Source organism: Cololabis saira, chromosome 16, assembly GCF_033807715.1.
Source record: "Cololabis saira isolate AMF1-May2022 chromosome 16, fColSai1.1, whole genome shotgun sequence".
Classification (NCBI taxonomy): domain Eukaryota; kingdom Metazoa; phylum Chordata; class Actinopteri; order Beloniformes; family Belonidae; genus Cololabis; species Cololabis saira.
The window spans coordinates 6,311,368-6,383,456 of NC_084602.1; the positions used below are offsets into that span (position 1 = coordinate 6,311,368).

At 43.2% G+C, this 72,089-nt stretch overlaps 2 protein-coding genes across 3 annotated transcripts; one reads left to right on the plus strand and one right to left on the minus strand.

Moving 5' to 3' along the window:
• The first annotated feature begins 2,202 nt into the window (after positions 1–2,202).
• dnaaf9 (dynein axonemal assembly factor 9) lies at positions 2,203–42,243 on the plus strand. 2 transcript variants are annotated; one of them, XM_061744328.1, is made up of 37 exons: positions 2,203–2,332; positions 5,776–5,855; positions 6,019–6,144; positions 6,250–6,374; positions 7,046–7,142; positions 7,357–7,463; positions 7,564–7,641; positions 8,067–8,168; positions 8,373–8,428; positions 8,520–8,655; positions 10,645–10,726; positions 11,636–11,672; positions 11,780–11,864; positions 11,940–12,016; positions 12,132–12,176; positions 12,335–12,380; positions 13,152–13,263; positions 13,455–13,525; positions 13,621–13,668; positions 14,370–14,460; positions 14,574–14,677; positions 14,905–15,048; positions 22,028–22,113; positions 22,239–22,334; positions 23,697–23,814; positions 23,944–24,032; positions 24,114–24,233; positions 24,412–24,537; positions 28,055–28,092; positions 29,481–29,616; positions 31,192–31,278; positions 31,953–32,059; positions 32,354–32,428; positions 34,013–34,200; positions 34,340–34,405; positions 35,213–35,306; positions 35,632–42,243. In XM_061744328.1, the coding sequence occupies exons 1-37, from the start codon at positions 2,277–2,279 to the stop codon at positions 35,736–35,738; spliced, it is 3,438 nt and encodes a 1,145-aa protein (XP_061600312.1). In that variant the 5' UTR covers positions 2,203–2,276; the 3' UTR covers positions 35,739–42,243. The 2 variants fall into 2 exon arrangements, with proteins under 2 accessions (XP_061600312.1, XP_061600313.1); XM_061744329.1 differs by lacking the exons at positions 34,013–34,200; positions 34,340–34,405; positions 35,213–35,306; positions 35,632–42,243 and adding an exon at positions 32,589–33,674.
• A 3,892-nt stretch (positions 42,244–46,135) lies between these two features.
• ky (kyphoscoliosis peptidase) lies at positions 46,136–58,499 on the minus strand. The gene is made up of 8 exons (XM_061744284.1): positions 58,468–58,499; positions 56,676–56,934; positions 54,663–55,107; positions 52,995–53,109; positions 52,760–52,877; positions 50,707–50,898; positions 48,806–49,029; positions 46,136–47,448 (listed from the first exon to the last, which is right to left on the minus strand). The coding sequence occupies exons 2-8, from the start codon at positions 56,915–56,917 to the stop codon at positions 46,136–46,138; spliced, it is 2,649 nt and encodes an 882-aa protein (XP_061600268.1). The 5' UTR covers positions 56,918–56,934; positions 58,468–58,499.
• Positions 58,500–72,089: the final 13,590 nt, after the last annotated feature.

A 72,089-nucleotide genomic window follows, 5' to 3' on the forward strand; every position in this document is an offset into this window, starting at 1 on the left:
ATGGCTTACAGTTTAAGAAAACTCAAATATCCTATCTCAAAAAATTGGAATATTCTGGGAATCTTAATCTTAAACTGTAAACCATAATCAGCAATATTAAAATAATAAAAGGCTTGCAATATTTCAGTTGATTTGTAATGAATCCAGAATGTATGACATTTTTGTCTTTTTAATTGTATTACAGAAAATAAAGAACTTTATCACAATATTCTAATTTTCTGAGACAGTCCTGTATATTACTATTCTCCATGATGAAATGCTCATCACTCATTCGTCTCTAAAGTAAGTAATGTAATGGCCCATACCTTACAGCAAAAACACCCTCCTGAGAAGCATTGAAAAAACTATTTTGATCATAAGACATGTTTGACATAACCCATCATAGGGACTGGGGCCAACTGTCCAATCCTGGTGGGCTCAGGGAAGTATGACGGCAAGAGAAAATGAGCTAAACAGTCTCAGCAATGAGTATATTTCAATAGTGTTCACAAATCTTATGTCATGTTCAATAAAACCATTTTAAATGGAAACATTACGGAACTGTACAAATATTCAGTCTGTTAGCTTGACTGAATTAAATGTTCCTACATTAATCTAATAAATTACTATGCTGTAGAATTAAGCAGGCTGGAAGATATCCTGTTGTCTTTTCTTGTTTTAATGGCCTATTGCTAAACCAGTCCAACCACTGACATTCATCTAAAACAGGAGCGTTTTGATGCAACAGAAAGATAAATATGATATGTGATGAACTATGATAAACAGAGGACCAGTCAAAGAATGATTTTACCAAAGAAAGAAATATAACCTATAACATGCAATAACAACATGTGGAATATCGGACTACCTCATACACATCCTACCTGCTTTTTTTGCACTGTTTTTTATTTCTTTCCCGTACTCCACTACTTTTATTTTTCATTCCAATGTATATACTGTTTATATTTTGTAATTATATATTTTTTACTTTTTTTACCTCTTCCCTGCATGTGTGTGATGAGTGTACTGCTGCTGCACAAAGTGAGTTTCCCCATTGAGGGAGAAATAAAGGACAATCTTGTCTTATCTTATCTTAACCTTTTGCTTGTCACAAGGTTATAGAAAAAAAATAGTCAACAATCATGGGGCTACGTACACAGCCAAACACATGAAGTTTTATTTCATAAAGACTTTATGGTTATTGCCAGTACTGGAGTTGAGGGGGGATGAGGGGGGATGGCATCCCCCCTGAAATAAAAACGGTCCAAATCATCCCCCCTTCCCATCCCTTATGTCATTTCATCAATGAATGTGGTTTTACTGCTATTTCAACATTTAGAGTCATCACCAGAAAAATAACACCAGAAAAATAACTTATTTGACAATTTTCACCTGTTTCAAGTAAATTTTCACTTGAAATAAGTACAAAAATCTGCCAGTGGGACAAGATTTATCTTCTCATTACAAGCAAAAAAATCTTGTTCCACTGGCAGATTTTTGTACTTATTTCAAGTGAAATTCTACTTGAAACATGTGAAAAAAAATTTCAGTGATGAGTCTTGTTTTAAGTGTAATGAGATTTTATTTACTATAAAACATTTTAACTAGAAATAGGACAAATACTATTATTTTGAGTTTTTGCAGTGATCCATTTACTTATCCTGTGAAGGACAGAGTCATATTGATAAGTTCAGAAAACTGTTTTTTATTGTTGTGTTTTGATGTATTTGATGTAAGCCCAGTGGATATTTAGCTTACAGAAGGCTGCATTTAACTGCTGCTATGTCATCCCTGCAGTATTTCTGCAGGTGTTTTGGTCACTGCTATTATTTGTATAAATCCACCATCCCCCCTTATTTATTTTTTTTACAACTCGAGTACCGGTACTGGTTATTGCCATAACTGTTATTACTGAGGGATTGCACCAGCATCTGCAGCTGCGCGCTGCTGCCGCAGCTGTCAAAACGGGCCTCAACAAGACGAGGTTGAAAAGGGGGGGGGGTGTGTTGTGTAAACTGTTTAAATGAGAGTAATAAATGTCTCAAGGTTTTTCGACTAAAAAACATTGTTTTTCGAAACATAAAGTAGAGTTTCAGGTCCTAAGATAGCCGTAGTTTTAACCAGAGGGAGGGCGTGTCGGTGTATATTGATACCCCCCCTAACCCCCCCCCGGGCCGGAGTGGTTCGGTCCGCCGCTGCTGTCTCCGCTAGACCGTCTCCAGGGTGATGAGAGAACACGCACTGACTCGGCCTGGGAAAACACATACGAGCCGTGGATAACCAGGATAACCGCCGACATGGCTGGTATAAGGCGAGTTAACGGGAAAATATCCGGAGTCAACCCAGCTGTCAGGTAAATGTTGATATGGACTGAAGCTTCTAGAAACCGCCTCGTTACAGCTGGGCAGCTAGCTAGCGTTAGCGGCAGCGGCTGCCACTTAAGGCTGATTTATGGTTCTGCGTTACACCGACGCAGAGCCTACGGGGTAGGGTACGCGGCGACGCGCAACCCTACGCCGTAAGCTACGTACGTCGATTTAACGCAGAACCATAAATCAGGCTTTACAGTTAACTTAAATTAGTATTCAGGCCGCATTAACACAAATATCGCGCTGTGCGTGCTCCATACGAGCCAACCATAGATTTATTTATTTATTTATTCAAAGGTTTAGTTATCAGGGACAATGCACATTAATAATACATTTAAACAAATGTAAAATATGCCAGAATTAGCCAAAAAGGCTATTTTTCATCTGCTGTCCCTGGGCTGGTGTAAAATAGTCAACCTAAAAGAAAAAATATTAAGATATAATCAATAAAACATTTCCAATTAAGAAGGCTACATCATAATAAAGATTAAAAGGTAAGAGACTAAGCTAAAATACATACACACAGGTTAACATAAGCTCAACAACAGACAATTGCTACAAACGAAAACAGAAACAACATGAAGCAGCAACAGTAACATCCACATTAATAACACAAGACACAGTAACACACTAACAGGCCAAAAACAAACAAGACAAAAGCACTACACACAGAATAAAAAGCCATGCACAAAAAGCAACAGTGTAACTAGACAAACTAATAGGCAACATGACAGGTGGATCAGACAAACACACAGATGAACTACATACTGTACAAATACAAATACATCGGATTCCCAAAACATTTGACGTTGTTAGAGTGAAATGAGACTAATGGGATGCCCTACCCTAAAGCAAGAAACTAGGCTTAATGTGAGTTAAGACATATGATAATATGCTTTAATATACTTCACACATAGTTTTTTTTTGTGATCAAAGGTTTTTATTTATCTTTCATGATTTTCTTATTATAAACGGTCCACAATGATGTCAAACCAACATTAACACATATTTTCACCCCCTTCCAAACGCACCCCTTGGACCTAAGCATTTGATGAAAACAATTAATAATAAGAAAAACAGATAATACAACAATAAAAAACAAACAAACAAAAAAAGAAGGACAAAATAAAACAAAGACAAAACATAATAATTGTCAGGGTTTGACACTTCCTCCCAGTTTCAGTTCTGTCCCTCCTGTTTCCCATTTGCCCTGATTGTGTCTGCATCTGTGTCTCGTTGTGTCTCGTTATCCCCTGTGTATATCTGGTCTTGTCATTCCTTTGTTCCCTGTCGGTCCGTACTGGTTCTTCCTCCATGTCTCCTTGTAGTTTTTCCCGATCCTGGGTTTTTGTTGATCCTGCTCTGCAGCGCTTTTAGTTCTTGTTTTTTGTGAATAAACCCCTTTTTGTTGAGAACTCCTGCCTCCGGCCTCCTACTCTGCTCTCCTGCGCTTGGGTCCTCAGCTAACCTATCATAACAATATCAAAAACTGGACAAGAATAGCTGCAACAAGGTACACTACACAAACTCAAAATCTTAACAAGAATATTTGTCTTATTTCTAGTTAAAAAGGCTAATGTTTAGTCAAATAAATCTCATTACACTTAAGACAAGACTCAAAAAACAACCATTTTCACCTGTTTAAAGTAGATTTTCACTTAAAATAAGTAGAGAAATCTGCCAGTGGAACAAGACTTTTTTGCTTGTAATGAAAAGATAAATCTTGTTCCACTGGCAGATTTTTAAAATTTATTTCAAGTGAAAATTTACTTGAAACTGGTGAGAATTGTCAAATAAGTTATTCTTCTGGTGATGGCTCTTATTTAATGAGATTTTTTGACTAAAAATGAGACATTTTAACTAGAAATAAGACAATTATTCCTGGTAAGATTTTGAGTTCTTGCAGTGTAGTCTATATCAATTATAAATACATCTTTCAATACATCTTGCTTGCTGGCCTAACAGCAGCAAAAAAGATAATTGCAGTAAGATGGAAACCACCACACATCCTTAACATCTCCCATTGGTTTTTGACTTGATATTATCTATCTGGAAATATCTACAGCCCGAATCCATAATGCAAAACAAAATATTTTATTTTGGTATATGGCAGCAGATCAAATTAACACATAGTTATACAGCTGTATTTATGAAGGGGAAAGCCGAGTCATTATATTAACCCCACACCTGCTGAATAGTACTAGTCGTAGTACTGATGATAATAATACTGTTAGTATTTCGTCCCTACCTACAATCCCATGTCTAAAAACCATCTTTAAACCAGCCCATCTTTGTGTTGAGATTCGTAAAAAATAAAATTTAAAAATATGTCTGAAAAGTTATGAATTAACTATTAATGACAACATTTGTCTCAAGGTTAATATCCAACAATTCATTGCAATTCAAAAATACTTTACTTATCCCTGAAGAGTATACAACCCTGATTCCAGAAAAATTGGTAAAGTGTGTGTGTGTGTGTGTGTCCACTTTATTAGGTATACCTTGCTAGTACCGGGTTGGACCCCCTTTTGCCTTCAGAACTGCCTTAATCCTTCGTGGCTTAGATTCAACAAGGTCCTCTGAGAGTTTGGTCCAAATATACATGATAGCATCACGCAGTTACTGCAGATTTGTCAGCTGGACATCCATGTTGAGAATCTCCCGTTCCACCACATCCGAAAGGTGCTCTGTTGGACTGGACTGAGGATTGGACTGAGATCTGGATATTTTCTCTTTTACCTACCGTTCTCTGTAAACCCTAGAGATGGTTGTGCTCGAAAATCCCAGTAGGGATACTCAGACCAGCCCGTCTGGAACCAACAACCATGCCACGTTCAAAGTCACTTAAATCACCTTATTCCCCGTTCTGATGCTCAGTTTGAACTGCAGCAGATCGTCTTCACCATGTCTACACGCATAAATGCATTGAGTTGCTGCCATGTGATTGGCTGATTAGAAATTTGTGTTAACGTGCAGTTGGACAGGTGTACCTAATAAAGTATATGTGTGTCTATAAACATATATGAGCATATATATATGTGTGTGTGTATATGTATATACAATAATAATAGTACTCAATAATATATCTGTTTGTATCAGGGTCAAGGCCAACACTACAGTTAAATACCTTGGCTACAGAATCGTGAACATGATACATAATAATAACACCATTCCATAATGCCATGCCCGGATTAACCAGATCTGTGACAGTTGTTGGGGGACTAGGGGAGGATAGAGGATAATATAGGATTGTGGGAATGTTAGTATGCAAACAATCCAGATGGAAGAGGATACATGTGAGAGCTATGGATCCTTCAAAACCCAACAAACAGCTTAACCAAGAAACACCTGGTGGTTCACTGTTTTTGTTTTTTTTTTTTTTAACAATGCCATGACTATAGACTTATTTTCTCTTTTTTATTTCCAGTTGTTGTCGGCTGCGTCAAGTTCAGGCTCTGCTGTGGGAAGGGGGCACTATGACTCCTGATGGCATCCTGTGCTCTCTTGGTACGTCAGGATGTCAGATTGTTTTCATGTCTGCCCCTTGTTTACTTTGTATGATCTGGTTCACTGCACTGAATATAGAAAAATATTTTTAAAAACATGTTTTATAATCTATTTGTTCCCACTCCAAAGTCAACAAATGTTAATGTCTTTCTGGGTGTTTTAGGAATTGACAGCCGATATAATGAAGGGTGCTCTGAGCTGGCTAAATACTTGTTCTATGGACTATATGGGCGAGATCAAGGGAACCTGGAACATGCACTCGAGGAATTTCCTGAAGAAATGATGGATGGTGATGGTTGATTTATTTCATTTTTTATTATTATTTATGTTTTGCTTTTTACTTGCCCTATTTCTTTTTCTCCTTTTTTGATGTATTAAATTGTGTACTTCCCAGACGTGGTCCTCCTGATAAAGGCAGAGTGTGTTCATCTGTACTGTAACCCCCTGAACTACAGTTACGTCTTGCCCTATGTGTCACATTGGAGGAACTTGCATCTGTATTGCATGACAGAGGCAGAGGTAACATCCTTCTCCCTAACTACTGACATATTATTTGCATGTATTTCAGTTCCTTCATGCTTAAGCCACAAATGTGAACCTTATCAAGCTCACTCGGACATGTTGGGAAATCTAAGTGGAATATCATCCTGTGTGGATACAATGAAAATGGCAAATTACTTTTTCAGTTACGTGTGACCCAGTCTCAGTAGTGATTGCTACGGACGAGTATTAGGGCCAGGCAGGAGAAAAATACAAATATTTTAGAGGAGGAAGACTTTTTTTTTCATTATGCACTTCAAGAACAAAGTTGAAATGTTGAGAAAAAAGTCGAAATGTTGAGATAAATGTTGAAGTACAATTTCGAGAAAAAAGTCGAATTGTCGAGTAAAGAGTCAAAATTTTGTGAATAAAGTTGAAATGTCGAGAAAAAAAGTGAAATTTCGACTTTATTCTTGAAATTGTATTTCAACATTATTCTTGACATTTTGACTTTTTTCTGGAAGTGCACAATAAAAAAAAAATCTTCCCCTCTCAAATATTTTTTCTCCTGCATGGCCCTAGTACTCTTCTGTGGATTGCAGATGTTTTTCATTGCTGAATATTTAGACATGAATCCTTTCCAGAAAACTTAAAATGTATTGAAATGAATCTTCTCTAAATTGTTGTAATTCATTCACCTCCTCATACAGTATGAAGATGAAGAAGCAGCAGAGGAATTCAAAATCTCCAGCTTCGTTTCAATGGTGCAGGATTGCCATCGTATTGGAGTACCTTACAGCTCCCAGGGTACATTTTAATCTCCACATTTATCTGCTCCACATGCGTTTGAGAAGTAATAACATGATCATAAACTATTTAACAACATGCCATAACTCAGTAGATAGCAGTATAATTAGTTTTACTTTGTTGACAGCATGTTACTGTAATACTTTGATAACATTAGTTAGGACAGATAAGTATAATTTAAGTACATATTGATTGTAGATATTATTCATTTTAGGGCACATCCAGAAGTTCGATGTGTTTATGGTGGAGAAGTGGCCCTTGATTCAAGCGTTCGCCCTGGAAGGTATTGGTGGAGGAAGCTTTTTCACAATGAAATACAAGGTACACTCAGGCGAATAATGTTAATAATCAGAACAATAATGAGTTATAAACAGTGTGTATAATGGTTCTACTATTTTGTTATTTATGGTTTTTATTGCAGTTAATGGATATGAGTGAAAAGCTGTGGCAAGTTTACAACCGACTTGACCCACTGTCCGTGGATAACCTACTCACAGAGGTGAAATTGGGGGTTTAATCTTACATTTTTTGGATTAATTGAATGAATTGTGGTATTATGCATAAATTACATTGAATTGGGCTGAATTTGAATGTAATTATTGAACTGTGTTTATCACTGGTAACTTTGTGTGTTTTCTGATGGCTCTTGTGGTGAATTGATGCTATACAAGCAAAGTGAAATGAAAAAAAAAAAGGAAATCAGCTGTTCTAACTGTTACTGTGTCCTGTTGATTGTATCAACACTGACCTCTTGGAACAACTCAATCTTAAAAGATGTTTAGATCCATAGCTTTGATTGATAATGTTTCGAATAGCATGTATTGATCTCCTCCCAATAAAAGGCTTTGATATTTTACTGAATATGTTGCGGTGTAGACATGAGAAGTGTAATTGCGTAATAATACTTGTATTTTTGTATTGTAGGATTTGGTGAACTTTGAAAAGCAGTGGAGTTGCTTCTTTTCTCGCATGGACCTGGAGAATCATCTCTCTATTTTGGAGCTGTCTGAAGCACAGGCAGGAGAGGTGTGTTTACAGTTGTACCTCTTACCACCAAAATAAATAAGCTGAGCAAGGCTCTACTGCCTTTTCAGTATTTATATATAATTATATATATAGTTAGGTGTTATTGTTGATGTTCTATATTCAGTGTTTTAGCTTAAAAATGTGAATAACTTTTATTTGATTTCAAAGCAACAGTGACAGCTGTATCTTCTCACCATTCCACAGGCATTTCGTTCTTATTACTCTCACGGACTGATTTCAAGCAACATTACAGACCAAAGGTATTTTTATGATTTGCTTTGTCTAGATAGTGAGGTTGATTTTTCCTCAGCAGTCCAACACATTGCCTCATCAATGCTTGTTTAATTCCAGTAAAAAGCGGGAGCCGTTGGTGTTATTCGGGACACATTCCTCTGCAGCAGATTTGGAGAGCTACTCTTTCAACTTCCCGTCAGAGAGTCACCAGGTCCACAACACGGGGCGTCCAGAGTCTCCAGCCACGCATATGGTGAGGAGACAATCACCGCATGACCGCTGTACAAACACTAACATTTATCTTTAATTATTTGAGTGATTGAAGCTGCATGTTCACCACATTGAGGTGAAAGAGAGAGATACAGGGAGGGAAGGAGGATGCAGCACCATCTGGTGAATTACTCTGAAACAACCAGAGGTCTTTGACATGCTGGACAAATTCCTGTTAAATCTTTTTTTTAATAGTTTGTTATTACTGATTCAGTAACTCCTGAGAGTAAAGTAAATAAGTAAGATTCAATAACAAAATACTCATTCATTCCTAAGGTTTTGAGCATGGGAACATGATTTAGAAAAAATAAAATAAATCATAATTTCTTCTGGTTATTATGTGCTCTTAAAATTAGGGGAGTATATTTCTCAATTGGAAAAAAAAATATGTGGTATATTACACTGTTTTATAATAAAACAAACAGCAGAAGCAGTGTGGAAAAAAGAAAATGCACTTTCACTGATTTCACTGTAATTACGAGGGTATGTAGTAGGGATGCCCCGATACCATTTTTTTCACACAGAGTACGAGTATTTTAATATATGTACTCGCCGATACCGAGTACCGATACGATACTTCTACCACAAAAATAACTAGGCTAAAAATGCAATGAATTGGAAGACAGGTTTTATTTGCAACAGAAATTCAATTTTAAACAAAACTCAGCCGGCCGGGCTTTCCTCCGCGGCCCAGTCGCGCTGGGAGCGCTAGCCCCCCCCCCGGCCATGTGCAGCGCCGACAGCCCCCAGTCTGCGTTGCTTCTGTCGTCGTCCCTTATTTTGAAATATGTCCACTCTGCTGACGTCCCGCTGCATTAATTGTCGCTATCTTGCCTGAAACGGTGCTGCCAGTCTCACTCATGTATCACTCTCTTCTCATCACCACACTAAGCTTAACATCTCAACATCTCCCCCTAGAGGTGCTAACTAGTAACTACAACAACAATGAAGTATCGTGCGTGGTATCGGAGAATTTTTGCGAGTACGAGTATATGAGAGCAGTATCGGCCCCGATACCAGTATCGGTATCGGGGCATCCCTAGTATGTAGCAACCATGTGCTCTTCATCAAATATCTTTGATTGATTCATCATCATCAAGTACGACCACCTCTATTAGTTAACACCATGCCAAGAGGGAAAGACATGTTCTTCCACAAGTTCATACTTTTTCAGTATAAAAGATTATTTACAAGTGGAAATCATTCAAGACAGGCGCCAGTCGAGTGTATGTTCCTGCAAGTTCACTCCAAGGTCAGGTTCTGCACCGCTCCAAGAATTTACAGAAAACCCCAGATCCATTCCTCCGACTGTACAGGACTCAGTTAGCATTTTAGATGTTAACTTTTATGGCAGTACAATAGAAATTACAGGTTGTTTGGAGGGATTCCACCACATTTGGGGGCACAAACACCTCACATCAGTGGTTTGATAACTTGGGCTTTTTTTGTAGGCATGACACCTGGGTATTGTGCGCTCATGGAAGAAGGTGTACATTTATCTGTATGCCAAACTATTCTAGAGTCAAACATGAGCACATCTGTCTAATAGCTATAGTGTGACTGCATTTGGGCAATGGAATAGGACAATGATGCCAAACAAACAAGTAAACATACAACAGAACTGATCCACCGCTGTAGTGAAACACTGGGTTAAAATTCCTCCACAATGAAGTGAAATGGACAGACATAATGATTTCCTCAGGTTCTTCCTGCTGAGGCTGATACTATAAGCTCTGTAAACATTTCTACACGCTGCTTCTCCATCTTGGGTTTGTGTAATATGTGATTTTATGTTGTTCATTCGAGGTAATATGTATATTTTTTATTAAAATCTTAGACTTGAGTGAGTATTTTTGACATGACTGTATATACTGCAGTTGGACATTTTACACAACCTCTCGCTGATGTCAAGTGGTATTTGTTGTGTATATGCAGATGTGTTTTAAATTAAATGTTATCTGTCCCTCTTTAGATCTTACAGTGCGTGGCTCCCAAAGGACCTTTGGCCTGCTCTCGAACATATTTCTTTGGGACTACCCACACCCCATATCTAGGTACGCTTTACTGAACAGTTAACTTACTTTATATATTAATGGCCTTTGCATATTTGTCAAATATTATGAAATTGGCTACTTTTACTACAGTTGTCTGCAGCATCGTCATTGACACACATGCTGCAGAACTTTATTAATTTACAGGTGAAAGTGTCACTAACTGATTTCAGAGTGAAATATTTCTTGACATGGAGTTACTAAATTGCGAGTATTAGGGCCAAACTAAGACAAAAAGAAATTGAAATTACGAGAATAAAGTCATAATAATATGAGAATAAAGTGGTAATATTACGAGAATAATGTTGTAATATTAAATATATTATAAATATATAAATATAACTTCACAAGATGCTCAATATTCCTCATTTTAACACAGGGAGAAGATGCTCTTCCTGTTAGAGTTCTCATAAATTATATTCTCATATAATTACGACTTTATTCTCATAATATTACGACTTTATTCTCATAAATTACGACTTTATTCTCGTAATGTTACGACTTTATTCTCGTAATGTTACGACTTTATTCTCGTAATATTACGACTTTATTCTCCTAATGTTACGACTTAATTCTCGTAATATTACGACTTTATTCTCGTAATATTACGACTTTATTCTCGTAATATTACGACTTTATTCTCGTAATATTACAAATTTATTCTATTACGACATTATTCTCATAATATTACGACTTTATTCTATTACGACTTTATTCTCGCAACATTATGACTTTATTCTCGTAATTTCCATTTTTTTTGTCTTAGTTTGGCCCTAATACTCCGTCGTACTAAATTACCAGTCTGTTAAATGCTTAAAAATCTAGGAGTTAAGTGTTGTTAGACAAGTTCTTAGTGTTCATAGTGTCGGCATGTCATTTATTTTATCAATACGAACTGTTTTTCTCCAACAGGAAATCAAACGACAGAACAAAAGAAAACAGAAGTCTTGTGAGTGATTAAATGTTCTACGCATTATATTTTTCTCTGCAGTTCTTCCTGACGCTGTCTGTGGAATTGGTAACAATGTTTTTGAAATAATTATTGCTGTCTTTAAGAGTTTTGTCACAGATTTATTCAGCTGCTGTTCAAGGAGTTCTTTCGGGAATCAAAAGCTACTCCTTTACCTGCAGTTCCACCAAGGTATGCAAAACAAATCACTGATCTGACGATGTGAACTGTGACATTCGCAGTTTTTCATCAATCCTATTATTCCAGGCTAAGGACGCAGCTGAAAAGACGTTTTTGAGGACACTGGACTCAGTGGGTCTACATCACTACTGCAGACCTCTAAGGTACAAATCACGTTGGGTTATTTCCACTTTTGTGCTCGATGTGAGATTTAAATTAAAGCTTATCCTGGCTCAGTTGTTTGGATTCATTTTTGATTTTGTGTTTTTCTTTCTCCAGGTCCAAATGTAAATTCAGCATTCAAGCAGTGAATAAGCAAGGAATGTAGGTGTTAGAGTTCTCTTAATGGCCATTTGTAAATACATTTAAATGTACCTCGTCATTGTCATTATCTTATTTGGAAAATATAAATTAAATTGATGCATTATTAAAACCTGCTTGAAAACAGTAACTTCAGACTGAAATATTTTCATGAATTACAGGATAATTCCTCTGAGTGATGAAGACAATCGCTACTTTGTAAAAATAGTAAGTTGGACACAAGTTTTCTATTTGCTTTATCACAGCCTCACAATGAAAAGGCGTATTTCATTTTATTTCATTTATTTATTGAGCACAATTTTTTTTTTAAACAGTGCATGGAGGGAACGGAGCCCAAAGGGCGTGTACAGAGTTCCACTCCCATTAACAACTGTGATTAAATAACAGAGATAATATACAACAAATTTAAAAAATTATAAATATAAACGTAAAAGAGTACATGAATACAAGGTCTGGATTACATTAAAGATAAAGACATTGAAGGTTAAGACAGAATAAGATGTTTTATTAATAACGTTCTGAGGGAGATAAAAGATAATGTTGACTTCAGCGACACATTCAAGTCATTCCAGAGTTTTGGATCTAAATGTAATATAAAATTGATGACCAGATGTTGGACAGAAGGGTAAATGAAGATTGCCACTGTGTCTAGTTGGATATGAAATCAGATGAAAAAGTAAAAAACTGCTGAAAAGTGACAGGAAGATCTTGTTTTCTATTGATAAACTTATGCACAAACAAGCATGAGAGAAAAACATTAAATTTATGAATGATAATAGTGAATATTTCATAAAAAGAGGTGCAGATGGTTCGTGTCTACCAGACCTAGATATTGTTCTTAAGAATCTTTTTTGGATTAGCAGTAATTTGTTGAGAAAAATTGGATAAGTTACAGACCAGGCAATATTGCAATAATTCATTTATGGAAATATTATGTACTTAGCGCTCTATTTTTATACTAACTTTGCCCTCCTCAAGGCTTCCCTGATCGTCCACGACATCCCTGATCTTGAGGGGAAAACGGGGAGCTTTGGCTCTGTAGTCTTCTCTGAATCCTTTCTGGAGTCCAGCATCAACATCCAACAGAGAGGTAATATAATAAGTGTTATTACAATAGATCACTGATTGGATCAGCAAACAAGCTTTTAATAATCTAATAAGCAATATGAATCTGCAAGTCACGGAAAAGGGGACTTGTCAAGGAATATCTTCTTCCTGTATCATGTATTGCATTTTTTACTAGTCTCTTATGTTTCTCCTTTGCTGACTGTGTGTTTGTAGATGGCACGGTGTCCTCGGACAGCTGCTACACCATCCTGACTGCAGCTGTGCCTCGCTACGCCTGCTGGCTGGTAGGTGTGGCGCTGAAAACATATCTGCATTATTCAGATAGCTGGCAAACAACTATATATAACTATTATATACGTTTTGTCCTGCTTGATTTTAGATGGAGTCTGATGTCAAGCAGTCTGAGCAAGCCAAACATCTCGCTATGGTTAGTGCAGAAGCCTCACATATTTAAGGGTGCTTTCACACCTGTCCCGTTTGGAGCAGATCGGCTAGGAGAGGTGGTCTCGGCTCGCTTCCATTACAGACCTGGAGCGGTTAGTTTTTTTATTTGGAGTGAGAACATAATCGACACAGCAACCGACACAACTCCATTCATGTGTATGTGCTACCGCGGTGCAAGGAGAAGAGTCGCGCAGCCTCCACCACCTTCTCTCCGTGCCGAGATGTTGTCACAGCGCGGCACGGTGAAATTAAAAAATTCTGGCAGGGTTTGCGCAGTGCAAACGCCGTGGCAGGCGGCCTCTCGCCCGCAGGGCGGCCGCTCTTGCGCCAGTAGCACATAAATGAATGGGAAAGCCGGTGGCGGTCTGCGCCCTCTCTGTGAAAGGGGCGTGTTGTTTTTCCCAGGGTACGGAAGAGGAAACTCCTTCCGCGTTCATTTCTGACCAATCAGAGAACAGTTGGCTCGCGCATGGCATTTGTTAACAGCTTTGAACCGCTACAGACAGTTGCCTTGTGAACACAAACCCCACAAACGAAAAACTAAACAACTGTATCGATTCAGCCCCTGAATCGAGACAAAACAAACGGGACATGTGTGAAAGCAGCCTTAGACTCACCACATTTCCTGGACGGTGTTTGGAATATGTTTTTAACTTAAAGACCCACAATATGTTTCTTGAACAGAAAGAGGAAGGCAGTTTTCTGGGAAACGTTCTGAGCGTAGCGGATGCTGCATATGTATTCTCCAGCGGCCAGTTCTCCTCACCCGAGGAAGGTAACACCTCCACACGTGTTGCAGAAGTTGGGGACCATGTTGGAGTCTTCTACAAGGCTTTGTGCAGTTTTGTAAAGAATAACTCTTTTTATTTACTAAAATTTTAATTTCAGGAAAAATCCTTTTCTTCTCCGAGGGACTGCTGTTCATCCATTCTCATTACGGCTGCATTACTCTGTCCAAGGATCACATCAAAAGCATCAATTTCTATGATCCGGTATGTACTTTCTGAAAGACTTTTGTGAGAGATTCTCAAGTAAACCGAATGATGAGACGTACTGTAGTTCCCTTGGATCACACACATCTCCGTGTTCATTATTGATTTAAAAGGCATGGTCTCCTTGTATCCCCTGTAGAAGTAAGTTAAAAATATTGTGAGCATGTATATTCTCTTGAGTTCCTGGCACTCACTTGCATGCTGTTTGTGTGTTCTTGTTTGAGCAGGACTCCAGCAGTGTGGCCTCTCTGTTTGTGGAGTATGAGATGAGCCTTCTTCCACACCTCCCATTCCCGCTCCACAGCTCTGACCGGTGTCTGGCCTTTGCGCTTCAACCCAGATCTAAGAGTCACAAGGCCTTCTATTCCAAGGTGGGACCTGAAGTCACTCACCTTTGATACTGTTTTAGGGTAAACGTAGCTTCAGCTCAATTCAAGATCAGTTCAGTTCAACTCAATACATTAATAATCATCATAATGTTGCAGTAAACGTTTGTAAGCATTGTAAAGTCAATATAAATATTCACTGTAGAAGATTATAGATGTCAGTTCTGTATAATAGAAAACCTGACGGAGCCTCTCACTGTAGATGCTGGGTTATTTCATTTCTGGTGTGTATAGAGGGTATGCATTGACGTCACTTTTCCACTGGACCAGCCCCACTGTGCGATATTTTAAATCGTTTGATTCAGCCCCATCTCACACTGCACGAGTAGATTGCGGAGTTCAAAAGTTCACAGCCCACGATTTATGGTCTCACACTGTACGACCCGATGCTCTGATGCGACCCGTCTGCTCACTCTATACGATCATAATCCTCACGTCGGACTTCTGTTACTGGAACTCGAGGCCGGTTTTGGGGCAGGGGTGGGCTGTGCCCACCCAAACGTGCGTCCTGCCCACCCAATAAAAGTTTATGGGGATCCTTTATTTTTTTATAATTTAATTTTTTTATATATATTAAAAAAAATCCAAAATATCTGTACCGTTTCTGATTGGGTGGGCACTGCGCATCATTTTTAGACACAACAACGCATACCGCAAAAGAAGAGAAGTGTTCAGAACAGCGCAGAGCGCGCACTGAAGGCTGATTTATGGTTCCGCATTACACCAACGCAGAGCCTACGGCGCAGGGTACGCGGCGACGCGCCCCGTACGTGGAAATGCAGTCTTTTTTTCTGCTATTAAAACATGATTTGTAATGTGAATTTGCAACACTTAAACTACAAATAATAGTTTTTGACTTAACATCAGAGATTGCGCATGCTCTCTGTGAAAGGATGAGGCAAATCGGGTCGTAGCTGCTTCAACTGTGCGATTCCTTCACGAGGAGCGACCAGGATTTCAAACACGCATGATTTTCTTGCGAGCTTAAGATTTGTGATCGGGAGCTCGTCGTGAAGTGTTAATCTCTCGTCGTGAGGTGTTAATCTCTCGTCGTGAGGTGTTAATCTCTTGTCGTTACCCCACGTATACTGCACGAGGCACGACCAACGATTGGGTCGAAATCCGTCCCGATCCAAAAAACAGTCGCACAACTGGAAAATCGGCTCAAAACGAGCCGATAATCGCACAGTGTCTGCCCGGCTTTATTCGCACTGAGTGGCAAACATGGCTGCAACTAGTGGAGAAGATGGGATAACAGACGATTATTGGCTTAAATTAAAGTCAGTTGGACTTGACAGTGACCCGTACAGTTACCCCAAGAACCAGTGGTCCATGGACATTAATATTTGGTACAGTTACCAAGAACCAGTGGTCCATGGACATTAATATTTGGTACAGTTACCAAGAACCAGTGGTCCATGGACATTAATATTTGGTACAGTTACCAAGAACCAGTGGTCCATGGACATTAATATTTGGTACAGTTACCAAGAACCAGTGGTCCATGGACATTAATATTTGGTACAGTTACCAAGAACCAGTGGTTCATGGACATTAATATTTGGTACAGTTACCAAGAACCAGTGGTCCATGGACATTAATATTTGGTACAGTTACCAAGAACCAGTGGTTCATGGACATTAATATTTGGTACAGTTACCAAGAACCAGTGGTCCATGGACATTAATATTTGGCCACGAATCCAGTTTCCTGATATTTATATACTTAATTTCTACGCCGGGGACGAAGCAAAGCTTGAAGGCTTACAAAAGTCTTGACGCTTGGTCCGACTTCAAGGCAGGATTTGTTGTATAAATTAAAGTGATGAGGACACCGAACTTTATGATTTGACCGTTTAGCGTTAGCTACCCAAAAATCCAACATTACCTGATACAAAATGGGAACCGCAAATCCACGTTTCGGTGCCTGGAATCCAGTTGTTTCTGCAAATTGCAGCGATCCATTTGTCTCTCTTAAGATTATTTTTCGGCAGTCTGTAAAACGATAACTCAGAGTACAGTTGATCCCACAACAGCTCTTTCCCATTTTAGATGTTTTCCAGTTGCTCAAACTGAAAGTGTATGCTGTCACTAAGTCTTTCTGACACTCAGTCTTTCTGATACTCAGTGGGCGAAACCCGCTGTGAAGTCGCATCTGTGACGTCATGCACATTCCCTCTATTGATGTGCAGTGTTCTCCATTATGTTTCACTACATATGCAGCACTTTTCTTTGCATCAGCTCCAGTGGTTTCAAAGCAGTCCATAACACACAGCCAGGCCTCTTTATTAGTTTAAGTTTTGAGCAGCAGCTCAAACACATGACTGAAAATAAAGCACCCTCCACCACAGATTTGTAGAAGATGTGCAACATCTTGCTGCAGATGTTGATTGGCCTACATTGTTCCAAAAAGTCTGCTCTGCCCCTTCTTTTGGATATCTTCAGTGCTGCGTCTCCGATCCAACCTGTGGTCCAAGTGAAAGCCCAGGTGAAAGCCCAGGTATACATTGTGCTCAGCCCCCGCCACTTCCTCCCTTAGATTGAAATAGCGGTCATTTCCACAATCCCAAAAAATCCACAATAATCTCTTTTGTCACATACACATTCAAGATGAAGTAATTGCTCCCAGAAAGCCTTTCTCCAGCTCTGTGAACTCTACCTCCTGTCCACCACTGACACAACAAAAGAGCCATCTGAGTATTTGTGCAGGATGCTTAATGGAAATCTTCCCAGAGTGAGGACAAAAGAAGAGAATACAATCCTTTGTGGTGCTCTGCTGCTGAAAACTCGCCCAGATCAGCAGACGACCCTAGAGCTCACTAGTTTAGATCTGTTTGTCATGCAGTCAGTATTCCACCTGTGATTCTCACATGTCAATGCAGAGTGAATCATGTATAAAGCCCTGGACAGATCAAAGAACATGATCCTCAGTTATATCTGCTTATAGATGAGATCGGGGAGGATGATGACATACGTGTGAAAATGTATATTTATATTTGAAACTGAAACATGAAAATTGTTTCAAGAGCAGTAGAAGTAGTAGTAGTAGTTTATTTGGTCGATCAGTTTCAATTGATACAATACATTGCATTTAATAGTAAGTAAAGAAGTAAAGAATAAACCGACCAAAAGGTGTAGGCTGAAGCCTAAGCTTATTGTGCCTACCCTTTTTAACTTTGTTTACTTCATAGTTGATACTGATAAAAAAAACAGCAAAGTAAACACACATGCAAAACAAGAAGGAAGACAAATGTAAATATGACAGAAAAATCAAGTAAAAAACAAACAGAAGACGGATCTCAGAAAAACTACTAACAGAGAAAGTAACTAATCAATGCTTAGAGGAAACAGAAACAATCTCTAGAAGAGTGAAAACAAAAGGAAACCAAAGACCAATCATTACATTTTTTGGTATATAAATATTATTATTACAACAATAATTATTCTTATTATTGTAATCGTTTCATATAGTATGGAGCATAATATATATATATATATAGTTTTGTATCACACTAATGTATATATAATCTTTCGATTATATTGGATTTATACATCCATATACAGAGCGCCTCAACAAGAAAAAAAAGCCTTCAGGGAATGAGAGGATTAGCGAGGTCAGTACAAAAACAAGGTCAAGATCAGAGACAACAAGGAGGTGTTCAGGGGGAGGCTGGAGAACAGAACGATGTAAGAGATGTTTGTCGGGGATGAATGAGATCACAGGCTTCAAGCAGAAGGAGGCCCAGATACATGGATGTCTGGACACATTCTTCCACAGGTTCAGTTCAGAAAAGAGCTCAGCATCCTTCTCTCCTGCCCCAAACAGACCTCCCACCTGACAAGGGGGTGTGGTGGACCAAAACGCAGCACAACCGCACAGTGTTCAGCAAAAGTCTTTAGTAAAGCCAACCTCACAGCACGCAATAGAGCAGAGTTCAGTCCTCAGGATCGTGGCAACGCTCAGAGTGGCAGGATAGTGAATACCAGAAACCAGCTGCTGTGAGAGCAGATCTGGAAGCTGGAACACAGGAACTGAATCACCAGGCATGGCTGCCGGAGGAAAACAGAAACCAGAGACGCTCAGGCAGAATTCCTGGTCAGGGACAGAAGACTGAGGTGATTACCAGGACGGAGACAGAAGACTGAGGTGATTACCAGGACGGAGACAGAAGACTAAGGTGATTACCAGGACGGAGACAGAAGACTGAGGTCATTACCAGGACGGAGACAGAAGACTGAGGTGATTACCAGGACGGAGACAGGCCAACAGGTCGGGGAAAACTGCTGGAAAGTCAGGCATGAGACAAGAACAATCTGGCAGTGACTGGCTGGAAGTGGAGTGCTGAAGTAGAAGACCAGGGCTGATTGCAGATGCGGTGCAGGTGAGGAAGGATGGAGAAACCATAGTGACATGAGGAGGTGGAGCTGGCAGGTGAATGAGGCCAAGGACATTCTGAACTTGGTCCTGTACCAAAAAGATCAAATAAATCTTCTCCTACTGACTATACACCTGCCCCCCCTAATAACTGACATCATGAAAGTCCTGGAGAAACCTTTACTGGTCCACCTGAATAAGCAAACAAGCACCCACAACAGTTTGCTTATGGTTGTGGGGTTGGAGTTGAAGATCATACACCTGCTTCAACGAACCCACAGTCATCTGGACAAAACAGCAGAACTGTGAGGATCATGTTCTTAGATTCCTCCAGTGGATTTAACACCATCCTGCATTACTGTGTAAGAAACTGCAGAAGAAACATGTGGAGCCTCCACCACCCTCATGACTACTGACTACCCAACAAACAGACCACAGAGACTGAATGGTTGTGACCAGATCCAGGTGGTCAGTAACACAGGAGCACCACAGGGAACTGTACTCTCACCACTCCCCTTTACCCTGTACACCTCAGGCTACAAGCTGGAGCCCTGTCATCTGCAGAAATACTCAATGAAAGCAGTTGTGGGGGTATCAGTGATGGAAAAGAACCTGAGGACAGAGAAGTGGTGGACCTTTTTGTGGCATGATGTGGGAACAATCACCTCATATTCAACGTGAACAAGACAAAGGAGATGATTGTAGGCTTTAGCTGAATAGTTTTTCCATCCTGGGAGAATAAGTCGAGGTGGTGGAGGAGTAAAATACACTGGAGTTCACCTGAACAGCAGACTGGACTGGAGACACGACACTGATGTTTATAAGAAAGGAAATAACAGACTTTACTTCTTAAGGAAACTTAGGTCCTTCAGCGTTTACAGCAAGACGTTGAATATCTTCTATGAGTCTGTCGTGGAAAGTTCAAGCACATCTGTTATCTGTTGGGGAGCAGCATCGGAGCCAGTGATTTAAAGAAACTGAACAGAGTGATAAAGAAGGCTGGTTCTGTTCTGGGAACAGTTCTGGAGATGCAAAAGAGAATACTTCATAAATTAAAGATCATGGACAACCCTGAACATGCTCTTCACAACACAAAGATTCAGCAACAGAGTCTTCAGTCACAGGAGATCCTTCAGACGCCAGCTATGACCCTCTAAAATGACTCTTTGAAGAGACTCAAATGAAATGATTGCTGCAACAATTAATTACCCTTCGGGGATAAATGAAGTATTTTTTGATATAAATTTGAAACCCCAAATTAAAGTATATGAGGAGAACCCCTGTAACAAACAATGATGAGAGATTAAAATGAAAGTAACAATTTATTTTTCATACATCATGAACAAACATTCAGTACTCCCCAACTCATAGTGTCAAAATGTTTATATGTATAGGACAAAGTTAACAGTTTACAAGACTTTTATATTTCATATCTACCCAAAAAGGAGGTAAGTAACTATTTATGTAGAAGGCACCTAAATAATGGTACTACTATAGTTTAAGTTTTCTCTAATGTTCGTGGCATCATCATCTAAACTCAGTGTTTCCCAACCCTTTATCTCAGGAACTACTGCCCTGCATGTTTTGGACATTTCCCTGCTCAAACACACCTGATTGAATCTCTGGCAGCTCATCATCAATGTCAACATAAGTCCATCAATGACCCAGTAATTTGAGCCAGATGTGTTAGAGCAGGTCAGTATTTAAATCAGGGCGGTGGGCCCCGAGGAACCGGGGTGGGAAACACTCAGAAGATGACATTTTAGTGAGCTCCAGTATCTATCTGTGTATTCATTTAAATCATTTTATCACACAAACAGTGTCTGTATTTATTTAATTACTCAAACCATAATGTCAAACCAACACAGTTGAACTAAAAGCAAATCTGGACAAGTCTGTCATGATATTTTCACATAATAGTGTGTCTTATATTCATTTAATGCCCCCTCTCCATGCTCCTTTCAAACAAAGTATTTTCCAATATCTGAAATGGGTTTCCCTTGCTTTTTGACCTCTCTTTTCTTAATTTTGGCTTGAGCTGAGGCAAACATGCCACGGCCTAGCGGGGCCCGAGTTTGTGGTCCTAAGGGGCCTGTTAGCAAACGGACAACCTGCTGCTAAAGTCCATAACACGGGACAAAACAAGAGCTTCACTGCAGAACATATTGTATCTTGGTTAATGGTGTTGTCTTGTGTTTTCATATTGGCTTTATCATGAAGCCAATTTAACTGAAAGTTACGGCTGTTAATTATACAGTCTGCGTATTATAAATAACTTTTAATGAATGCAACAGGCATTCAAGAGGGATGTTATTTAAGCTTTACTTCTAGCATCACTCCTGCCTGGAAAGTTAAAACTGGCTTGAAAAGGTCACATTTTTTAAAAAGAATAGAGTCACATTTTAAATGTGTCTACATTTGCTGTTAAAGTTACTTTTTTCCTCTTTAGAAAATTGACACATTTGTAACTTTATATATCTTTATACATCTACCGTAAATGTATAGCTCACAAATCTGGTTTAGTCCATTTCCTGCTTTTAAAGTTTTTGTAGATGCAGCCTACTTATTCTCACGCCTCTTCTTGTTGAAGGTTTTATCGATGTGCAAAACCTCCGAGTCAAAGCTGGGGCTGCAGCTGTTGGACCAGGAGCGCCTGTCCCCGAACCACAAAAAAATGTACTCATCTTCTTCTCTTTTTTTCATCTTCAATCTAAATTATGATTTTTCAAGTATATTTTAATAGATAATTGTTGTGATATTTATACATCCAATATTTAAACAGTAATCATTGTTTTCTTCAGGCACACGAGACTGCAGCAACTACATGAGAGTCAAGAACCACCACTGGCCAAGCGCAGTCTTAAAACACCATGCTCCCAGCTGGAAGAGCAGGAAATGTTAGTACACACGCAGTACACACGCAGTACACATGCAGTACACACGCAGTACACATGCAGTACACACGCAGTACACACGCAGTACACACGCAGTACAAACGCAGTACACGCAGTACACACGCAGTACACGCAGTACACACGCAGTACACGCAGTACACATGCAGTACACACGCAGTACACATGCAGTACAAACGCAGTACACGCAGTACACGCCCCCGCAGGGGCTCAGAGCTGGACCTCGGGAATAATAGGAAGAAATAATCCACCTTACATTTGCTACAATAAAAACAGTATACAAGAATAACAGAGCTGTTTTTTTTACAGACTTCTGATTTTCCCAGATGTGTCACAAATCTGTTGCATTGAATATTTACACTTTTCACATCATACCCAAAATAAACCCCTGTGCAATGCAGAGAAAGTTGTATCCAGCGCTTTATGTATGTCAAGTGCCACAATGCAAACTTGTGTGTAAGAGCTGATGGTAAATATCAGTATGTCCAGAGGGCAACTCAGGTCCTCATGGAGTAATAAACATGCTATTACAACATTTCTTAGACAATTTTGATTTTGATTTTATTAAGGGCAGCAGGTTTAGTGGTTAGCACTGTTGCCTCACAGCAAGAAGGTCCCCGGTTCGACTCCCAGGCCCAGCAGGGTCTTTCTGTGTGGAGTTTGCATGTTCTCCCCGTGCTTGCGTGGGTTTCCTCCGGGTACTCCGGCTTCCTCCCACAGTCCAAAAACATGCATATTAGGTTAATTGGTGATTCTAAGTTGCCCATAGGTGTGAGCGTGAGTGAGCATGGTTTGTGTGTTTATTTGTGGCTCTGCAATGGACTGGTGACCTGTCCAGGGTGTAACCCCTGCCTCTCACCTGAAATGAGCTGGGATAGGCTCCAGCAGACCCCCGTGACCCTGCAAAGGATAAAGCGGGTATAGATAATGGATGGATGGATGGATGGATTTGATTAAGGATCTCCATTAGCTGGTGCCATAGCAACCAGCTAGTCTTCCTGGGGTCCACAAAAAAAAGAAACATACAGAATTATACAATTGAAAATACAAAGTGATTACACGATTTAACTCAATGCACAATGACAAGTTCGATACTAGATAAAATTAGATTAAAGAAAAGAAAACTATTAAATAATACAGGATGCAAAAAGAACAAACAACAAAAACCTTACAATGTTAAGTAGACTTTAAGATTCTTTTTAAAAGTTAATATGTTGTATATGCAGCAGAGGTTTTGATACAGATAAAAAGCAGCGATTAGATGCTTAACAAATAACAAATAAATGAGTAGCCATTTAATGTATTTTTTCATAAGGGATATGATTTTTGTGTTGTGGTTATGAGCAGGTTCCTTCAGCACTTTGCTCTCAGCAGCATCAGTGTGGAACCGATCCTGTACGACCACCTGGAGGTGCTCTTCCCCTCCGCAGAGCTCCGGGCCCCAGCTCCCCGTCAGGGAGACAAAGTGAGTGAAGGAACTGCAATTCTGAATCATTCTGTTGGTTGCCATCCCCTCCTGCATCCTACTTAAACGATGGTGAAGCTAATAGAACAAATATGTGACCTGAACATGGAGTTTGAAATGTGTTCATAGATTGTCATCACCATCATCACGGGACTGCCAGGAAGTCATAAGAAGAGACTTTGCAACTTTCTTGTTCAACTGCATAAGGGCTTCGGAAGGTAAGAGAATTGATCTAGAAACAACAGAACAGTGAACAGTACAAGCAGAAAACACAAACGTGTCTATCTTTCCGCACACAGGTGGGTGGTGTATGAGCCGGACAGCTTCTCAGCCTCACATCTCCAGCAGTTTTTGTCCAGCTTCCTTGAGAGTCAGAGCGGCACAAAAAGCATTCCCCGCCTGTTGATTCTGTCACCCGGGTAAGAAAAGATGCCGACCACGAATAGAAAGAGCGATCCAGCAGAAATGAGCTGACATACACCGATGTGAAAGCTAAAGCCTGACACCTATCATTCAGTGGTGAAAGTGTAATCCTGATAATGATCAGAGTTAGCTCAGTAAATACTGAGATCCTTCATCTAAACGTGTGTTTTACAGATACACAGATGTGGTGGACGTGGTCCAGACTGTCCTCTTCCATCCCGACCCAGTTGTTCAGGCGTGTTTTGTCATCGGTGCTGTCTCTGCCTGTGTGAACCCGCTCACTGCCTTTATGGAGCACAGGTAAGATTTCAACTAAATAGTAATAAAGGAACACCTTTTTTATTTTCTACTTTTGTTTGTTTGTTGACACATTTTAACCTTGTTTTAGCTTAGTACAAAGGGCTGTCCATTGTGTTTCCCATACATTCACCCACATACTCGTATATCACTCACTTTATACACACACCGTATTCTTTAATCGCTCGGCCAAAAGACTTTCACCTTGGAAAAGTATTGCGATGATCAATGGGTTTTAGCTGGCAAATAATTATTTGACTGTTGCAGTGAGTAGCTGCTTGTTTCTTTAAAAAAAAAAAAGTGCACTGGAAAAGATGCTACTCTGTTTTAGAGAAGTCAAATTATTTATCTGCATCCAGCAAACAAAACAACGGAGCACCTACTCCAGTTGTGTTGAGAAGCCTTATTAAAACCTGGAAGGACTGCGGTGCATCGTCAGCTCACAGGAGGAAAAACAATGTTCCCCGATTGTGGTCAGGTATTATTAGAATTTTGTTGAAATCAAGTCGAAGAAAGACAACAGAAATCACAGCAATATTTTAATAGTGGTAGTAAGAGCATTTCCACACATATGGCGTAAAAAGGACAATCTGTGAGGCTTGTTTAAAAAAACTGGGGGGAAAAAAACTTTTATTTCCAAGGCAGGAAATAGATGGACAGTTGCAAAAGGTCATTTGGTCCGAGTCCAGATTTACCCTGCATTGCTCTGTTTGTGATGGATGCATTAGGACAAGAAGACGGGTAGGTGAAGGGATTCACTAATCGTGCCTGGTACCTACCGTGGAAGCCTGAGGAGTCAGAAGAGATCTGGCTTGGTGGGGTTTTTCAGTCGTCTGATTACCTGAATGACCCGGGTTTTTCCATCAATACATGTTTTTCTTCCTTGATGGTGTGTGCAAACTTCACCATGACAAGGCCAGAATTCAGATTGGCTCAGACCGTGATGAGGTGGCGTCCTCAGAACATGAGTCAGCATTTTCCCACATGGATTGGCCACCACAGGGTCCAGACCTATGGAGCCAAATCAAGGCCAAAAGTTTTGGTAATTTGAAAATAAAATTGTAATTGAAAAACTAAGATTTGAACCTGAATCTGAAATCTGAAACTGAAAAAAAAATGTGAAACTGAAAAAAAAATGATGTGAAACTGAAAAAAAAATCTGAGTCTGAAAAAAAATCTGATACTGAAAAAAAAAATTTGAAACTGTAAAAAAATAAGTTCATAATCAAAAATTGAATTTTCAGGTTCAAATCTTAGTTTTTCAATTACAATTTTATTTTCAAATTTCAAACAGACCTCAACGGCAGTAAGATCCTTTTCTCTGCTGCAGAAACGCTTATACAGTGGTGCCACTCTCCCTCTGTCAGACTAGGTGTCTGTGAAAAGTGCAGAAATAAATATTGTGACACTGCTGAAGCTTATAAAAACATATTGGCACAAAATCAGGGCTAAAGGTGGTGTGATAAAATATTAATGTGTGACTTTCTTTTACTAACCGGGTGGTGTGTATGTGCAGTTTTGTCAAAACAAAACAATGTTGGGTTATGTTTTCAAGTAAAACACGGACAGAAGGTTAGAGACGTGTGCTGGAAAAGTGCTGAAGCGCTGGAAGTTTCCAGGACATGCTTATGTGACATTTTTAGCTATTAAAACTCAAGGCCATGCTCTTTGTCTTTTTTTTGTTTTCCACAGAGGATCAGCTCTATATTTAATCTCTCTCTGCTTTTGTTGCAGGCTTTAGATGTAGCTTAGAGAGCTTCTCACAGTCGTACGCTGCCTGAGCTGCCTCACACAATGCCACATACCACTCTGGTTAATGTAATGTTTTCCACTGCAGAGACGAAGCGGGTCGACGGGGAATATTCATATACCGAAGAGTCTGGAAGGGTTTTCAGCAGGCTTTCTTTCTCTTCAGCAGGAAAACAGGAAACCCTGTTTGGTTCTGCAGAGAACTATGTGTAAATGTTCAAGTAAAGAAAAAACAGGAAATTAGGTTGTACGTAGTACCACTTAATAGTAGTAATTAAGTACGCTAGGCCCTATTTAGGTGTACAGTGTAATGAGAGGTTGGTTAAGAATGGAACATCTTCATCAAGCCTCATCCGGCTATGTTGCTGCAGATTGTGTGGAGGTGTGTGGACACCACTCTGGAGCTAATTGGGTGGGGTTAGCCCGGCTTAGGTCCCACCTGCCTGTCACCCCTTCAGCACAGCCCTTTAATCCCCCACATCCCCATGAAGCCGGTACGCCTCCCTCACGCTCTGTCCTCTGATGGATGGAGACAGTTCATTACATCAGGACAGGAAAGATAAATGCCCTTCAATTTACTGATCCCTCCACCTGCGAGCTCCTTCGGTGCTAAAGGGGCGGCTCTGCTGTAGCTTGGAGAAACCTGCTCTGATTGGTTGTCCAGAAAGGGCTGTGTAATGGGGCTGGGGATCAATTCAAATGTCAAGAATCTTAAGATTCTGAATTGATTATCAAGATTTGATTTGATTTGATTCCGATATTGATTTGAGGTAGTGTTATTAAAACTGTTTTTGAGCTGTTGCATGAATTATATGACTGTGCAGTTCTGCAACATATTAATACTGGTATTATATTGAGATTCAACAGCAAGTATTGGCAGCTAATGATGCTGTAAGGACCAATCAGCTCCCAGAATGCTGATAGAACTGCTTAAAGAAACATCATGGGGCAGAATTACCAAACAGATCCAGGGCAGCAAACAGACGTATGAAATCGGTTTTATTTTTTCCATTTTCGGTCTTTTTAGGTTTTTAATTTTGGAGAATTTGGTTTTTAGCAATTTATGCAAATGTAACCCCAAGACAGTATGTAAAGTAATGAAATATAGACAATTTATGCAATTATAACTGAAAACTTTAATGTTTTCATACCTTTAAACACATTTAAATGCAAAAACATGGCACAAGTTATTATAGTGTCCAACAAAACATTTCATTTTTAGACATAAACAAAAAAATACCAAAAGTTGTAATGTGATGATGAAAAACAATCGATCTTTAGACATACGAATCGATTTTTAGGAATTAATATGAGAATTGATTTAGAATCAGAAAATCGAGGCCTAATGTGTAACGCATTTGAAAAGTTGGAATAAATCATTGTAATAAATGAGGCGGATTCGATGGTAGTAAGCTTTAACTTTGGGGAGTTGCCAGTCACAGTAAAGATGTGCTTTAAAAAGGGACTCCTGCTGGATGATGGGCCTGCTAGCAGTGGGCAGGAACGTGGAATTAGCCTCCCTCACTGCTACGCAGCTTTGCCAATCACCTATCAACCAAAAATACAACAAGACACATCTGGAGCACTGTTAACAGAATCAATCCTGACGCACCTCTCGTAAGTCACTCCTGAAGTAAACAAAGGTCCCAGCTGAATCACAGTCCAGCGGTCGTCGTCTCCGGCAGCTCAGTTGTATCTGACGGATTTCTCATTCTAATTCTCAAGTATGTTGTGTATTTAAATTGGCTTCTTCTGTTGTTTCTTACCTCAGACTTGCTTTTCCAAAGTTCCTGGAGCAGTGCAGCCAAGGTAAGTCTTGTCTGTTTCTCCACCATCTTCTTATTGGGGTTTCCACTTTCAAACAACTAGACCATTACGTCACCCTTTGTTTTTGACTATATTTATATATACATATTATTGAGTTTATATAAATATATTGAATAGTTATTAAAGTAGGGGTGTTTGGTTATGTGTGTTTTATAAGTAAGCTTATTGAAACTGGTTATACGTAAGAATGTAAGTAAGATTCAGGGGTAGGACTGGATAAGTGTCTTCAATCTTCAATCCTACTCCGTTTGGAACATGTTGGTGGATCTGTGAGGTGGTGCCCAAGTGCTGTCTTGCCTTCTGTCTACAAACACATATATATATATAGATTTAGATAGATATATTTGTATTTTATTTTTTTACTTTTTTTTTAACATGCATGTTCGAAATAAAATCTTCAAATCAAAAAATCAAATCAAAAACCTATGGAGCTTTGGATATACCATAAGATTGACAGAAGGTTTTCGAGAGAGGCAGTTAGGTCCACAGAAGGGCTGGAAGTTGCAATTCCCGTGTTACGAATATGGTGATAAAAACTTCAGCGTCGCCAAACAGAAAATATGGCAGCACACAATGAAATGCACATCAGTGGTAAGCCTCAAAAGATCACTTTATAAACGCCGCCCGCTTAAATGAAAAAGGCTGTTTCCTTCCATGAGACTGCGCAACAGTTGCACATTCATGTAGCTGAAAAAAGAAATCAGAAACTGTGCATCACCTGAGTCATTTCTCTGCTGAAAGCCTTGGAAATCAGAACAGCCAGCGCTGAACGTAACGCCTGCGTCAGCTGCTGCAGGAGACGGTCGTAACAGACCTTGCAGTGCAGGACAGTCCCCCCAGTGGAACATCTAGGATTGTTCTAGGCAGGGAGCCTTAGACTTAATCCCTTTTTTTGCTAAGGCATCCTGTACATATGGAACTTTCAGTGGCAAGAATTCATGGTGCGGGACCCAGGAGATTAAAAATATGGACACATGCCATTGAAAAACTGAAAGAACTGAATATTGACTGAACATTTATCAAATTTCTTTTTTTTTGCTTACTTGTCTTGCTTGTTCTGTCCTGTTGTGTCATTGTTGTCTTGTTGGATCGCTACAGGGTGGCTGGGTGGGGGGACGGGTGATTTAAAGGTTTTTGCTATACAATTGCGTCCATAATTGTTCAATTTTATGCATCAACAAAATAATAAGAAACAGTTGATCACAAAAAAAAAAAAAAGGAAGGCCGTTGGATCTGATACACTCAGCTTCTTGGTAGAAGCAGCAGCTTGGTAGTGCCAGTAAATCCAGCTTACATACGTGGTTCTGCATCTTCAGTAAAGTTAACTCTCCTGAAGAATTCCCCATCTCTTTTGTTGTGATGTGTGTCAGGTATTGTGAGTACGGTGGTGTTCACCGGGCTGACAGCAAAGGAGAAACACCCTCTCATGCAGCATGTTCAGCAGCTGGTACGCTCTGCCAACCCCACGGCTGCCTTCATACTGGCGGAGAGAGGAGCTGTCACCAGGTAGGCTCCCGCAGAATCAAGATCAATGCTGCAAACAGTCATTTCACCGCTTTTCATCTTTTCCCGAAACATTCACTCCACGATGCATTTTATTCTGCTTTAAAAATCCACATTTAAGTTTGGTGGCTCAGAGTGCTGCTCCATAGTGCAGCGTTGTATAATGAATGTACTCAACATAGTATGGATGTGGTGTTGCATTTGAAAATCATTCAGTGTTTAAATTCTTACAAATAAACTTGATATTTACAGAAATACAACATACAATCATAAGACGGAGCAAAAAAATAAATAAAAGAAAAGAAAAAGAGTGTCACCAGACTACTGAGTATTAAAAGCCATTCTAAATAAAAAGTTCACAGAAAGGCCCAGGTCAGAGATGTGTAGATTGCAGGGGAGATTGTTCCAGAGCCCAGGGGGGGCAATGGAAAACACTACAAAAACCAAAATCTTAACAAGAATATTTGTCTTATTTCTAGTTAAAATGTCTTATTTTTAGTCAAATAAATCTCATTACACTTAAAACAAGTGTCATTACCAGAAAAATAACTTAAATTTTCACCTGTTCCAAGTAGATTTTCACTTAAAATAAGTAGAAAAATCTGCCAGTGGAACAAGATTTTTTTGCTTGTAATGAGAAGATAAATCTTGTCCCACTGGCAGATTTTTTTTCTACTTATTTCAAGTGAAAATGTACTTGAAACAGGTGAAAATTGTCAAATAACAAGTTATCTTTTTGGTAATGACTCTTGTTTTAAGTGTAATGAGATTTTTTGACTAAAAATGAGATATTTTAACTAGAAATAAGACAAATATTCTTGGTAAGATTTTGAGTTTTTGCAGTGAAGGCTCGGTCACCCCAGCACTTGAACTTTGAACTGGGCATTTCCAATAACAGTTGGTTTGAGGATCTCAGCCCTTGCCAGGCTCACGCACCGTTAAAAGCTCTGATAAATAGGGTGGGGCAATACAAGGCCGCTGAGGGCTTTAAAAACAAACATTTCAAGTTTAAAATCAATTCTGGTGGACAGGAAATGGAAAATGGACAGGAAGCCAATGGAGTGAATAGAGGACCGGAGTAATGTGCTCACGTCTTTTAGTGTTAGTTAAAAGACGGGCAGCTGCATTCTGCACTAGTTGAAGGCTAATAGAGGACTTGGAGACGCCAACATATAGTTCATTACAATAGTCTAATCTGGAGCTGATTAGAGCGTGAACGGCTTTCTCCAGGTCGTGACGATTTAAAAAATGCTTCACTTTAGCTAGTAGGCGTAACTGATAAAAACTTGTCCTGGACGGGTTGTAGATTTATAAGCTTTTTTTTGCTGTCAGTGCTTACTGTTGTCTATCTTGCCTCTCAACCTCATTTATTTGTTATTTATGTTTTCTCTCTCTCTTTTTTTTTTTTTTTTTGGGGGGGGGGGGGGGTTGCGGAGGGTTTTGAAGTTCTGTGTTTGTGTTTTCATATATATACCTTGAAAAATACTGAAAATAAAATCTTAAAAAAAAAAAAATTCAGTATGTCTTACAAAGCAAAGTGGTAAGAAGCCATTGTGTTTGTTTTTTCTCCTTTGTCAGACATCAAGACGTGAGTCTGATCTTGTCGGAGAGGAGTTTTGGCGAGCCGCTGATGCTGAGAGCACGTTACGTTCTCTACCCTGGATGGTAAGACACTCCCGCCGTTTTCACAGTGACGGTCTGATTCCCGCTCTGCCCTGCTCGCACCCGTCCCCCTCTAGTCAAACCACCATCCATCTGTGGTGGAGGTCTCTGCGATGGCTGGAAAGGCCCTCAGGCCACATCTCAAGTTCTATCACACTTGCCCTTTGGCTCCACAGTAACAAATTGTCGGTCATGTAGTTGCCAAGTACACAAAGAGTGTCTCTTTTCTTTTGGACCAGGTCCAGCAAGCCTTCATGCCTCTGTGGTCAGCCTAATATGAACCTGTGCTAAATCCTTCACCAAGATCGCTCACAGGTTCTGGCTGGAGCCCTGGATTCCTGTATTGTGCTCACCTCCAGGGATTGGTTTGTGTGCACTGCGTGTGCACCGCATGCGTGTATAGATGTGGATTCTGCGAGATGCAATTCCAAGAGCTCCTTTGCATTTAGACTAAGTCAGGAACCCTGTCTGTGTGCTAATGAGTGAGCCCGTACAGTCCCAGATTTGTCATCCGCTGCCACAGTTGCAGCAGTAAATCCCAAACAGCCATCTCTGTCCTGCGAGCAGCTGCTTGAGTGAACAGCTATCCGTCCACAGAGACCTCGTGCAAACACGTGACCCGCTCCAGACCTGACTTTTTTTTTTCCATGCATGTGTGCGTGTGTTTTGTGTTCCAGGTGCAAAGGGCGCTTCTTCTCCGGTTGTGGGACTGTGGTGGTCACCCAGCAGCGCGTGGCTTTCAGCCGGCCCCTGGAGAGGCCTCTGTTTGTCAGCAACTGTAAAGGTGAGAAGTAAAGAAGCCTCCCCCTCCTTCATTTTTACACATGACACAAGTTCCAGATATGTGCTGGCAGGATTGGCTTATTACATAAGCTGCCTCTTCCTCCATATATGGAGACGGTTGAGGTCTCCCAGCTCTCAGGCTTCGCTGTAAAAGGATTTGCATTCCCAAAGGATGTGCTTGTACAACCTTTTCCAACAAGTTTCAGGAAATAATGCATTTTTGCTATTAATTTGCCTTAAATCCTCTCATCTGTCTGACAGTACTAACCGTTTAACCTTCTTAATTGCTTTGCAGGAATCAAGCCGTCGCTAAAGCCAAGTCCCTTCAGAGGAAACATCTACAACATTTGGGGAAAAGTCTTATTTTCCGGTAGCGGTGGATTTTCTTTTTCTTTTCATGTCATTTCTGTCTTACAAAACACCTTTTGACAAATATTCTGATTAGATTTTCTGCATCAAGTAATCTGCATTTGAGACACATAACTTAACCAATGTGACTTCTTCCCTTGGTAAATATGTGCACTTCCCAGCTTTGGGAAATGTTGGGGGAAAAAAAGTTGCTCTCAAGGCAGGAGAGAAGCTCCCGACGGTAGGACTACTGCTCGCTTGTTGTCTGTTGTTTAGAATCCAACGCATAGCTCACCGGTTTGGTTTCCTCCCTCTGTTGTTTGAGTGTGAGGACTCAAACAACAGAGGGAGGAAGCGTTGCTGCATGAGGAGAACGTGCAGGTGTCTGTGAGATACCCAGAGAGTGTTTCTGTTGAGAGTTGGGATGAGCAGAATGAAAGGAATGTGGCGAGGTTTGATCCTGATGACGATACTGGACTGGCAGAGTGGAGTATCATTAACATCACCTTACTTGTTGATCTTTATTTATTTATTTTTCCATTTAGTGTGTATTTGAGACATATTTTCACTAAATACGAATGTTGATGGACTTGTTTTGTTCTTCACTTGAGTCTTGTGGGCCATTTTGACATGAGAAGGAGTCTGGATGATAAAGCATTAACACTCCACCAACTGAATGCTGGGCAGGTGTTGCACTCACTGTGGATTCACACCAAAACCGTCACGGGCGTCAGAGACGTCCGTCTGCCATTCATTTTCTATGAAAGCTCGCTGCAAGAGGAGTAGAGGCGTTGGAGGCATCGGGAGCCTCAATTTGAAGTTGATAAATCTCAACTTTATGCAAATGAGCAGCGGCGCTGCCGAGGCAGCGTCCAATCACAAACCAGGATTCCCAAAGCAAGAATCCTCAATGCAGATTGTACTTTCATGTACACACAAACGTTCACTCATTCACATGCACATGAGCATATCTGTACACTAACAAACTTATTTAATCAGGAATTAATATATTTCATCCAGCAAACTGACATTTTTGCTGATTTGACTGCCGTTTTTACCTGAACTCTGAATGTGAAACACGTAATTGATGATTGAAGGCTGGATGGTCTTTATTTTATTTTATTTACTTTACATCGATCCAATGTAAAATCATAAAAAAACGTGCTTATTAATCACAAAACACAGTTTAAACAATATGACCAAATCCGCTCCGACCCGGTGTGTCAGTGTTCACCGCAGACAGACTGCAGCTTCACCGGGACCAACGATGATGGTTGATGTTGATCCAGGACCAGGAGCATCAAACTCACTCTTATCTATGCGTAAATAACGCTGAAATATAAAGAAGGCTTCCCAAAGTGTGATCCATGGTGAAAGAGGAAACCAAATATGTGCAGCTATATATATATATAGATAGATATAGATATATGTAGGTTATATGCACTTTGTTCCTCAAGTTCTGCAGTGCAGCTTGAAAGCCCCACTATTGCCGGCGTCCTGAGCGACCACAGGCGATTTCCGATGCTTTCGGTGTGAATCCACAGTTAGTCTGAAGTCAATATTAAGCTTGAATCCTAAGTGGCCTCATTGTCTCTGAAACCACCAGACTCAGAGCAGCCGGTGGAGGTGTGCTACAGTGCACTGAGCGGGAGTCTGAGCATCGTCCCAGACCAGGACACGGACCCTCGGACCACCCCCTCCAAAGAGACGAGCCCTCACAGCTTCCTGGTGTTTGATGGCGTTGGCCTGGCCCAGGACGGACTCAAGGACTGGCTGAGACTGTGTGCCACACAGGTAGCCCTTCAGTAGCTGCACAACTAAGACCCACTTATCTGCTGTCGTGCTACATCAGCCCTGTATATATTTATATAAAGATATAAATACAGAGTTGTATAACCTCAAACTGTTTTTTTTCTCGCTTTGATGATTGCAGAGGCAGAAAAAAAAACCAATGAAGACCAAAAATAACTTGTCTCCAGAAGAAATCAAGAGCATACATGTAAGAATCCATCACCCCGAGCTGGAAGGAGCTGAGCTGTAGACATCATTATATTAACTAAATCGTTCTATAATTATCATTTTAATTTTCCATCCATATATATATATTTATATATACACGTGTGTGTGTCTGTGTTTCTTTCTTTATTCTTTATTTCATTCATTAAAAGAAAAACAACAGTTCAATATAATTACAACAAAACTCTTTCCTTGAAGGAAAGGGAACAAAAAGAAGACTAAGGTTATTTTATCTGTCCCTTTTTCCTAAGAAATCAACTTTCAATTAATGTAATAATAAAAAAACAAAAACAAATTACGTGATTAAAAAAAACACTTTCCAATAAACGGAATTAAAAAAAAACACAACAAAAAAAACAAAAACAACGTTATAAAATAACACAAACGTCAAACACAGATAGTCATATTCTTTTTTGATTCAAAGAAAAAAAATATGACAATGATGCTAAAAAGAAAACCCACCTAACTTAACAATTATCATGTTAAGTATCAAGTATATATACATATATATGTATGTATGTATGTATGTATGTATGTATGTATGTATGTATGTATGTATGTATGTATGTATGTATGTATGTATGTATGTATGTATGTATGTATGTATGTATGTATGTATGTATGTATGTATGTATGTATGTGTATATATATATATATATAATCATCATATCATTTGCAAATACCTGGCGTGGCGTGTAGCCAGCATTCCTCACTTCTCTTTCTTCGTCAGTGTTCTCATTTATTTTGTATTGTGATCTGTAAGTTTGGCTGACTTGATATTTGTCTTTAGACGACCAGACACTTGGACTCATTGCCACCAGGCTACTTCTACAACGGCTATCACTACATTGACATCTTTGGAGAGAAAAGAAACATCCATCCAAGTATCCTTTTCAGAGCGCTTTCTTGCTACTTTTGCTCCCCATTGAAACTCAATTTGTCAATCATGCTCGGTAAAAAGACTTGAAACAAAATGACTTTGGCATGCGAAGGACAGTTTCATCACTTATCAAGTGCTCTGCTTTTACAGCAGAAATAACAGCAGGTGTGAGAGTGGACGAGGAGCAGAAAGGTGCAGTGAATGTGAGAACGTGAAGACAGCCGGGATGTCTGACCTTTAAGGATGATGGATAATTGTAACACAGATCTGCCACATGTGTTTTTACTGTTGTGTTATGAGCACTTCTCCTTACATCAGTGCTCCCGCAGACATGGACCAGTTCATGAACCAGTACGTTGCTGAGGCCAACAAACAGATCGAGCATTTCAACCGTCAGCTGGAGCTGCAGGAAAAGCCCGACTTGTTTGATCCGTAATATCCGTGTGTGTGTTCCCTCCATCTGTCTCGTTTTACTGTAGGTTGTTTGGGAACTACTGTGGGTGGGACGGGGAGGCCGCGGGGGTCGCACACTGATCACTCCTCTGTAAATGTCAATGATTAATCACCCGGAGCTGCTAGCTGAGGACTGCTCCACTCATCTATTTGTTATTTCATCTGGTTTAGATTTGATGGCATTCCAAGGATAAGTAGACTTTTGACCAGTGTCATCATCTCCCAGAAGCCAGTTGTGTCCCGCCATGACCGGCCATCATGGTGGAGAGTTGTGGTTTCTAATGACGAGTCAAGTTAAGACTTGAGAGAGGACATTCACCTACATTGACTAAGTTTACATGCAGTCAAAAGTTCGGGTTAAGGTCAATTTTCCGGTTACTGAAACATTCAGAATAATCTGTTTCCATGCGTGAACAAACAGGGTTATCCCTGTATACATGGTAATTAATCATTTGGGATATCTGGATCAAACCAGCAACGCACGGAGAACATCATGGCGCAATTCCCGTCATTTCCGCTTCTTCTTCCTGTATCCAAATCCAAAACAACAACAATAACAGCAGCACGGTGGAGAATCAACAGCCCAGTAGAAGTCGCCTTTTTCCGCGTCTTCCAGCGGTGCTTGATCTGGTCTGGCGTTCGTACAAATCCTGCTTCTTTTTTGCAACTTTTCGCTCACCTTCTTGTAAATCCCGCTATCCCGGTACTTTCTACCGTCTACAAATGCAGAAATGTTCATATCCTTCATTACATTTATGAAGTGATTAGTCTCCTCCTGGTCTTGTGTTTCTCCGTGTTTATAAGAACTTCCTGGACTCAAAAGACCAAGATTTTCTTGCGAAAAGAGCATGCGCAGAAAACTAATTCCTGTTCCTTTTGATGGAGATATCCCGTTAGGCGTTTACATGACCAAATATTCAGGTTTTAAAAGGAGGAACCCAGGGGTCATTTTCAGGTTTTTAAAAACCAGAATATGAGCAAATTCCGGTTATTCAAAGGGGTTATTGTTGTTTACATGGCCGTGCAAAACAGGTTTATTGCTAATATTCCGGTTAGAAAAGGGTTATTGATGCATGTAAACGGAGTCAATGATGGAAAACTCAGAAGCTTAACAAAAGAAAGATTTCCTCCTGAGATCAGTGTGATCCCATCTCTGGGTCTGCATGGTGGAGGCTTAACAATCGAAGGAGGTTTCTGTTCACACACTTCCGCAGCTCGTGCTTTTCCGTGTACTACAGTTGGCAAATTAATGCCTCTATTTCTGGGTAAGCATGCGTGGCCGTGTGCTCCTGGTCGGCTCCCCCGTGGGGTTTTTCAAGAAGCGCTCCTCCTCTGTTGTCACCCAATCCACGCTCCACCTGTCAGCTGGTTGGAAAGCTGCATGGCAGCAGAGGGAGTGCTGGGTGATGGAGCCGTAAACGTCCCACAGACACTCGGCTACACACTCCTGCTAAATGAGGCCGCATTTCACACATCTGAGAGACATTCCCGAAGTATTTGTCCAACACTGCAAACTCATTCTGTCCAAAGCTCGAAGGTTTTTGTCGCCGAAAAACAGTTGAAGTTGAAACCTTCAATGTTGTTGCACTTGACCCCTTGAATCTTAATGCTGCTGCTAACAGCAACATGTTGACATGGGGGCTGCGCTGCCTGCAGCGCCTCAATCAAAGTCCTGGTTCTGTTCCTTTTCATGTCGTGTAACCTGTTGTCCAGGCGGGTTAGGCAACAGGGGACGGAACATCGGAGAACCTGATCTAATAGAAGGTTTGCATTGACGTCACTTCCCAACTTACGCCCCCTTACTCACACTGAGTGGCAGAAATGGGTGCAACTAATAGGGAAACTGTGGAAAAGACGGGATAACAGCTGATTATCGGCTTAAATTAGCATCAGTTGGACTTGACAGTGACCCGTACAGTTACCCCAAGAACCAGTGGTCCATGAACATTAATATTTGACCACGAATCCAGTTTCCTGATATTTATATGTACTTAATTTCTACACCGGGGAAATACACGAAGCAAAGCTTGAAGTCGTACAAAAGTCTTGACGCTTGGTCCGACTTCAAGGCAGGATTTGTTGTAGAAATTAAAGTGATGAGGACACCAAACTTTATGATTTGACCGTTTAACGTTAGCTACCCAAAAATCCAACATTACCTGATACTAAATGGGAACCACAAATCCATGTTTCGGTGTCTGGAATCCAGTTGTTTCTGTGAATTGCAGTGATCCATTTGTCTCTCTTAAGCTTATTTTTTGGCAGTCTGTAAAACGATAACTCTAAATCTATGAGTACAGTTGATCGCACAACAGCTCTTTCCCATTTTAGATGTTTTGAAGTGGCTCAAACTGAAAGTTTACGCTGCCACTCAGTCTTTCTGACACTCAGTCTTTCTGCCACTCAGTGGGCGTAACCCGCTGTGAAGTTGCATCTGTGACGTAATTCCCTCTATAGTGTGGTTTGTTTGGGCACACGAGTCGGGTCACCAGGAAAAGGGTCATCTAAGCAGTGATGTCACCAAGACTCAGTCCTTTGTTCCAGTTGCTGTGTTTGCATATCACTGATATTGTTTGCTCGTCTTCTTCTTCCCAGGGGGGTTAGGACATGTCTCTGATAAGCAGTTAGTAAATCCTCTGGAAACCCACGCAGCTGTTTGAGCGCTGCATCATTGTGTGAGTCACATTTAAATTATAGACTCTTATTAGTAATCAAAGAAACATTTCAAAAGAAAAACCAGAAACACAAGAGGAGAGCTGAGTTGTGAGTGTAGGAACCCTGCAGAGGCGTTAGCCGTGTTTGAGTCCTGAAGTACAGGCTGAACTTCTCCAACAGAGCTGAATTTAAAAGCCTTGATCATTTTTAATTTTTCATGCCCCATTTGTGGTAAACGTTTGGTGTAAATCCGTCCTGGACCCTCCCTACGTTACAGAGCTTCTGCTGGAGGTCAGAAAGGACAAATGGTGTTTCTCTGTACCAACAAACCCAGCTCTGCTCACCTTTGAGTCTTAGTAGATGCTGATGTTGCTGATGTTGATATTTTCTTTAAAATGAAAGTCAGGAGACTGAGTAATGTTGTCACTCGCCCGTTGAACACAATACGCTCTTTTCTTGCTATTTGTCGTCCCCTAGATGAGTCTTGTTATATATTGTTCTAACCCTGACACTCAGCTCCATCCCTTCTCCCTCTGGAGTCTACGGGACTCTGATCTGATCTATTTCCTTCTTGTTTAGCTGCCGTCCTTGAGACTATTCACGTAGTCTGGCACAAAACACGAAAGTGCGTCCAGAGTTACCACCTTCTCCAGATAAAGAGACGTTCCATTAGAGAAGAGTTGGTCAAGTTTCTCAGTCCACGAACGTTTCTCTGACTCTTTTATTCTAAAAAAAAAAAAGTGCAATTGTTGTGTGTGTTTTTCTATAACCTACGTACGGTACCCTCCACCAGCTCTTTAAGGACCAAGCCGAGGAAACAAAGCTGCTAAACGCTCAGTCTCTCCTAGGTGGGGTTGTGTTGGGCTCATAGCTCACATCACAAAAGGCTTGATGCAATTAAAGGCCACTTGATAAAAGTATCACCTCTGCTTACAAATGACCTGCACGACGAAATACAAACAGATTACAGAGGGCTTTTTAGAAGTGGGACAGGATGACATAGAAGCTTAATCCTTTGGTGACAAAACCATAACTCCTCTTTTCATGGCTTCAGACATGCACTCTCTCAGCCATCTGTTTGGAGCAGTTGTCACGTCTCCGTGGTTACGTAACACCACAGTTACCTGATTGACAGGGAGTGTCTATGAGACTCCAGGGGCCAGAACTTTGGACCCTGCTGCAGGTCAAAGTGCACAAGTGATACCCAAAACTGCCAAGAGATTAAACGCTGGTCCTTAAAGAGATGAGGGTTATGTAACATGTGTGTGATATTTAAATGCAATTACCTCTAACAAATATATAGTTACTTATCCACGAGTACTACACAAGTCTGTGTGCACTATCCTGCATGTGATGGGACGTCGTATCATACCATGTATATTCTGCTAAAATTGCCTTTCACCAAACTGGTACACCAAAAAAGAGAACAAATCTTCTATTTTAGAAAGTCGAATTACCTCAAAGCAACAAATAGTATTTTTGTAAAACTGTGAATTGAGTATTTGCAAAAAAACAAAAATGGCACAAGCTTCAACGAGCAAAAGCAGATGCAATTTTTTACGACACGAGTAAATAAGTAAATGAGAACCTGACGGGTTATGAGACGTCGGTGTTCTCTGATCCAGCGGTGCCTTGGCCACGGCTGGGACCTGCAGACGTTTGGGCTGCACCCGGAGCTCCGTCCCTGGGCTCAACAGTGTTGGTGAAAGGAATACATGGAGTTGTTCTTAAAGCAGCGTGTTTTCAGGACGCGGGGGGGCGAAGGAGCGCGGTCACGCAGGGAGGCTGCTGGCAGGCTCGGAGAATTCAAGGTTTCTTTCAAACCAACATGTTTGGAAAAGGGACGGGCCCAACACTCTGATGCTGAAGCTTCATTCCTATTATTATTCCTATTCCTATTAGGATGCAACTTCCTCGGTGGCCTGTTTTTTGTTAATGACTCAAATAACAGAGGAAGTGAACTTTAGCCCTTTAGTTCATAAGGAGAAAGTCAACACGTTAATGAATATGATGGCCTACGGAAGAGTATTGGGGCCAGGCAGGAGAAAAATAAAAATAATACTTTAGAGGAGGAAGATTTTTTTTTTTCATTATGCACTTTCGAGAAAAAAGTCGAAATATCGAGAAAAAAGTTGAAATGTCGAGATTAATGTTAAAGTACAATTTCGAGAAAAAAGTCAAAATTTTGTGAATAAAGTTGAAATGTTGAGAAAAAAGGCAAAATTTCGAGAAAGAAGTCAACCTTTTGAGACTATAACAAACACGCATGTCTTTGCCTGTCTTTACAAAATGCCTCGTAGGCCGATAGATGAACTGGTGAAACTGGACTTCAGAATCATATGCTTTAGTGTTGACTACTTGAATTATGTTAGGTTGTTAACAACAAGGTTCAGAATACAACAATTGGCTTTACGATATTGATTTGAAACACATATCCCACATATGCAGTTGCATAACTTCAGAAACGTCCCCTTAACGTTCCACTCCAAGGATGTAAGTTAGTTAGTTAGTTACGGCTGCTGCTGCAGAGCTGTCAGTCGCTCTAACTGGATGTGATGGGCAGAGGAGACATTTCTACTTTTTTCACCAAATTGTATCAACTTTATTCTCGAAATTTCGAATTTATTCACAAAATTTTGACTTTATTCTTGAAAATGTATTTCAACATTGTTCTCGACAATTTCGACTTTTTTTTCGAAGTGCACAATAAAAAACAGTCTTCCCCTCTCAAATATCTTTTCTCCTGCCTGGCCCTGATACTCCTCCGTGGCCGGCCCTGCAGCCCTTCGGGGGGTATACAGTTGGGCATCAGAGTGCACCCACCCTGCACTAAAGTAGAGGTCCCTGTGTTTGTCCCCGGGGACCCCACAGAGCCGTCCACCAGCCCCCAGAGCGACGGCTGCTCGTCCTCCGGCACATTGAGCACCCTGCTCTTTCCATCCCGTATGTGGAGGTTTAGCCGTCCGCTGGCTGACGTTATAGGACAAAAACAAAGTTTGGTTTCAATTGGTTCTTTGTAACGGAGCGGTTGTGCCGTTCTCTGTAAAACTGCGGCAGGATTTTTGGGTTTGTGTGCTTTTGAAGGCGACTTTCAGCGGTCACATCCGTCAGCAGAGTGGAAACGCACTTCTTGAAGAAGAGGATGTTTTTGTGCTATTTCTTTTTCTCGCTGATTGGAATACGGCGGCTTGAAAATTAATTTTGAACTGACCGAATCCTTCAGTGGCCTCAGGGGGCTGTTAATGCTAATTGTTTGGGTTGTTCTGTCCCGCCGAGGCTGACGCAGCTTCACCGCCGTCTACACAGAACGCTTGAAGACTCGGCTCAGCTGTGATGATTATTAACATCCCTGAGATTACATATTTGCCCCCTCAAACCGGAGCATTACTGAAGTAGATGGAGGTGAAATTGTGGTTAATGTAAGCACTTGGTATGCGGCCACCTTCCAAAAGACGATGTGCTAAAAAGAGGCTGTAATCAGGCTTAGGAAGAGCTACCATTCAATTTGGAAGGTGTTTGATGTCACGATGGCAGAATCAGGTCTGTGAAGCGTACAAAGGGCTCATTCCTGCCTGCTACCTGCAGGCTGTCTAAAGTTAGGGGAATAAAAATAACTTTCTATCATCTCTGTTTTGAAGAGAAGCAAAAAAGGAAGTAACTTCAGAAGTGCCGAGTCGATTTCCACATTTCATTTTGATGGTGTTCACAAAGACGGGCTAAACTACGCTGCGTTTGCACAAAACTACTGTAACTTGTGTTTTTATCCTGTGACTGATGCTTTTACAAAACTAATTGTTGTATTTATTGCACCGTGTAATAAATAAAATATTTCTATGGATGTTCCCTGGTTTTTCCTCTGGCGTAGTTTGGAGCGTAAGTGCAGCTGTTTGTGCAGCCCTCACATCTGGACGCCGCGCGGCAGATGCACCAAGTCCAGCATCCGGTTGAACTTTTCCCCCGATGAGACCACACGAGTCCTCTCTGCTCCAGACCTCGGGTCTATGGCAAGCCCTTTTAACATTTAACAGCTAGACTGGATATGTGTTGCAGATATCCGCAATTCAATTCTTCCTAGTTAGAGCATTTCAGATATCTACAATTACATTCTTCCTATCCACAATTGTCATTTCAGAAATCCATATCGTCATTCTGCCTGGTACAAATGATGTCACTTTTGCCATTCATGTGTGTGGGGTTTCTAATTACAGATATCTACAATTCAGTTGCAGATATTATTGCAAAGATTAGGAAAATCCTCTCGAAGAGTGATGCAGAAAAACTAGTTAATGCGTTTGTATCTTCTAGACTAGATTACTGTAATGTGTTATTAGCAGGATGTCCAGGTAATTTGCTGAATAGGCTCCAGCTGATCCAAAATGCAGCAGCGCGAGTGCTGACAGGAATCAGCAGGAGAGACCACGTCTCTCCAGTGTTAGCGTCGCTCCATTGGCTACCCGTAAAATTCAGAATCCAATTTATAATTGTATTACTTGCGTATAAAGCCCAAAATGGCTTAGCTCCGCATTATTTGCAAGACCTGATAGTACCTTATGTTCCTGGCAGAGCTCTCCGCTCTCAGAGTGCAGGTTTACTCGTAGTTCCTAGAGGATCTAAATGTAGATTTGGAGGGCAGGCCTTCTGGTACCAGGAACCGTTACTATGGAACCAACTTCCAATCTGGGTTAAGGAGGCTGACACCACCTCCACCTTTAAAACTAAACTTAAAACCTTTCTGTTTAGTAAAGCCTATAGTTAGTGTGTTTAGTAAACCTCTAGCTGGTGTTGGTAAACCTCTAGTTAGTGTAAACTCTAGTGTGTTAGAGTTAGTAGTCATAGCTGCAGCTATAGAACAAGACTATAATAGTTAGTCTCATACATAGCTGGTAGATATGCTGCTATAGGCTTATGCTGCAGGGGGACACCAACATGATCCACTGGGCGGTGCCTCTCACCCTTCCTCTCTTCTCCATTTCCATTTTTATTTATTAAGTATCTCATAGCTATCATTTTTGTCCATCGCTCCTGTAGTTTCTTGTGCTGGCCCTCCTTTTTTCTCTTTTGTGCTTGTTTAGGTTGGAGCTTCGGGAGCTGCGTGTCACGTTGTAATTACGACTATAGTAAAAATGCAGTTGTAGATATCTGCAATGTTAATTCCAGATAGTCAAACTTGGCCATTAAATGTTAAAACGGCTTGCCATACAGATCTGCATCACACAAAGCTGGTTTTTACAGGTTTTTGGGAGCTTGTGTGTGTGCATGCACGCGCGCCCGTGTCCAGCGCCTGCATGTAAGTCCATTAAAGTTATTGAAGAGCAGAGGGCAGCCGGGGCAGAGCTCAGAGATCAGGATGGATCCTGTCCCACACAGTATCCTTCCATTTCCTCCTCCTCTGTTTCTGTCCGTGCGTCTCCAAAGACAGCCAGTCCGTGCGTGTCCCAGCGTTGTTGCCGGGCAGACAGCCGCGCACATGGCTAACCTCTGACATCAGCAGTCTCTCCATCCAGCGCCGGGCTGTCCCTCCCCAGCGACTCCGGGCGACACCAACCCCCCCAACATACACCCAAGCTCTCTCTTACCGTATCTCCTTCACACCAGGAACCGCCCTTCTTCCGCCGCCCCACCTGCTATTGTTGTATTGTCACCAAAGCAATGGACCGAAGCTATTTATGGGCTGTGATGACAGCAGCTTGTAAACACGCGTCGGGCGAGCCGGCTGAACGAGCCCGGCTCACCACAACAATGGCTCTGTTTAAATTCACCTTTTTAAACTCTTTCTCAGAGTTAAACGGAAGATGATGTGCCGTATCTTTATAGATGAACCTTATGGTGGATATTTACCCAGGAATGATGTCTCTGCTAAAAAGAAACTTGTCCACATGTCAATGCCGTCTTCAATGCAGATTTTTATTGCGTAACTTTTGGCAACCATCGTTTCAAGACAATAACTTTGACCCACAAATGCACCTTTGAGCCACATGTTTCACAGCCGAGCACCATTGTCAGCGGGGATGCGGGGATATCCGCCCCGGTACGATCCAAACATCTGAAAAGGGGAGTGAATGATGGGGCAGATCTGATCTAGTCAGTTCAATTCTATGTGTTTGACACTTTGGACATCTGGCTGCACAGCTGGAGGCGCTTAAAAAAAAGGATGTGAACCCCACGAAATAACTAGTTATCGCTGATCTTCTTTTCATCTAAGTCACAATAAAGCACAAATACAGTGTGCTTAAGGCAATCACAAACAATTATAAGTCCCAGCTCTTCATTTTTTGTGTGTGCTCAACAATAAGGATCATCCCTAAACGTCCCTAAATACAATGAAAAGTGTTTTTTTTTGTCTTACCTGGGGTAAGGTTTACACTTTGAGGTTAACTTTTCAAGGATTTGATTGTGTCTGGCATCAGAATAGAGGGTAGAGGGAATGCAATGACGTCACTTCCCCACTTTCCCACGCCCCCTTACTCAGACTGAGTGGCAAAACATCAGCAAAAACAGCTGCAACTAGTGGAGAAGACGGGATAAAAGCCGATTATGGGCTTAAATTAAAGGCAGTTGGACTTGACAGTGACCCGTACAGTTACCCCAAGAACCAGTGGTCCATGGACATTAAAGGTGTAGTCTGTAATGTTGGAGAGCTAGCAATATTTGAAAGTGGAACCTCCTCTAAGCCCCGCCCCCTCCTCCCCCTCCCGTCAGCTCTCCGTCCAAAGCCACGCCCCCACAAACTTTGGGGAACACGCATTTGCAGGAGTCGAGTTTTCCAGGACATTTTGGACAGAACATTTTCAACAAAACTACCCCATGTCTCATTCACCTGTAAGCGAGGCCGGTTTTAGGGGGGGTAGGGGGGGGCTGTGCCCACCCAAACGTGCATCCTGCCCACCCAATCAAAGTTATGGGGATCCTTTATTCTTTTATAAATATAAAAAAAATATCACAGAATACTGTACCGTTTCTGATTGGGTGGGCACTGCGCATCATTTTTAGTCACAACAATGAACGCATACCGCAAAAGTTATGTCTCGGCGGAGGGACCCGACGTCCCAGCAAAATGAACACAACAGAGAAGAGAAGTGTTCAGAACACCACACACACTGAAGGCTGATTTATGGTTCCACCAACGCACCAACGCAGAATGGTGCGCGTTGCCGCGTACCCTACGCCGTAGGCTACGGCGTAGCCGTGGCAACAGAGCCTGCACGGCACCGCAGCGCACCGCCACCCGCACCGGCGCTCTCCGCCCTCGTCGGGATGGAGACGCCTCCATCCCCACGGACCCCCCATACTATTTTTGGCTGAGTTTTCTCTTTTTCTGCACCATTCTTCAGCAAACGTGACTCGAGTGTGTGAAGTTTTCCGGCAAGATTTTCGACGTGACGAGTGAGCACATGGGACAGAGGGGGGCGTGGGCGGGACTTAAAATGAAGGCATACAGCTCTTTCCCATTTCAGATGTTTTCGAGTTGCTCAATCTGAAAGTTTACGCTGCCACTCAGTCTTTCTGCCACTCAGTCTTTCTGCCACTCAGTCTTTCTGCCACTCAGTCTTTCTGCCACTCAGTGGGCGTAACCCGCTGTGAAGTCGCATCTGTGATGTCACGCTCATTCCCTCTATAGGTCTTTGTGTTGTTTATTCAGCTAAACGTTGCAGCTTGCAGTGTGAATGTTTTGTAAATATTCCCCCCCACAGGGATGGGCATTAGTCCTTCACAACGTATTCAGCTTCACACGTCGTCCTCCACCTGCTTGGTGTCAAAAGCCATCAGAACAGCCATGTCTCCATTCTCCTGGAAACAGGCGGCCAGCTTGAGTCCCCGGGGGCCGTCCCCGGCGGAGACGCCCCCTTCCCAGACCCTGCTCTTGTTCAGCGTCAGCTCGGTGCGGGTGTCCCCCACCACGCTGACCCTCAGGGCCCCGGGGACCCGCACCCTGAACTGGACCCGGGCCCGGGGCTCCAGCAGGCCCGCGCGGGGCTCGAACAGTACGCAGCCTTTCTTCCAGGCCGAGAAGACGCAGGGGAAGGGGGGGCCCGGCGCGGGGCAGCTGTTCCTCAGGACGAAGTCGCACACGGGGCTGAAGTCCCCGGGCGGGCCGGTGCGGGCGTAGAGTCCCAGCCGGTACACGCCGGCGCCGGGGAGGCTGGTGCTCACCGTCACCTTGCTGTCCGTGTGCGTGCAGAACAGGTGGCGGGGCAGGGGAACCGCCCCCCGGGTGAGCGTGCAGTGCAGCTCCAGCTCCCGCTGGTTCTGGAAGGTGATGTTGCACTTGCCCTGCTGGGTCGTTACCACGGCAGCGTTGTGGCTGAACCGGGACAAGCCCGCCTCGGCCGTCCGGGTCCCCGGTCCGCACGCCGCGGCCAGGTCGGCGGGGAACAGCTCGCCGGGGCCGACCACCTTCCCCCTGCAGTGCAGCAGGAAGTTAGCAGCGTTCTGGAACTTGGCCTCGGGCTTCTCGTAGTCCCGCACAAACACCGACAGCCGGTAGAAGCCGTGGAAGGGGCAGAGGACGTGGCAGGTGAGGGAGTCGGGCTGGATCTGAGCGGCCAGGCAGCGCTTGGCCGCCGCGGCGTCCAGCTGGGGGTGGACCAGCTCGCAGAGCAGCATGAGCGGCCGGGACGTGCTCAGCACCAGCTGGAACACGCCCTCCAGCACCTCGGCCACCTCCCCGCCCTGGCTGCTGCCGGCCACGCCCCAGGACCCGGCCGTGGGCTGCAGCCCCCAGGACAGGAAGGGGTTCTCCGGGATCTCCTCCAGGCCCCGGGGAGCCAGACACTCCAGCGTGAAGGAGCAGACCCAGAGCAGAGGCGTCGCCGCCGCCTCGGGCCGGGCGAACAGCTTCACGTCGTACGTGCCGCTGGCGGCCGGCAGCAGCTGCAGGTTCATGCGGCGGTTAGAGACGGTCAGGAGGCCGAACGAGGAGCTGCTCGCCTCCCTCTTCTCCGACACGCCACTGTAGAGCAGGTCCTGGTGCTGCGTGATCTCGTAGGTGAACGTCGTCGGGGTGGAGAAGCCAAGGGACACGTTGGCCTCACCCTCATCTGAGGAGAAGGTCAAATAATTCCTTAATTAAAAAAAGAATGATAATGAGGCCCCGTTTACGCGTAGCAAAAACCGTGGTGTTTTCATGCGTTTTGGCCGTTCGTTTACACGAAAACGAAGCACAAAGTCACCAAAAACGGTAATTTCTGAAAACTCCGGCCAAAGTGAAGATTTGCAAAAACTCCGTCTTCACGTTTGCTTGTAAACAGAAGGAAACGGACATTTAGGGGCAGTCCCAATACACCCACTACCCCTACTTTTCAGCCCTACCCCTAAATTTTTCGCGTTCCCGTGAGGGTAGTGGTGTCCCAATTCCTCTTTGCATGTAGGGCTAGTGGCATAACGAGGGCTAGTGTGTATGAATCTAGCCCTTAAAAGCGAGGGATTTCAGATGCTGACTCGCCGAGGGCCAGAAAAATTTCCCAGAATGCTTTACGTCATCATTTGCAGACTGAATCAAACAAAAAAACATGGCAGAGATTTCACATTTTTAGTGAATAAAATCAATATTGTGAGTTAGTTTCTGCATAAAAATCCGTTTTGATTACATTTCTAGCGAGAAATATATATTTTACTTTCATAATATTCACTCAGTGAATGTACATAATCACTCGCTTGCCCGTTTTTTCAGATCTCGCCAGAATAAAGGCTGATTTATGGTTCTGCGTAAATCACCACCAACGCATACCTATGCCTACAGCATAGGTTATGCAGCGACGCGCCGTACGCCGTAGGCTCTGCGTCGATTTAACGCGGAACCATAAATCGCTGGCGGCTGTTCTCATCCCCGAAAAACATCGGAGAAAATTTCTTAACAGGCATTATTTGGATAAACTGAGCCCAGGTTGGGGATCTTAACGGTTACTTTTAAATATTCAAACTTAATAAAGTGGCATATTAACAGCGCTACAGCGGAAATTAAAACAGCTTTTAGCTCTGGGCTTCCTGATATGGTGTGACGTATGTGCAAACGTAACTACGCAGTCACTTACGTACCCGAACGTAAACCACGCAGTGACGTAGCAAGTGGTGTCCCAATCCCTAGGGAAGATTACTAGGGCCCTACCGCTGTGGCTTCATTTTTTGGGGTTAGTGGTAGAAAGTAGGTTGAACATTGGGATTGGCCCTTAGGCTTCAGAACGTCACATTATGCGACAGAAACGTCACCAGCGTCATGTGTGCGACCTGTGTTTACAATTTGTTTGGCCACTGTAGTTACTCGTGTCATTTGTTGATGTTTTTTTCCAGGATTCTGATTGGCTAGCGTGACTTTATCTTCTCGTTACACTGTCCCCTGTAGGTTTGGCTGCTCATAGCACCTTAACAGCGTATTTATGGTTATGTGTAAACGTGGGCTGAAAATAAATAAAGAACAAGCCGATGTGGGACCTGTGACGATGTGGAAGTGGTGAGGCGTGATCAGCCGCAGGCCGCTGGTGAAGAAGGTGGAGGTCTTGAAGACTCTCCTCTCAAACTCCGGCAAGGGCAGGGGCTTGTCCAGGAGCTGCCATCCCTCCTCGTCTGGGAAATGCGAATCAATGAACTCCTCTGGCTCCGTGAGGAAATAGAAATCATCGAACCTTTGGTGCACGAGATGGAGACATCGGACTGGTTTGAGACGCAACTCTCTGCTGAGCGTTTGTGTTAAACTTCAGCCATGGTCTTTGTGCCATGGTGCTGTTGAGGGATTTCAGAACTAAAGGAATCTATCAGCGCTTTTCCACTAGAACCTACTCAGGCCGACTCGACTCCACTTGGTGCTTTTCCCACTAGGGGTCTAACGTGCCCAGTAGATACTTTTCTGTAACTACTCTGCCGAGGTTCTAAGCAGCTGGGGTCGGGCTGCATTTGACATCATTACACTACAGGCCACCGATTGGTCGGGGGGTTGGAGTCAGACGTCTGAGTCAGGATGTGACAACATTTCAAGAGCGATTTGCAGCTTCTTAATCATTTTTTTCGAAGAACAATGGCGTTGTTTTAACCCTTGTGCTGTCTTCGGGTCAAGGAAGGAAGAAGGGAGGAAAGAAGGAAGGAAGGAAAGGAGAAAAGAAGGAAAGAAGGGAGAAAAGAAGGAATGAAAAAAAGAAGGAAGGAAAGAAGGGAGAAAAGAAGGAAGGAAGGAAAGAAGGGAGAAAAGAAGGAAGGAAGGAAGGAAGGAAGGAAGGAAGGAAGGAAGGAAGGAAGGAAGGAAGGAAGGAAGGAAGGAAGGAAGGAAGGAAGGAAGGAAGGAAGGAAGGAAGGAAGGAAGGAAGGAAGGAAGGAAGGAAGGAAGGAAGGAAGGAAGGAAGGAAGGAAGGAGGGAAAGAAAGAAGGGAGAAAGGAAGGAAGGAAGGAAGGAAGGAAGGAAGGAAGGAAGGAAGGAAGGAAGGAAGGAAGGAAGGAAGGAAGGAAGGAAGGAAGGAAGGAAGGAAGGGAGAAAAGAAGGAAGGAAGGAAGGAAAGAAGGGAGAAAAGAAGGAAGGAAGGAAAGAAGGGAGAAAGGAAGGAAGGAAGGAAGGAAGGAAGGAAGGAAGGAAGGAAGGAAGGAAGGAAGGAAGGAAGGAAGGAAGGAAGGAAGGAAGGAAGGAAGGAAGGAAGGGAGAAAAGAAGGAAGGAAGGAAGGAAAGAAGGGAGAAAAGAAGGAAGGAAGGAAAGAAGGGAGAAAGGAAGGAAGGAAGGAAGGAAGGAAGGAAGGAAGGAAGGAAGGAAGGAAGGAAGGAAGGAAGGAAGGAAGGAAGGAAGGAAGGAAGGAAGGAAGGAAGGAAGGAAGGAAGGAAGGGAAAAAAAGAAGGAAGGAAAGAAGGGAGGGGAGAAAAGAAGGAAGGAAAGGAAAAAATAGGAAGGGAGAAGGAAGGAGAGAGCAGGAGGAAGTAAAGAAGGAACAGGGGAATGAGGTCATTTTGACCCAAAGACAGTAGAAGGGTTAAATTTATATCAAATAAACGCCACAGAACAAGCAGCAGATATATCAACTCATCCATGTTCTCCGTCTTTGTCGCCTTTACTTCTTTGTTTGTGTCGCAGAATCGAGTACGTCACAGTAGCTTTGCTCCAACCAGCCTACTTCTGATCTGGATATTGAAAAGAAACTAGGGCGAGACGAGACGAGGCGAGGGGGAGTCAAGACGGGCTGAGTAGGTACTAGTGTAAAAGCACCATAAAGGAATCTAACCATCCAGATTGGGTTCTAAAAGCCCTCATGGAAGCGTTTCTTTGTAAAACCACAGTGTTTCAGCACTGCACTGAGCAAGTGTCGGGATCCTCTCCTCTCCTCACCTTTTGACAAAGCTTTCATGTTCCATATCTACTCGTCCAGCTCCCCAGCAGGCATCCAGCAGGAACCACTGTCCTTCCAGCAGCACGGCGTTCCACATGTGGTCTGATTTCACGTGCTGTAGGCTCTGCCCTTGACGGTACCCGATACCTTTGCTGTGACCCGGCACTTCCTGGCACTCGATGCCCACTTCTCTGTGAACACAAACCAAACACGTGCGGCCTCTGCCCTGTAGTCAGGCTCAAGTCAAGCTTTGAACTCGGGAGAGATAAAGGATGCAAACTACATTGAACTGATGAAATAAGAGCAGAGAGAGCATGTGAGGGTGAAAAGCTTGTTGGAAGATGTATGGCTTTGCCGACTGATTGTCCTGCAGTGTTTGTTTCGTGCACCGATGCAGAGAAACATGAGCGTTTCAAGGCAGCTGTTTGTTTCAATTCAACGATTAATCCGTGTAATTATACATACTTAGTTGCACACAAACTTAGACCCTTTTTTTATGTTTTTATAATATTTGAGGGATGCGACCCAACGTCTGGTGAACCACAGTATCGTTCAGTTTGGGGAATAATGGTGTCATTAACTAAGTAGTTACCCAGACAGGACTAAACAGAAGGTGCATGAAGTTAATACCTACCTGCGGTGCCAAGACCAGGTATGTCATAGTCATGAGAATGTAGGTGTTAGGATTTTATGAAATTGTTTAAAAGTTTGAAGGGTTTTTCTATAAGATTCTACGCTGGTGGGTTTTCTCTATTTGCAGGGTCGCCTCCTGTTTCATGACTAGGCTGTTAAATAGTGTTTCTTTAGGTGAAGAAAATGAAGAGAAACATGTTTTAACACTGATGGATCTCATCCATTATCTGGGTTGACATCTTAAAGGGGACCTATTATGGCATCTAATACCTATTTTAATTGAATGACTAACTTGAATGTCTTAAAATCAAGCTTTTTATTTTTTTTTGCTAAATAAATTAGAAATTCATCCTCTAAACCACGTCTTTATCATCCCATTCTCTAACCTCATTATCTATGTGGGATTCTGAGTGGGCGGGGCTATGATAATGAGGCTCTGTTCTGATTGGCTGCCTGAATGACGCGATACACCGCTACGAAAAAAAAGGCGGAAGCTCCGGCCAGCGGAGTTAAGTAAATTATGGTTCTGTGTTAAATGGACTGTCCTAACTGGCTGCGCAGCACGACGCGGCGCACCGTTTTGAGCTGAACATTTGTCGGACGCCCTGCTTCTATTTTCTTCCTGTCGCTCACGTTGAAAGCCGGTTGAAAGCGCTGTAGGAAACAGTCATGATGAGGAACGGCTGATCCAGTTAGTTGAAATGAGAAGTTATCTCTATGATTCCTCCTCATTTCACTACAAAAACCTCAATAAAGTGGCAGCTGGCTGGAGGGAGATGGACAGAGAGCGTCCGATGTCACGCAGTGCTACGATAGTCGGATGCTCGCATGCAGTTACACGGTTTTATAGTTGTGGGCGTGGTTTGCATTTTGGTTACGTAACGACGGGAGCAGAATCTTATTGGCTCGTAGATCCACATCACACTGGACGGCTCATCCGGGCGGCTGTACAGACACTGCAGAATTTGGTTGCTTTCCTCCTTCTCTGAGGCTGAGGGAGAGACCACTTTATATATGTTAAAGCAAGAAAAAACATGTTTTTCATAATAGGTCCCCTTTAAGTAGGAAGTAATAAACAGGGACATACAGCTGAACATCTGATATGTTTGGTAGATGGGGTTCACGTACAAAGAACACCTCCTTTTTTAGTATAAATACGACTGGATCCATGACCACGGTGTGCATTTCTCTCCTGCCTATGTGGTTTGAGAAAACTGTACCTCCGGTCGGAAAGCATTGTGCATGATATAATAAAAACTTTGATTCTGTTCACTGGTTTTCTTATGGTGCACCAGACAAAACAAACAAGTCGGATCTTCATAGGACAAGAGATTTTACCATCTCAATTTGTAATTAGTACCAGGTTGTGACTGAATTTTCTCCAAAAGGCTGTATAGTTTGTGTTTGCTCCGTATTTACCTGCACATTTCTGAACAAAGATTGGAGTAGCCGCAGCAAACCCCCCGGCCAGCCGCTATCACGTCCTCGGGGGAGCTCAGCTTCTCCGAGTGCCCCAGGTACCCACTCACGTCGTACTCTGAGGACAGAGAGGTCGGCATATGCTAGATGCTCCCAAAGTAAGTCCTATCCTAAAACATAGCAGTTCACGCCAGCATGCTCCAACGGTGCATTTCAGTGTGTGTGTTTGACCCACCGATGTTGTGGCACAGCCAGACCCAGATGGCACGGAGCCTCTCCAGCTCACTGCTGGCTTCTCGCGTGATGCCCTGAACTATTGCCTGGACATCATACACACACTCCTGCTTCAGCTGAGGAACACAAGCAGAGAGGTGCAGCGTCAGGCAGCAGGCTTTCACAGGGCAGCAATCTCAGGTGCAGCGTTTTCCTTCTCCCCCATCACCCCAAAGCCCAGTCCTGTGTCTTAAACTAACCAAGTTAGGATCCACAGACATGTGCAAAAGTTAGTAATGCCTCTTCTCATCCTGTTTCTTGTGTAATAACCTTATATTTTACAAATATCTGCTCATAGAAGGTCTTAGTATTAAGTAAATACAACCTCATTGTGCCCTTATTTATTTAAAATATTTGAAGCCAAACAGAGAAAAATAGTGGGCAATATGAAGTACCCCCATGATTCATCGGCTTATTAGCAGTAATAGAGGGTCTGCATTGACGTCACTTCCCCAGTCCCCTTACTCTCACTCGAGTGGCAAAACATCAGCAAAAACAGCTGCAACTAGTGGAGAAGACGGGATAACCGATAAAAGCCGATTATGGGCTTAATTTAAAGACAGTTGGACTTGACGGTGACCCGTACAGTTACCCCAAGAACCATTGGTCCATGGACATTAATATTTGGTACAGTTACCAAGGACCAGTGGTCCATGGACATTAATATTTGGCCACGAATCCAGTTTCCTCACGAAGCAAAGCTTGAAGGCATACAAAAGTCTTGAAGCTTGGTCCTACTTCGAGGCAGGATTTGTTGTAGAAATTAAAGTGATGAGGACATGGAACTTTCTTTTCTCCTGCTGACAGGAATCAGCAGGAGAGACCACATCTCTCCAGTGTTAGCGTCTCTCCATTGGCTACCCGTAAAATTCAGAATCCAATTGAAAATTGTATTACTTGCGTATAAAGCCCAAAACGGCTTAGCTCCGCATTATTTGCAAGACCTGATAGTGCCTTATGTTCCTGGCAGAGCTCTCCCCTCTCAGAGTACAGGTTTATTCGTAGTTCCTAGAGTATCTAAATGTAGATTTGGATGACGGTTCTTCTGCTATCAGGAAGCATTACTATGGAACCAACTTCCAATCTGGGTTCAGGAGGCTGACACCACCTCCACCCTTAAAACCAAACTTAAAACCTTTCTGTTTAGTAAAGCCTATAGTTATTGTTTAGTAAACCTCTAGCTGGTGTTGGTAAATCTCTAGGTAGTGTAAACTCTAGTGTGTTAGTCAGTGGACATGATCCACTGGGCGGTGCCTCTCACCCTTCTTCTCCTCTCCTCTTCCCTTCCTCTCTTCCCCATTTCCATATTTATTTATTATTTTTTTTCTCTTTTGTGCATGTTTGCAGGCCGGAGCTTCGGGAGCTGCGTACTGGCCTGCGGCCCTATTGGACTGTACTTACAATACTGTCATATGTCACTTTGTACTAATTTTGGACCTTATAAGAAGAGAGATGCAAAGAGAGAATGGTTGTGGGTTGGGATGGGGGGGGGTTGAAACTGAGACAAAAGTTGTTTTGAAATGTCCTTTATAATAATATCCTGTGTGTGAATAAAAAAATCTAAAATATTGTTAAAAAAAAAAAGCAATCATGCGCAATGTTGCACTGGGAAATGTGCAAATGTCCTCACCTCTGCTCCTTTCCTAATAACGTTGGAGTCAAGCCTGTGGAAGACCTCCGAGGTGGTGAAGAGCTCCTTTCTACGCTTCCTCCTGTCTGTCCCGGCAGCACGGGGCGTCCCCCTCTGGCCCAGCGCTGCTCTCTGCTGCAGGTGTCTCTGCTGCAGGAGTCTCTGCTGGTCCTCCGTCCTCACAGCACTCTTCTTCACCGTAGAAGTCCGGGCTGCGCTCTCCGAGGACAGCTGCCGCTTCGCTGCCGGACGTTGGTCTTCACTCTCCACCTTCAGGTCCTGGGACAGGCTCCACCTGGAAGCCACCGCACCCGGGGACGCCCCGTGTCCCGGGGAGGCCCCGTGTCCCGGGGAGGCCCCGGCGCCCACCAACACCCGGGGAACGGCCCTGTCTCCCCCAGGAAGAGGCTGCCTGTTGTCCTGTTCCTGCTTCTCATCCTGCACACTTATAATGATAATAATAATAAACTTTATTTGTATAGTACGGAAGCGTAATGCTGCCACCCCAGAAAAATGAAAAAATATCATTTATAACGTTATAACTATAACTATAACGTTATAACATGAAAAGTTTATTGATAGAACAATATAATATTTATCACGTTATAACCTCGAAAGGTTTATTGTTAGGTCCGCCGACGTGGGATCCCTGGCTGCCACACACACACACACACACACACACACACACACACACACACACACACACATACATACATACATACATACATACATACATACACATGTACACACATACACACACATACAGCCACTCAGACATATACATACACACACGCACATACATACACATAGCCACACATACATATACACACACACACACAACCACACAGACATATACACACACACACACACACACACACACACACATACATACATACATACATACATACATACATACATACATACATACATACATACATACACATGTACACACATACACACACATACAGCCACTCAGACATATACATACACACACGCACATACATACACATAGCCACACAGACATATACACACACACACACACACACACACACACACACACACACACAGATACACATACATACGCGCACAAACACACATAGCCACACAGACATATACATACACACACACACACACACACATAGCCAAACAGACATATACATACACACACACACACATAGACACATGTTCGTTCGTTCACCTGCATGCTTGCTCTGTAGTTTTTGGGGTTAGTTAATCGCAGTAGCTTAGCTCATATTGTGATTAGATCTCGAGACTTGGGACGGTTGTTGCTTGTGTTTTGGCCGGTTCCGTGCCGGTTTCGTGTCTGTTCTATTTTCTTTTCTTTTTTTGCAGATTTCCAGTGCTAGACGTGCACCTCCATGTCTGTTCTTGCTTCCTGGTTTAGCAGCGAATGCCCCCCCCCCAAAAAATAAAAATAAAAAATAAACTGGGTTTGTATGTGTATATATACAGTATGTATGTGTATGCGTATATATGTATATATATTAAATATAGTAACAATGCACATATATATGCCTTAGATTCTTACCAGCATGGTATTAACCATTAATATGTGTGCAGACAAGGTAAAAACAAAAAAAAGAAAAAAAGAACAATAAATTATCATGTTATAACGGAATAACGTGAACAATATCACGTTATAACGTGAAATGTTTATTGTTCTAACAATAAACTTTTCACATTATAACGTGATAATTTATTGTTCTAACAATAAACTTCACGTTATAACCTGATACTGATATTTTTTCTTTTTCTGGGGTGGCAGCATTACGCTTCCGTAACATAGCACCTTTCTTAAGAGTTACAAGTTACAAAGGGCTTCCCAAGAACAATAAAATACATCAAGATAAAAACACAGAGCATAGTGGATAAGAACATAAGACAGCAATAATCAAGTCTAAAATGAATAGCAATATTCACACCACAATAAAAGCTTTTCTAAAAAGGAGTGTTTTTAGTAAAGATTTAAAAGCACTAAGGGATTTAGCTGACCTGATCTCAGCAGGTAAAGAGTTCCAAAGTTTAGGGGCCCGGACTGCAAAAGCTCCACCACTTGCAGCTACAACAGCAACAGGGCTCTGCTGGCTGAGGATGTGATGGTGGTTAAGGTCAGGGAGCCCCTGGGGCTCCACCTGTCCACATCTCTCCTCTGCTCTGCTCTCTCGCCCAGGAAATTTAACAGCACAGCTGAATGGAAAGGAGAACTTCTGGACTCCGACTTGGGCTGACATCATTCCAGATTCATGGTTCCCTGAGCAGAGACGAGGCAGAAAGGATGTCAGAAGTAGTGATTAAATCTTGACTGTGATCATTTCACTAGATCGTTCTGTTTAAGACGAAACCAGAGGTGGGTAGTAATGAGTTACATTTACTCTGTTACATTTACTTGAGTACGTTTTTGGGAAATTTAGTACTTTTAGGAGTAGTTTTGAATCACTATACTTTTTAATTTTACTTGAGTAGATTTGTGAAGAAGAAACTGTTATTCTTATTCAGCTACATTAGGCTACGTTGAGCTGTTACTTTTCTTTTATCCCTTTTATCCGCGTACGCGTCAATCTCATGACATCACTGGATGATTCTTTGGGAAAAATGTTTGTTTTTGCATGTTTTGTCACATTTACACAGACTCAAACACACACAGAGTTTCTATGAGTTCATGGGCTTGTTATAATTCTGCCTGGTTAAAAAAGAAAAGTACAAAGGCTTGAAATTTTGTGCTACCTGTGCTTAATTTATTTTTCTATTCTGTTATTATTTTATTTATTTTATTATTTATTAAAGTACTTGAATTTACTTTAAGATTATTTTAATTTAAGCTATTTTTAATTTTTTATTAATTTTAATTTATTTTATTATTTTATTGATTTAATTTGCCTGAAGATGATTATTTTGTACTTTTGTCTGCTTGAATTTGTGTTAAAAAAAAATAAATCAGAAGTTACTCAACAGTTACTCAGTACTTGAGTAGTTTTTTCACCAAGTACTTTTTTACTTTTACTCAAGTAATTATTTGGATGACTACTTTTTACTTCTACTTGAGTCATATTCTGAAATAATAGTACTTTTACTTGAGTACAATTTTTGGCTACTCTACCCAGCTGGACGAGACCCATGACTACCAAAGTATCTTTCACATGCGCTCCAGGACTCTCCAGCACATGCAGCACTGAGACCAGATTCTATACAGCACGCTCCACGTAGGACAGAGACAGATCTGCAATTACAGAATATCTATTCATAACCTTAAATGAAGACGAAGATTACAATCATTAATCACTGTCACAGCTGCAGCGTGAGGAAGGTCTTCACCGTGCGACACTTCCATTTCCTCAGCGTGATGAACCTGCAGGTCGGTGATTGTGTACGTCAGGAAGTTATAAATAATCAACACACCAATCTGTTTAGAAACAACTTTAAGGGACGGCAGGTTGGTGGGAACCGGGACCCGAGCGTACTGTGTGCTGGCACGTACTTGTCCAGCTCAAGTGTCCCTGAGCGGGTCATCAGGTCCACGGTTGCTGTGGGCAGAGAGCTGCCGCTCAGCCTGACCTTGGCGCTCCAAGGAGCGGGAGCAGAATCCCAGCAACCCCCCGAGGACGGGACAAACCTCACCCAACAAGCCTACTTATCAAAGTAATTTTAAACAGAAGGGAATCACATTGTATTCTGATGCTGCTCTCTGAGATCGTGATTGAAGATGCTGCTTTGGTAAACCCAATAACCTAAATCCAGTTAGATTCAACCGATGCTGGCGCTAAACACTTGCAAGGCTTTTACTCACCCCGAGTGGTTTTGAAATGCCTTGCTGGAGTGTCGGGCGGAGATGTTTCCACCCGGTCGCAGGGGGAGGCTTATATACCCTCCCCGTGGCCTGCTAGGACAGGCACTAGAATAACAGGCCTAAAAATACTACAAAGCAGTTAAGACCAACCAATAGAGTAAGCCCCAACCGAGGAGTGCCGTGTGTCTGCATGTCTGTGTGTGTGTGTGTGTATTTGTATCTGTGAGTGTGTGCTATGTGTGATATGTATGTTTGGATGTACTCATATGGACTCTGTTTCCCCCCCAGGGAGGGGCCCATTAGTGTGTGTGAATCAGTAATTGTGTGTGCGTGCTCAGTGCTGTGTTTAGACACTAATACTGTAGCTGGTTTTCCTAGAAGTTGGTGACCAGGCGCCAAAGTTCCAACATGGGATCCTCGCTGAGGTAAACAATGAGCCATGTGAGTGTTCACACACAGAGGAACCCTGGGAACTCTGACAGAGACACCGCTGCATGCCCAACATTCACCAAACAGCACTGTTCCATAAGGGAAGCGTTTTGTGGTCTGATGGAACAAAAGTTGAATTGTTCAGACAAATTCTTAAAAATGCAACTGTTGAAGAATATTATCAAAACCAGTTCAGAAGTTCGCTGTGGTGTAGTGAGTTTTATTCAGTAAGCCTGCGGTGAGCAGACCTACGCAGCTCGTGTCTGGGTTGGTGTGCTGACCAAGAATGGTTGAAATCATGACTCTTTATACAGTAAGTTCAAAGCACAAAAGGCAAGAATCAACAAGCCAAAGGTGAAAGACAAAAAGCAATTAAAGGGTATTTACAGTCAGATGTGATCTGTGGCCAAATGCCGTCCTCGGGCATTCGGCATGAATATCATTCAGTTGGAAACTACCCCATAAGGTGTTCTCGTTATTCAAGTCTGTGGTCAAATGAATTGGTATTAACATATCAGTCAGTCAGGAACTTCGTCATATGGCATTCCCGTGGTTCAAGTCTGTTCAAAGGTGTCGGCCCTGCATGGGGTAGGAAGCTGGAGTTTCACGTCAGTCACGGTGTCACAATGCCTCATCACAACCAACATCAAAATATTATTCATGAATGGTGAAGTCTGGTGGAGGAAGCATCATGATTTGGGTTTATTTCTTTACCACCTTGGCCCCTGGATCACTCACCATCATCGAGGGGAAAATAATGGTGCTTTTCCACTAGTACCTACTCAGCCCGACTCCACTCGCCTCGGTTTTGCGCTTTTCCACTAAGGGGCAAAAGTCTGTTTCATGATCCAACTCTGAGGTGCAGATGTTCATAAACCTGGTGCTGAGGAGAGAATTAAAAAGGGATCTAGACGGGCGATAAGGAACGACCAGATCTACCAGGAGTTCTGTCACTTCATAGCTGCTCACGGCTCCAGCTGACTTTTCAGCAGCACTGAGACAAACTAACAAATAAAAAAGCGTCACCGCTTGAAGCTTCTCTCACTCTCATTTTTTAACTTGATATCAAACACAAGCCACAGACCCAGCAGCACATCTATCATCTCCTCCAGGTTCTACATCTTTAGTGTTGTCTTTTTCGTTTAGATCACACAATTAAATACGTCACAGCAGCTTCACTCCAACCTCCTACTTCTAATCCAGGTGATAAATTGTAATGGAAAAGAAACTTGGTTGAGTTGAGTGGAGCCGAGTAAGTACTAGTGGAAATACATAAATTACCAATTTTCCCGAATGGTGGCTCTGCACCAGCTGAAGGTGAGTAGAACCCGGGTGATGTATCGGGACAATGACACCAAGCATCCAAGCAGCTCCACCACGGACCTGCTTCAGGAAAATAAAAGGGTCAGAGATGCTGCAGAAGGATAGAGCGCTTCACACCGGACATCCTGCAACCTACAGCTGAAACTAAGCAGTTCTGGAGAAGGGAATGGTCAAAGATCCGTCCTGGACGTTGCGCAGGTATAATACAAAGCTCCCACAAGGGTTTTCTGTAAGTTGTTGCTGGTTTAACCAACATTAACCACAATGGTTACCTGAGCTTTTCCTCCAGCACTGTGAATATTTAACGGGTGTGTTCAATAAAGACTCAAGAAAATCTAAATTGGTTGTGTATAATCAGCTTAAGCACATTCATTGTACACTATTTTGACTTTTTTTTTAATAATGTTTTTATTGAAAAAGAACATAAGACAATTCTAGTCGCTGAATTACAATTTACATTTTTCCTGTTAAACATACCGGTATATGCATATATACAGTACATATAGTATACTATACATAGTATACACATACATACGTACACATGAAAACTTCAAATAATAAGCAAATAGAATAGGAAATTAAAGCTGCAAGCAGCGATGAATGGGCCCTCGCGCGTGCAATTTTCACCAATAAAGGTCAAGTCCTCAAAACTGAGTCTGATGACACCACCCACAACTCTTTATGTCAAACCATTCAAAAGTTATGGCAGAAAGTAGGAACTATCAAACATGCACCAATCAGATGAAGGGGGGGTGCTTTTTGCCGTTTATCGTCGCCACGGTAACGCTTTCGACTAAGAAAAGTAATGCCCATCGTCGCAGGATGGAGACGCACATTTTGATGTATAACACACCTGGGTGCACGTTACGGTTCGGGCAAAGAAGCGGCCGAAGAAATGGCATAAATTGCGCCAAAATTACACAATTAATTCAAAATGGCCGACTTCCTGTTCGGTTTCGGCCATGGTGCCAAGAGACTTTTCTTTAAGTTGCGACATGATACAGGTGTGTACCGATTTTCATGCATGTACGTCAAACCGTATTGTGGGGCTTGAGACACAAAGTTTTCTAGGGGGCGCTGTTGAGCCGTTAGGCCACGCCCATTAATGCAAACCATTAAATATCAAATTTTTCACCAGGCCTGGCTTGCGTGCAAAATTTGGTGACTTTTGGGGCACGTTTAGGGGGAAAAAAGGCCCTCCTTTCGTCAGAAGAAATACCAAGCAGTTAATACCAAGGATTTCTTACATGTATATTTTCCCTTGCTCTGCATGAGAACAGCATCCTCTCACTGGATCAAGTTAGTAACCTCTTTAGTTGCTATAGTTGATGCCTTGAATTGTTAAACGGAGTACATTTAGTCTCCTCCGGTATGTTTTTCCGCTGTCTTCATGATGATAACAATATCAACATCCTCTCACCTCACTTGCAGCTTCAGTGCCTTTCTGCCAGTAAATAAATTCTGTCCAGCAGAAAACATCCCTTTAGACAAAGTGAACCGTGCTAAGAGATGACAAGGAAACAGAAGAAGTAGTGGGGCGACGCCGGTGAAATGCTGCATGAAGCAGAAGAGACAGTATTACATAACGCAGCCATATGTTGGTGATGATGCTGACGCGGGGGGGACGACGGAGGGACAGCCACCTCTGCTGGCGGGGGACTCTGTGCCAGGAACCACGGAGTAATAATGCCATCTGGAACTGCTGTCAGCCAAGGAATCTCGGCCCGGCTTATTAGGGAGATTGCTGGGGGATTTGGGGCGGGGGTTCTCCGACTCAAAGAGAGCTGAAAAACAACACACACGGAGGGAAGATATCGATGTATTGATGTGGCAGAGAAACTGAAAAGGGAAGTCACTGGAGGGTGAAAAGGAGAGGTGTTAATCAGCTTCCGAGCACTAATGAATTTCCCAAAGAGAGAAAATAACTGTCCCTTTTGGCTTTATCTATGATCTGTATATTTTATTTTGGGCAGAAATTACCCACACTGCAAAAACTCAAAATCTTAACAAGAATATTTGTCTTATTTCTAGTTAAAATGTCTAATTTTTAGTCAAAAAAATCTCATTACACTTAAAACAAGACTTATCTCTGGAAAAAAACAACAGTTTGTACCTGTTTCAAGTAGATTTTCACTTAAAATAAGTAGAAAAATCTGCCAGTGGAACAAGATTTTTTTGTTTGTTATTTTTCTGGTAATGACTCTTGTTTTAAGTGTAATAAGATTTTTTGACAAAAAATGAGACATTTTAACTAGAAATAAGACAAATATTCCTGGTAAGATTTTGAGTTTTTGCAGTGCATCGGTTCTCTGTAGATATCAATGTCGGCCTCTTTTTTCCTTTCATACATTCTTGCCCCCCCTAATTACTTTATAAATGCTAAAATGTTTTGAGAAATATATTAAAAATGAAAGCCATAAAAGGGGCAGTAGAAGAAATAAAACAAGTGTCTGAAAAAATATGAATTTTGACTCCAAAGAGGCTGAATTGGGTGCTGGTTTGCAGCACAGCAGCTAATTATTCCTCAAATATGCTGTTGAGACTGGAGGCACTGAAACTGTTCCTCAAACATATCAAACATTTTTTGCCTTCTTGCTGACATGTGATGGATTTAGCAGCAGAAGCCCTTGAATATTTACTCTACAGCTTACTTGGATGCTGCATGGCATGTCTTCGTTCCCGGTATTTAGCTGTGGCAGCAGTCGTCTGTTTGGGAAGATCAAGAACAAGACAGCATTGCACCCTGCTGGAAATGAAGACAGAATGAGTTCCTTTGATTGCAGCATGGACGAGAGACCTCTGTTTTATGCTATTTTGGGATTATAAAAAGGCTGCTTTACACATGACTGTGGCAGTGCTGTGTGAGTCCATTAAGACAGCATCCTGTTTTTCCTCGTCTTTAGCAAAGAGTGTAGCATCTGACTGCAGTTGTGACTAATACAAGCTTCATCGTGCGAATGACCTAAATACGTTTTTTTGACTTTGCTCTGATATTAGGGCTGGGGATCGATTCAAATGTCAAGAATCGATCCGATTATTAAGATTCTGAATCGATCATCAAGATTTGATTCGATTCCGATATTGATTTGGGTTAGTGTTATTAAACATGTTTTTTAGCTGTTGCATGAATTATATGACATATTAATACTAGTAATATATTGAGATTCAGCAGCTAATGATGCTGTAAGGACCAATCAGCTCCCAGAATGCTGATAGAACTGCTTTCAGAAACATCGTGGAGCAGAATTATCAAACAGATCCAGGGCAGCAAACAGAGATCGTTTGGTTACTTTGTAACCTTGGTTCTCTGAGTGAGAGACTATCTCTCCACTCCGTTACATATTCCATATGTACGGGGATTGATCCCCCTGCTGTCAAGGTACGTGGATATTTCTTTAAGACACACCGGCTTGCCCGGCCACGCCCTTAGGTTTACCTATAAAGCACCTGTGCTGGCGTGTAATCAGTGATAGTTTGATCGAAACATGTCTCCGAGCGGCCTGAAGAGCTGGAGAGATAGTCTCTCACTCAGAGAACCAAGGTTACAAAGTAACCAAACGTTCTCTATCGTATCGAGACTATCTCTCCACTCCGTTACATATTCCATATGTACGGGGAACTCTTTAAGACACCCCGTGAGGAGACGGTGCGGCTCACAGCCCAGTACACCAAAGTGACATCTCCTATTCTTCCACACTGTCTACATACCAGTCAGGACAAGGCCCCGCAAGACGCAAAGGCCAAGCCTGAGAGACAGACGGGCTGCTCAGGACAGTCTGCAAGTCGCAAGACTGACCAAAAGAAACCAAACAAAAGACAAGAACGGAGCGGCCGCTCCGATCAGCCCGCAAGGCGCCAAGCCGACCGAAGGAGACAACAAAGGATCTGACCAAACGGAACAAAAAGGTAGCCGGCTACCGTTGAGTCACACCCAGCACCCGCTCACCAAAGGAGGGGCTGGCAGCGACATTCAGACGGTAAAACCGTGAAAACGTGGACCGAGATGACCATGTGGCTGCTGCACAGATGGTAGCAGGAGAGGCCCCTCGCCACAAGGCCCATGAGGTGGCCACGCCACGTGTCGAGTGCGCCCGAACCCCCGGACGGGACAGGCACACCCGAGAGCACATAAGCCTTCTGAATAGTGTCCACAATCCAGTGGGACAGTCGAGACTTCGATAAGGGCCCGCCAAGACAGCTCGAGTTAAAGCAAACAAAAAGCTGATCGGTCTTACTGATGGCCTGCGTGCGCCGTATGTACTCTGTCAGGGCCCTGACAGGGCATAGCACGGGCAGGAGCTGCTCATTCGACTGTCCCACTTCAGAAGAGGACAGTGACCGCAGCTCGACTGTCTGGGACAGATGAAACTCAGACAGAACTTTAGGCAGAAAAGCTGGATTGGGGCGGAGGACAACCCCCGAGCCATCTGGCAGGAACCTGCAGCAGTCACTGTGAACAGACAGTGCATGGAGCTCGCTCACCCTCCTGGCAGAAATCACAGCCAGCAGAAACGCGGTCTTAAACGAGAGCCATTGCAAATCAGCAACCCCAAGGGGCTCAAAGGGGGAATGCTGAAGTGCACCAAGGACGATATCCAAGTCCCAAGGAGGGACAGAAGGTCCAGTCCTACGAACCGCAAGCCTCTGGGCACCCTTAAGGAATCGGGAAATCAGGGAGCAGTCATCGGGAGACAAAGCATGCTCACCGACACGAACTGCCTTGACAGCTGCCACCATACCTCGTAGGGTGGCAGCAGACTTCCCAGCCTCCAATTGAGACTGTAAAAACGACAGGATGCCCCGGGCGTTGGCCGAATAGGGATCCATCTGGTGCACCCCACACCAAGTGGTAAATACTCCCCATCGGTATGAGTAGGCAGCCCTAGTGGAAGGTGCCCGGGCCGTTTGCACAGTCTTTACCACAGACTCTGGCAAGCCTAAAGCCAGGAGCCCGTCCCTCTCAGGGGCCAGGCCACCAGTCTGAGCCCCGCTGGGAAGGGGTGGAACAGGGCTCCGCTCGCCTGGGACAGCAGGTCTCGCCGAAGCGGGAGAACCCATGGCGTGCCGTCCAGGAGAGGAGGGATTGCAGAGAACCACAGCATGTGGGGCCAGAGAGGAGCCACCAGAATCAGCCTTGCCCCCTCCACCTGAATCCTGTAAAGGAGAGGCTGGAGGAGAGTGAACGGAGGGAAGGCATAGAGGAGGCCCCGAGGCCACGGGTGCGCCAGCGCATCCCACCCCAGGGGAGGATCGTCGTTCTTTAGGGAAAAGAAGAGGCGACAATGCATCGACTTCCTGGAAGCAAACAGGTCGACGTCCGCCCTGCCGAAACGACGCCAGATTTCCTCGACCACCTGAGGATGGAGTCTCCACTCCCCCGGTGTCGGCCCTCCTCTCGACATGAGGTCCGCTGCTGTGTACAACGTCCCGGCACGTGCACCGCCCTGAGCGAACAGAAGAGGGGGTGAGCCCACTGCCACAGTGTGGTTGCCAGCTTGCATAGGACAGGGGAGCCCAGACCCCCCTGTCTGTTGATGTAGGCCGCCGCTACTGTGCTGTCGGTCCTGACAATGACATGGTGACCCATCAGTCTTGGCAGGAACTGTCTGAGTGCCAAGAGGACAGCTTTCAGCTCCAGGACGTTTATGTGCTGGGACATCCAACGACCGCACCAGCGGTTGTTGACCCCGCAGCCTTCGTGGACAGCGCCCCAGCCTATTTGGGATGCGTCTGTGAATACCAGTTGGCGATACACCACCGGTCCCAGAGCACTCCCGTTCGCCATATTGGCCGGATCCCTCCACCAGGAAAGGGCCCTGTGGAGCCTCCGAGAAACCACAACCGTGATCCGGCGGGACATCTGTGGGCACAGGCCCAGGCCCAGCAGGCACCGCTGGACAGGTCGCATATGCAGGAGGGCAAGAGGGACAACCTGCACCATGGCTGCCATCAGGCCCATGAGACGGAGGCAGAGTCCCCAGCTGAAAGTGGCCGAGGCAGGCCGTGAAGGCCTGCTGCCTCTCCCGAGTCAGCATGATAACCGCCCTCCTGGAGTCCAGAACCGTACCCAGGAAGGTTGTCACCTGGGAAGGCTGGAGCTTGCTCTTCCTGTAGTTCAAGCGCAGGCCCAGGGTCTGAATGTGCTCCAGGAGCAGGGCCACATGGTGGTGGCAGAGCTCCTCCGAGGCCGCACAGACCAGCCAATCGTTGAGGTAATTGAGGATGCGGAGCCCCTACAGCCTCACCGGCGCGAGGACCGCATCCATACATCGGGTAAATGTCCGGGGAGCCAGGGATATGCCGAAAGGCAGGACCCGAGAAACTCGAACCGTCTGCCCTCGAAGCCAAACCTCAGAAACCGCCAGTGCCCCGGCCAGATGGGTATCTGGAAGTACGCATCCACAGTGGCAAACCAGTCCCCCATGGTAATGGCCTGCCGCACCCTGGGGATCGTCAACATCCTGCACCTCAGGGGCCGCAGAAATTTGTTGAGCACCCTGAGGTCCAGAATCGGGCGAAGTCCCCCATCCCGCTTGGGGACTAAGAAGTAGCGGGAGAAAAACCCAACCTGGTGGTCCCCGCACTTCACCTCCCTTATGGCGTGTTTCTCCAGAAGGGAGGACAACTCCTCCCGCAGAACCGTTGCAAGTTGGGGGTTGGTCACAGTAGTGAAGGTGGCCAACCTCGCCAGAGGGGAAAATTGTAAGCGGTAGCCATGGGTCATGGTGGAAACCACCCATGGGTCCGCCCCCAAAAGCCGCCCACGCGTCCCTGTAACGGTCCGTCGACAGGGGCAGCTGGCAGGCCGGGTCTTGGCATAGTCAGGAGGGGGGTGGGCGCTTGGAGGACCCCTGAGCTGGTCCCCCCCTCCTCCCCCGATGGCGGGAGTTACGCCGACAAAAGGCCTCCAGCTGGGGCCTGAGGTCCCCCGTACCCCATGTCGGGGCCTCTAGTGGACGGACGGCTGTTCTCGGCCGCCTGGAGCCCCTGGGGCGCCTGGAGAAGCCCGACACCTCTTGTGCGGTGCGGCAATTGTCCCGTGCCTGCTGCAGTAGCTGAGCTGCATTCGAACCGAACATGGCCGAAGGTTCCACCGGCAACCTAACCAAACAGTCCCGATCCCTTTGCTGGAGCTGAGACTGGGACAGCCATAAGTGGCGTCTAGCAACCCAAAAGGAAGCTAAGGCCCTGCCTGTAGCCACCGCCTGCTCCTTCATGATTGAAGAGAGGACTGAGGAAGTGGTCCGAAGCTCACCCGTAATATCAGAACCCCCGGGACCCTCCTGCACTGTCTTGGACAGGTCACGAAGGTAGAGGGACATGATAGCCCCTGTATTCGTCAGACGGGTCTGGGTAGCCATAGCTCTGTGCAGCTTGCCCAGCAGGTCATCCATGAGTCTACAATTCCTGCTGGGACAGGTGGCTTTGCCAAGAATGGAGTCGGAGGGAGAAACGAGAGGAGAGAGAGCCGGATCCATCTGAGGGAGCGGCCCGCAGGCAACACGCTCCCTGTCAGTCATGTCCGAAAACCTGCGACATGATGCGGACCACCTGTGTGCTGCTGCTGGTGAAGCAAACTGACCGCACACCAGTTCCTCGAAGTCCGGTAGGAGGGGCACCCGTATCGGTACGGGGCGGACCTCTCCGACCTCCTCAAACCGAGAGGTTGGCGCCGTAAGGTCGTCAGGGGGGGCCACACCCAGAGCCCTGGCCGCCCTGCCAATAACCTCATTGAAATGTGGGGTCGAAGAGCTTCCATCTTCTGCGCCGACCCCACTTTGCCCACAAGACAGGTCATCGTCGTCAGAAAAGACTGTCTCCACGTCGACCTCGTCTTCCAGGGGGGAGGGGGTCGAGGGGGGTCAACGCAAGGCCAGCCTACCGTTGTAGGCATAGGGGGAGGCAGAGTGCCCTGCCAGGGTCTCGAACACTCCCCCTGCCCTCGTGTGGCTTCAGCCCTCGACTTCCCAACTTTCCGTTTGGGCATCTCCGAAAGAGGGGAACCAGCCCGCTTCCCGGAGAAATATCTACAACGGGCTTCTCTGGTACGTGCAGAAAAAATAAAACAATTCATGCACGACTGTGGGCTTTCTCTGGCCAAAAAAGCGTGCTGAGGTCCCAAACATTCAATACATTCATCGTGACCATCCTCCAGAGGCATGGAAACCTCACAGCCCATGCAAGAGCTTTGTCCCTGCTGGGCCGCCATGATTGCGCAATCACTCCGCTCCTTCGCAGGGGGCGGGGCCGACAGCGCCTGGAGCGTCACTGATTGTTTACACCGGCTCAGGTACACGACAAGCCTGCGCCAATATGGGAGGCTCTGCTTTTTCCCTGATAGCCTATTTCTTTCTTTTCGCCTCTTTCTTTGCACTTATAACAAAAAAGAGAGGAGGGGACGTCCCCGTCAGCCGACCCGGACTCAGCCGGCGCTTAACACGGACTATACTCTCACACCGGCGTCTCCTCACGTGTACCGGAGGCAGACGGGTGCCGCACGACTGGCCCTTAACCAGCACGGATCCAACCGGGTGCGTCAGCTCACGACACCATGAGCAATACACCGGAAGGTACCGGATATCAGCGCGGGTCCAGCCGGACGCGTCAACCCACGGGACCGTGGGCCATACGCCGGGAGAGACCGGAGATCAGCGCGGGTCCAGCCGGACGCGTCAACTCACGGAACATGAGCAATACGCCGGGAGAGACCGGATCAGTACGGGTCCAACCGGACGCGTCAACAGTGGTGGACAGTAACGGAGTAAATTTACTTGAGTTCTGTACTTAAGTACATATCCAGAGGATTTGTACTTTACTTGAGTCTTAGATTTCTTTGGTACTTATTACTCTTACTTGAATACATTTCCAAGACAAATATTTTTACTTTTACTCGAGTAAATTTCTAGGAAGGCTGAAAAGTACTCGTTACTTTCAGGTCGGCTCTTTTTTCTTCCTCCCTAAAATCCTATTGGACACAAGCTTTTTGTCAAGTTTTTGTCAAAGGAGGAGACCTATCACAGTGCACGCTCTCCACTGGGATGTACGTAAAGCGGAAATACAATTACTACGCCTGCGATGAGATGTAGTTTTTTGTAAAGCTGTGGTCTTTGAGGGGGATCCAGACTTAGTTGGATGGTGCAGGTTCATTTGGTTTCAGTTCATGATTGTTAATAAACTCTGCATCATCTGCTGTCCTCTTATGATCCCATTCATTTGATTTGTTTTTGGTGTTTCTGCAGGTTTTATATAACATTGTGGTTCTAAAAGCAGCACATCAGTGCAGCTGGTTTCAAAGAGTTAATTCTCAGAAACAAGAGTTAAAAGATCCTTAAATTAATTTAGAAAAAATATAGTAATTTACTGATGTGGAAAATAAGAAATTTACTCTTACTCTTACTTTTACTTAAAGCAAATTTAAAAACATTTACTTTTGGATACTTAAGTACCTTTAAAAGCAAGTACTTTTCTACTCTTACTCGAGTAATATTTTGACTGAGCTACTTTTACTTGTAACGGAGTAAATTTTGACCAGTAGTATTTGTACTCTTACTCAAGTACTGGGGTCGAGTACTCTGTCCACCTCTGCGCGCCGTCAACCCACGAAACCATGGGCCATACGCCGGGAGAGACCGGATCAGCGCGGGTCCAGCCGGACGCGTCAACTCACGGAGCATGAGCTATACGCCGGGAGGATAAATCACGATCTCCTGACCGGAATATCAGCACGGATCCAACCGGGCGCGTCAACCCACGGGACCGTGGGCTATACGCCGGAATGGGATCACGGCTGCGTCTCTGTGCGTTTTCTGAAGGAGGGAACAGCAATCCAGGGAGGCTGCGCGCAGACAGACGCCCACCACAGCTACAGCTGGATAAGTGGATTCACGCTGCACCCACACACTCACACTTCTCTCTAACACGTCTCACACTTGCACCTTGACTCAGGTGGGGATCAAAACAATCACTGATTACACGCCAGCACAGGTGCTTTATAGGTAAACCTAAGGGCGTGGCCGGGCAAGCCGGTGTGTCTTAAAGAAATATCCACGTACCTTGACAGCAGGGGGATCAATCCCCGTACATATGGAATATGTAACGGAGTGGAGAGATAGTCTCGATACGATAGAGAAAGGGCAGTATGAAATCGGTTTTATTTTTTCCAACATTCCGTTTTAATTTTTTCCATTTTTGTCTATTTCGGTTTTTAATTTTTGAGAATTTGGTTTTTAGCATTTTATGCAAATGGGACCCCAAGACAGTATATAAAGTAATGAAATATGCACAGCACAAATGTATGCAATTATAACTGAAAACTTCATTCCTTTAAACATATTTAAAGCCAAAGACATGGCACCAGTTATTCTTGTGTCCAACAAAACATTCCTTTTTTGGGTATGAACAAAAAAAATACTAAAAGTTGTAATGATGAAAAAAAATCGATCTTTAGACATACGAATCGATGTTTAGGAATTAATATGAGAATCGATTTAGAATCGGAAAATCGATTTTTTCAACACAGGCCTACTCTGATATGGTTGTGCTATAATGCAACACATTTATCTGAGGAGATCTTGGGATGAATCCATAACAGTCTGTGGACAACTCAACCTACCAGCCGTGTCGCAGACGAGCGCAGTGCGTTTCTCTTTAACAGCTGGCCCTGCAGCAGAAAACACCCTAATCTGGACAGCTGGCATCCAATCTTTTAATGGTTTGGTTAGGCATTATACTTTCTAATGTTTATGCTGCATTCTGGGCAAACAAAAACAAAAAAAGGTACACTATTTCAAACAAAGAATTTTGAAATAATACCATTTAAGCCATGCTGAAGAATATAATTGTAATATAAGATGATTGCAAATAAGAGTCTTGCATCTTCTATGTGACAGTTTTCATACAACATTACAACATGTAATAAAGTATTTTAAACTTGAAACAATTGGAATAAAAAGAGTTGCATGTATAATAAAACCACATGTACCTCGATTCCTAAAAGATGCAACGTGATCAATGTTTGGATGATTATTTTCCAATGCTTTTTATTAATCTTATCATATATTTTACCATAGTGTTACCATATTTAACTTTTTTCTTTAGAAGTCTGAAGCAGTGAGCACAAACGTTCACCACATACATCTCAATAATCAAAAAACAAGCAGTTAAAATCATACATACGGACACATTGATCACACAAATGTATTTCTACAATCCTCTCTGTTAAAACTGTTTGTTTATGGCAATTTCTCCACTGCGTAACCTTTTGTCTAAAGCCAATAAAAAGACACTTGCTGGTAATATCCGTGCTGAGGTCATCATGATCATTATTATTATTATTATTATTATTATTATTATTATTATTATTATTATTATTATTATTAATGGTGATTATGATGATGGTAACACTAATAATGCATATGGTCAATGTATCATTTGGATGTTGGGATTACTGTGATATTATGTCAAATTATTGAGTGCTTGACCATGGGAAAGTAGAGCTTGCTTCTATCTTCAGCTGTTTCTCTCCTTAGCCCCAGTCCTTTGATAAAAGAATGAATTAAACTCCTTGCTGGGCTTCTCATCATGCCTTCATTAGGGACATTTCCAGGGGTGGAAATAAAAAAGTTCTACTTCCCACTCACTTTTCAGCAGAAGTATTAAGGGCTCTTATATAGCACTCATATATATGTTAAAGGAGCTTGAGGCCGGATTGTGGCAAGATTTATGAAAAAAATCCGTATACATTTTAAGTTTTCTAGTAATAATGTCAGATGAAGCGTTCCAAACCAAAAAGAATGAGTCCTCTAGTGTATCTCTCCTTTGCCTTGAACAGGCTGTGTGCTGCAAAATGTGCTGCAATTCGGTCCCGAATT

Excerpts from the sequence above, each read along its gene's own strand:
- ky (XM_061744284.1), bottom strand. The coding sequence starts at position 56,917 with ATGATGTCAGCCCAAGTCGGAGTCCAGAAGTTCTCCTTTCCATTCAGC. Across the intron at positions 52,878-52,994 it reads CTGGCTGTGCCACAACATCG|AGTACGACGTGAGTGGGTAC; the intron begins GTGGGTCAAACA and ends CTCTGTCCTCAG. Across the intron at positions 49,030-50,706 it reads CATGAAAGCTTTGTCAAAAG|GTTCGATGATTTCTATTTCC; the intron begins GTGAGGAGAGGA and ends CGTGCACCAAAG.
- dnaaf9 (XM_061744328.1), top strand. The coding sequence starts at position 2,277 with ATGGCTGGTATAAGGCGAGTTAACGGGAAAATATCCGGAGTCAACCCA. Across the intron at positions 7,464-7,563 it reads TTTTCACAATGAAATACAAG|TTAATGGATATGAGTGAAAA; the intron begins GTACACTCAGGC and ends TTTTTATTGCAG. Across the intron at positions 24,234-24,411 it reads CTGTTGATTCTGTCACCCGG|ATACACAGATGTGGTGGACG; the intron begins GTAAGAAAAGAT and ends TGTGTTTTACAG.